At 41.5% G+C, this 57,162-nt stretch overlaps 3 protein-coding genes across 3 annotated transcripts in view; 2 read left to right on the top strand and 1 right to left on the bottom strand.

Moving 5' to 3' along the window:
* Window positions 1–8,174: 8,174 nt before the first annotated feature.
* Window positions 8,175–38,518, bottom strand: tdrd12 (tudor domain containing 12). Its single transcript, XM_039016917.1, has 28 exons — window positions 38,495–38,518; window positions 38,174–38,341; window positions 37,773–37,909; window positions 37,477–37,599; window positions 37,282–37,337; window positions 37,063–37,148; window positions 36,801–36,965; window positions 36,093–36,178; window positions 34,172–34,316; window positions 33,892–33,999; window positions 33,299–33,484; window positions 32,769–32,922; window positions 32,547–32,674; window positions 31,841–32,032; window positions 31,044–31,172; window positions 30,669–30,786; window positions 30,329–30,468; window positions 29,852–30,069; window positions 29,497–29,578; window positions 29,129–29,310; window positions 28,696–28,903; window positions 23,649–23,741; window positions 23,216–23,391; window positions 22,390–22,911; window positions 18,472–18,585; window positions 18,058–18,211; window positions 17,742–17,802; window positions 8,175–8,242 (listed from the first exon to the last, which is right to left on the bottom strand). The coding sequence occupies exons 1-28, from the start codon at window positions 38,516–38,518 to the stop codon at window positions 8,175–8,177; spliced, it is 4,023 nt and encodes a 1,340-aa protein (XP_038872845.1).
* Window positions 38,519–46,624: 8,106 nt separating this feature from the next.
* faap24 (FA core complex associated protein 24) lies at window positions 46,625–48,910 on the top strand. The gene is made up of 4 exons (XM_039018166.1): window positions 46,625–46,796; window positions 47,233–47,378; window positions 47,588–47,743; window positions 48,023–48,910. The coding sequence occupies exons 1-4, from the start codon at window positions 46,694–46,696 to the stop codon at window positions 48,263–48,265; spliced, it is 648 nt and encodes a 215-aa protein (XP_038874094.1). The 5' UTR covers window positions 46,625–46,693; the 3' UTR covers window positions 48,266–48,910.
* A 2,130-nt stretch (window positions 48,911–51,040) lies between these two features.
* The window catches only part of slc7a10b (solute carrier family 7 member 10b), a 14,208-nt gene continuing 8,086 nt past the window's right edge, over window positions 51,041–57,162 (top strand). The window contains exons 1-3 of the mRNA XM_039016916.1: window positions 51,041–51,200; window positions 56,445–56,649; window positions 56,892–57,043. Coding sequence (XP_038872844.1) covers window positions 51,041–51,200; window positions 56,445–56,649; window positions 56,892–57,043 — 517 coding nt within the window. The remainder of the gene's footprint in view (window positions 51,201–56,444; window positions 56,650–56,891; window positions 57,044–57,162) is intronic.

Genomic DNA, 57,162 nt, shown 5'->3' with positions numbered 1-57,162 from the left:
ATCAACAGAAAGGATGACTCTCCAATGCGCATAATGAAGCCAAGTTACACTGTAAATCAACATACAGTATAATACTAAAAAAGCCTTTACTGCTCTCTAACACGTTCTTGAACTTGATTTGCAGAATAACATAGGTTTAAGTGTTTCTTTCACAGTGTAATGTAATAAAATGTTGCAATGTCAGTGTGCAATCGGGATACTTAAAGTGTACGTGACCTTTTACTTTTTTCTAATCCATCACTTATTCAAAATGAGCTGTGATTTGTATTTTATATTCTAACATGAAACAGGGTTTTAATCAGCAACACAGTGACTACAGTGAAAGTTTAGGCCTCAATGGCAGAGGCGCTAGGAACCACTGGGAGGTAATGTCACAGGTCCCCTACCTACCCATGGTAAACAATTCGTTTGTAATAGAAGGCCCTTTCAATATATTTAAAATGGGCCCAAATTAGGCATGTACAGTGCATTCAGGAAGCATTCACACCCCTGACTATTTGCACATTTTGGAGTGACAGCCTGAATTTCAATTTCAATAACCCAAAATGTCAGTGGAATTGTTTTTATTACATTTTGTACAAATGAATACAAATCTGAAATGTTTTGAGTCAATAAGTATTCGACCCTTTTGTTCTTGCAAGCATAAATAAATTCAGGTGTAACATTTTGCTTAACTTACAAATTGCATGGGCTCATTCTGTGCAATAAGTGTTTAACATGATTTTTGAATTACTACCTCATCTCTGTACCCCACACATACAGATAATTGTAAGGTCCCTCAAACAAGCAGTGAATTTCAAACAGATTCAACCAGAGAGGTTTTCCAATGCCTCGCAAAGGTCACCTTTTGGTAGATGGGTAAATATAAAAAAAGCAGACATTGAATAGCTCTTTGAGCATGGTGAAGTAATTAATTACACTTTGGATGGTGTATCAATACACCCAGTCACTACAAAGATACAGGTGTCCTTCCTAACTCAGTTGCCGGAGAGGAAGGAAACCCCTCAGTGACTAAAACAGTTTATTGGCTGTGATAGAAGAAAACTGAGGATGGATCAACTACATTGTAGTTACACCACATTATTAACCTAATTGACAAAGTGAAAAGAAGGAAGTCTGCACATGTTTGGGGCATATCCAACACATCACTGAGTACCACTTCATATTTTCAGGCATGGTGGTGGCTGCATCATGTTATAGGTAGGGAGTGTTTTAGGATAAAAGGAAACAAAATAAAGCTAAGCACATGCAAAAATCATAGAGGAAAACCTGGTTCAGTCTGCTTTCCAACAGACACTGGGAGACAAATTCACCTTTCAGGAAGACAACAACCTAAAACGCAAGACCAAGTATACACTGGAGTTGCTTACCAAGACGACATTGAATGTGCCGGAGTGGCCTAGTTACAGTTGACTAAAATCGTCTTGAAAATCTATGGCAAGACTTGAAAATGGCTGTCTAGCAACAATCAACGTGACATAACTTGAAGACTCACAGCTGTAATCTCTGCCAAAGGTGATTCTAACATGTATTGACTCAGGGGTGTGAATACTTATGTAAATGAGATATCTGTATTTCATTTTCAATAAATTAAACAAAACATTTTTTTTTTTTTTTTTTAAGTGTTTTAACTTTGTCATTATGAAAAAAAATCTATTTAATACAATTTTAATTCTGGCTGTTACAACAAAATGAAGAATAAGTCAAGGGATATGAATTACTTTCTGAATAGTCTATATCAGACGTACACTGCCACCTGCTGATAAAGGTACAATGTTGAAATGTGTGTTAGTGAAAAGAGGAAGTAGGAAAGCAGCTATTAGATTTTGAAGCATGTCCATTCATGAGAGCCCACCAATGTCTACCGACCATACCCCGTTCACCTCTTTACAGGTATTGTAATAAGTAGAAATGTTGCATGTTTGGTGTTCCAGTAGTTATTAGGGTGATCCAGTTCTATGTGTAATAAACAAATTATAACAGGAAAATTCAAGAAACAAAGAACTTTAATTTAACCAAAAAACAAAGCTTTACATGGATTGAGACAGAAAAAGCAATATAATATGATACATGTTAATTAACAAGATCACACAAGCTACATGGGTAGAGGTTTCCGTGACAGATTTGTTGCCACAACATCAGCGCCCTCTTCAATAACTAACAAATGCCTCATTAGTAATCAACAAACGCCCGTTTGGACTACACACAAATATGACCATTCTGTGAAAAGGTGAGACTCTCACGAACATGGGCCTCACGAGACTCCTCTGAAGGTCCCCCCAGGACCAGTTAAAAAAATGAAAGGAAGTATATACAGTCGTGGCCAAAAGTTTTGAGAATGACAAATATTAATTTTCAAAGTCTGCTGCCTCAGTTTGCATGATGGCAATTTGCATATACTCCAGAATGTTATGAAGAGTGATCAGATGAATTGCAAAGTCCCTCTTTGCCATGCAAATGAACTGAATCCCCCAAAAAACATTTCCACTGCATTTCAGCCCTGACACAAAAGGACCAGCTGACACGTCAGTGATTCTCTCGTTAACACAGGTGTGAGTGTTGACGAGGACAAGGCTGGAGATCACTCTGTCATGCTGATTGAGTTTGAATAACAGACTGGAAGCTTCAAAAGGAGGGTGGTGCTTGGAATCATTGTTCTTCCTCTGTCAACCATGGTTACCTGCAAGGAAACACGTGCCGTCATCATTGCTTTGCACAAAAAGGGCTTCACAGGCAAGGATATTGCTGCCCGTAAGATTGCACCTAAATCAACCATTTATCGGATCATCAAGAACTTCAAGGAGAGCGGTTCAAATGTTGTGAAGAAGGCTTCAGGGCGCCCAAGAAAGTCCAGCAAGCTCCAGGACCGTCTCCTAAAGTTGATTCAGCTGCGTGATTGGGGCACCACCAGTACAGAGCTTGCTCAGGAATGGCAACAGGCAGGTGTGAGTGCATCTGCACGCACAGTGAGGCAAATACTTTTGGAGGATGGCCTGGTGTCAAGAAGGGCAGCAAAGAAGCCACTTCTCTCCAGGAAGAACATCAGGGACAGACTGATATTCTGCAAAAGGTACAGGGATTGGACTGCTGAGGACTGGGGTAAAGTCATTTTCTCTGATGAATCCCCTTTCTGAATTGTTTGGGGCATCTGGAAAAAAGCTTGTCCGGAGAAGACAAGGTGAGCGCTACCTTCAGTCCTGTGTCATGCCAACAGTAAAGCATCCTGAGACCATTCATGTGTGGGGTTGCTTCTCAGCCAAGGGAGTGGGCTCACTCACAATTTTGACAAAACATCAATATTTTGGGTCCATGGCCAAAAAACTCCCCAGACCTTAATCCCATTGCGAACTTGTGGTCAATCCTCAAGAGGCAGGTGGACAAACAAAACCCCACAAATTCTGACAAACTCCAAGCATTGATTATGCAAGAACGGGCTGCCATCAGTCAGGATGTGGCACAGAAGTTAATTGACAGCATGCCAGGGCGGATTGCAGAGGTCTTGAAAAAGAAGGGTCAACACTGCAAATATTGACTCTCTGCATCAACTTCATGTAATTGTCAATAAAAGCCTTTGACACTTATGAAATGCTTGTAATTATACTTCAGTATTCCATAGTAACATCTGACAAAAATATCTAAAGACACAAGCAGCAAACTTTGTGAAAATTAATATTTGTGTAATTCTCAAAACGTACAGTCGTGGCCAAAAGTTAACAGTTTAGTGCAAAAAATAAGGGGTTAAATACATGTACAAATAAAAATGTTTCCTGATCTTTCTTATACTGTAGCTCTCAGATATAGGACAGACACTTCAGAACAAACTTCCTTTAGATTTTTTTGGGGGGGGGATATCTGTTGTTCCATGTAGTAAATCTGTTATTCAATGCGTTTGTATGGGCTAATAGCAGTAAAGCCAAATAAATCATTTTTTCATATATATTTTTTGATACTTCAAGGGCTCTTAAAATTCTAACTCAAATTGCTAAATGATCCTATGACATTCTGTAAATAATTCCATATATTTTAGCAGAACCCCCCCCCGCCTTACACAGGGCTTAGACTAACAGGTGAAACGGAGTTTGACCAACAAAAAACAGAATCCATATGAAGGAAATCCGTCGCAAGTACCAAATTAGAAAATAACATTTGTTTCTTTCCCTGTAAGCAGTCTAGGTATGACAGCAATCCAAGATTTAGTTTCTTTGGCACCGTTTTCAAATGATAATATTTTTGCATTTGTGGCACAAATCCCATTCAAGTCATAATACTTATATTAGCATTTTTTTTGGCACATTATGTCCAAATCATCCTAAATTATCAAACATTGATTACGTAGCTCAACTAATTTACTTATAGATGATTTGGACCTGATGCACTAAAAATGCTAATTTAGGTACCATGACATGCAGGGGATTTGTGCCACAAATGCTAAAATGAAAGCACTTTTTACAACAGCAAGTGCTTCACAGTGACACAGCCTAATCCTCCAAAGAACAAGCAGAAGCACAGAGGCAAGGAAAAATGCCCAGATGGAAGAAACCTTGAGAGGAACCAGACTATGGCAAAAACACTAACAGAACCATATTTTAAAGCTGCCATCAGCAGTTGAAACAAAATGTACTCCTCACCCGTTTCGGTAAAAAGCTGAGGAATGGGGCTGGAAAAATGTAACCACTCAAATTCATAGAGCTATTGATGCAAGGACTGACCAGTCATGATATAAAAATTATAGTTTAACCATGTTTTGAGGCTATATAAATGTTTACATTTACTTTGTGAACAAACATTGGAGGAAAACAAGCTTATATTTTGGGTTCTGATGGGGTACAACAATTGAACTAAGCTCATAAGGGATTTATAAGTTATATTCTTCAAGAATCAATGGGTACATATTTAAGTCCAAAAATGGATGTAGCAACTGCAGATTGACCATTTAAAGGGTTAGTTCATCCAATCTACATGCTTGGGTGAAATTAATCTACAATGGCTGCGTTTATACAGGCAGCCCAATTTAGTTTTGTGCACAATTACAGTGCATTCAGAAAGTATTCAGCTCCCTTGACTTTTTCCACATTTTGTTACGTTACAGCCTTATTCTAAAATGGATTAAAAAAAAGGTACATACATTTTTTCTTCAGCCACTCAGTTAAAGGCACATGACAGCCCGCTTGGAGTTTACCAAAAGGCATCTAAAGGTCTCTGACCATGAGAAACAAGATTCTCTGGTCTGATGAAACCAAGATTGAACTCTTTGGCCTGAATGCCAAGCGTCACGTCTGGAGGAAACCTGGCACCATCCCTACGGTGAAGCATGGTGGTGGCAGCATCATACTGTGGGGATGTTTTTCAGCGGCAGGGAAGGGGAGACTAGTCAGGAGAGGGAGAGGAATGGAGCAAATTACAGAGAGATTCTTGATGAAAACCTGCTCCAGAGCACTGAGGACTTCAGACTGGTGCGAAGGTTCACCTTCCAACAGGACAATGACCCTAAGCACACAGCCAAGACAATGCAGGAGTGGCTTCGGGACAAGTCTGAATGTCCTTGAGTGGCCCAGCCAGAGCCCGGACTTGAACCCGATCGAACATCTCTGGAGAGATCTGAAAATAGCTGTGCAGCGACTCTCCCCATCCAATCTGACAGAGCTTGAGATGATTTGCAGATAACAAATGGGAGAAACTCCCCAAATACAAGTGTGCCAAGCTTGTAGCGTCATACTCAAGAAGGCTTGAGGCTGTAATTGCTGCCAAAGGTGCTTCAAAGTACTGAGTCTGAATACTTACATAAATGTCAAATCATTTGTATAAATTTGCAAACATTTCTAAAAACCTGTTTTTGCTTTGTCATTATGGGGTATTGTGTGTAGAATGATGAGGGAAAAAAATGTCTAATCAATTTTAGAATAAGGCTGTAATGTAACAAAATGTGGAAAAAGTCAAGGGATCGGAAAACTTACCGAATGCACTGTATTGGCAAAAGATCTGATCGGTCAAAAAACTCATGTGGCAAAAGATCAGAATTGGGATGTAAACGCAGCCTTTGAGTTGTTTATGTAGGCCAGAGCCCTATACTATGTACATGGTTGCACGAGTTAGTGAGGTGAGGTAACTTTGACCAACTCAGAGTTCAACTCGGGATAACCGGTACCACAAAAGTTACCTTTTAGCCAGGTAAATTTCTATGGCAACGAATCCTTCAGAACTAACCTGCTCCCAGGCAGGCTAACTCAGGGCTAAAATTTTATACTGAATTGTCTGAGCTGTGAGTTGAGGAACAATAGAAACAGATTCCCTCCCACTTGCAAAGATTGAGTCCTAATCTCCTTCATTTGAAGAAGGCTGATTAAATATTTTATTAAATGTAATGTTGTGTTAAAAAATTATGTTCAAATACTTATCACATTTGAAACGTAACTCACAGTATAACTTGTGTATGACTTAAAACAAATATTTTATCGCTAGTAAAGATGTTGGTGCATTAATAAACACACCAAAGATGGCATTACCAATAAGTAATACAATAAAGACGGCACTTCTACAAGCTTATTTCACACCACAGCCTGCTGAATTTGACAGATAACTTTTTCATTTTGAAATCGGCACAAATTTCAAATGTGGCACCGACTCGCCCATGGACTGATATTTCAGCATTGTCTCAATTAAGAGTTTGAGTAGCTATATGCGGCATGCACAGGAGTTAGCGGCAGGCAGACGAGCAATATCTAGTCAGTACGGATTAAGCCGGATCCGGAATGTGAAGCTAACTGAACCTGGCTAGCTTTAGAAAACCTTGAGTAGAATATAACATCAATCGTTCTATACCTCTCTGTAGTGACAGCATCCACGATAATCCATTGTTTACTATTGCTACAGCTAGCTTGATTAGATAAACTAACCATTTAATTTAGAGAAATTCCAAGTGTTTACATTTTTAACTACACAACCCACTCCACACTTCGTAAGGGTGTTTTTATATATAGCTTTGAACTTCATTGTACTGCTGAAAGGTTCATTTCTACCATAGAAGACTACTGATAGAGTAGCTGTTGTTTTGTTAACTTTTATTTTGAATGCTTTATTAAGGCCAAAGTAAATCTTTCGGTTCTTCTAGCGGAACTTGGGTCATACCGAATTGGTCCATGTATTGAAAGTAAAATCATTGATATTAGTTTACAAAGCAACTATTCCAAAACCATTCCACTTTAATTGAAAAATCACAGCAAAAATGCATGTAGTCTGGAAGAACGATAGACTGAAAGTTGATTAATGGTCATTAAGATTATTGAGAAAAAAAATACAAAGTTACATAATGGAGCTTTAAATGCCTCATGAGTAAAGCACAACCGTCGGTCTTTATCATAATACAAAATATTTGGTTTTATTACACTATTGTTTACAAACGACAATAATGTAAACAAACAATGTATAGCTTGGATGTCATGGACTGGTCCTCTCAGTTGGTAGAGCATGTCTCTTGCAACACCAGGATAGTTGGTTCAATTCCTAGGACCACTCGTACGTAAAATAATGATGTACGAAGCACGCATGACTACGTCGCTGTGGATAAAAGCGTCTGGTAAATGGCATATATACCGTTAGTCCTTGCACCTTGAACGCAGTCTATGAATTTGAGGGGTTACATTTTACTAGCCCCATCCCTCAGCTGTATGCCAAAACAAGTGACAGGGCAGCAGTTTTTCAAATCCCAGAATGTAGCTTTAATCTGTTTCTGACATTTCTGTCAAGTAGACACGTGCTTGAAAACAAGGACTGGTTCAGTATGAAGGAAGTTAAAGGGTGTTCGCAAGCCAATTCTAAATAGCATTAACACAATGACTGGACGTCTATGGGTATCTGCTAGTTTGGCAATTCCTTAGTAGTAAGTACTTTGATGTACCAGTGTCGTAACAGATTTGAATACGCCATCATTATTCTCAATTCACTTGTGTTGAGTCTGATCGCATAACATCAAAAAATCGTTAAACAATAAACCTGAAAATATGGAATTGTCATATGAAATGTGCTAAAACAGCCAAAGAGATGCGTCCTTCAAGCAGACATGAACGAAAAGTGTATAATAACTAACTGGCTGAATGTATGTATTTTTGGGGGATTGGCACTAGGTTCTTCTCAGTTGATGATTAGAGGGAGGATCGATGAGGGCCGTCTGTCTGCAGTCAGTCACTGCTACTGTCTGAGCTCACGTAGCAGCCTTCCTCCCCAGTGTGCCCCACAAAGCAGAGACCTGGGGAACACCAGCAACAGAAAAAGGTGGTCAGTCAGAACTACACTGTATATGCAAAAGTATGTGAACACCCCTTCAAATGAGTGAATTTGGCTATTTCAGCCACACCGTTGCTGACAGGTGACTAAAATTGAGCACACTGCCATGCAATCTCTATAGACAAACATTGGCAGTAGAATGGCCTTACTGAAGAGCTCAGTGACTTTCAACGTGGCACCGTCATAGGATGCCACCTTTCCCAACAAGTCATTACGTCAAATTTCTACCTTGCTAGAGCTTCCCCAGTCAACTGTTAGTGCAGTTATTGTGAAGTGGAGACATCTAGGAGCAACAACGGCTCAGCAGTGAATTGGTAGGCTACACAAGCTCATAGAACGGGACCACAGAGTGCTGAAGCGCATAAAAATTGTCTGTCCTCGGTTGCAACACATACTACTGATTTCCAAACTGCCTCTGGAAGCAACGTCAGCACAAGCCCTGTTCATCGGGAGTTTCCTGAAATGGGTTTCCATGGCCGAGCAGCCGCACACAAGCCTAAAATCACCATGTGCAATGCCAAGCGTCGGCTGGAGTGGTTTAAACCTGGCTGGTTTATCATGATTCAGGCTAGGCACCTTACATCCAGTGAAGGGAAGTCAATGCTACAGCATATGCCAGGAGAACTCTACCTGCCCAAATGGCGTTTTTCTTTTACCCCAACACGGTTAATCCAAAACCACGCCCGTTAATCAGAGGGGCGTTCTACTACGCTTCCATTGGCTAGCTAGCATTGTCTCACTCACAGGCGATCAGAGCAGAGACAGTGACCTTCCAAGGTAAGGATGGAAAGTGTAATTTAACAATTAGCTGCCTACCGTAATGCAGGCCTATTATCATCATGTTTGGTAACATTTGCCCATGTATTTATTTTCAGAATTTGAATGAGTGGTAAAAATGTCTCAGAGACCTCTTCTGAATTTCCTCTATTGCAGGTCAGCTAAGTTAACCTAGGCTACTTAACGTTACTAGCTCGGTATTTGAAGTTGTTATATTATCATTGGTAGTCTATTATCAGGTAAAAACATTCTTATTATTCATAATTTCTCAAATATTTATAAGCTAATCATTCAGTCGAACACGATTCTACAGCCATTGAATCTGTCTTTGAGCGTTAAGGGACGTTAATAGCTAGCTTGGGCCACGACATTATGTTATAAAAAAAATTAAATCTTGAAAAACAAGGGAAAATGTTATTAATCAGTGACAAATTTCGCGCCGCGATATTCACTTCCGAACTTGGAGACCTCTCAAAGAACTGTAGGATGCCCCTCTGAATAACTGGGCGTGGTTTTGGCTTAACTGCGTTAGAAAAAAGACGCACCCGAATGCAGTGCCAACTGTAAAGTTTGGTGGAGGAGGAATAATGGTCTGGGGATGTTTTTCATGGATCGCGCAAAGTCCCTTCGTTCCAGTGATGGGAAATCTTAACGCTACAGCATACATAGACAATTCTTTGGGAACAGTTTGGGGAAGGCCCTTTCTTGTTTCAGCATTACAATGCCCCCATGCACAAAGCGAGGTCCATACAAAAATGGTTTGTCGAGATAAGTTCTTCCACACCTAACTGGCCAGCACAAAGCACCGACCTCAACACCATTGAAAACCATTGAGATGAATTGGAACGCTGACTGCGAGCCAGGATTAAATCGCCCAACCTCACCTATGCTCTTGTGGCTGAATGGAAGAAGTCCCTGCAGCAATGTTCCAACATCTAGTGGAAAGCCTTCCCAGAAGAGTGGAGGCTGTTATAGCAGCAAAGGGGGGGGGGGGGACCAACTCCATATTAATGCCCATGAGTTTGGAATGCGATCTTTGACGTGTCCACATACTTTGATAATGTAGTGTATTTTGTTTTCTCTATGGCTAATTTTTATCTATTTTTTATTTAACCAGGTAGGCCAGTTGAGAACAAGTTCTCATTTACAACTGCGACCTGGCCAAGATAAAGCAAAGCAGTGCGACAAAAACAACAGAGCTACACAAACAAATGTATAGTTAATAACACAATAGAAAAATCTATGTACAGTGTTTGCAAATGTAGAAGAGTAGGGAGGTAGGCAATAAATAGGCCATAGAGGCGAAACAATTACAATTTAGCATTAACACTGGAGTGATAGATGTGTAGATGATGATGTGCAAGTAGAGATATTGGGGTGCAAAAGATCAAGAGGGTAAGTAATAATATGGGGATGGGGTAGTTGGGTATGCTATTTACAGATTGGTTGTGTACAGGTAAGCTGCTCTGACAGCTGTTGCTTAAAGTTAGAGAGGGAGATATAAGATTCCAGCATCAGTGATTGTTGCAATTCCTTCCAGTCATTGGCAGCAGAGAACTGTAAGGAAAGGCGGCCAAAGTAAGTGTTGGCTTTGGGAATGACCAGTGAAATATACAGTTGAATTTGGAAGTTAACATACACTTTAGCCAAATACATATATACTCAGTTTCTCAATTCCTGACATTTAATCCTAGTAAAAATTCTTGTCTTAGGATCACCACTTTATTTTAAGAATGTGAAATTTCTGAATAATAGGAGAGAGAATGATTTATTTCAACTTTTATTTCTTTCATCACATTCCCAGTGGGTCAGAAGTTTACATACACTCAATTAGTATTTGGTAGCATTGCCTTTAAATTGTTTAACGTTTTTGGTAGCCTTCCACAAGCTTCCCACATTAAGTTGGGTGAATTTTGGCCCATTCCTCCTGACAGAGCTGGTGTAACTGAGTCAGGTTTGTAGGCCTCCTTGCTCGCATGCGCTTTTTCAGTTCTGCCCACAAATTGTCTATGGGATTGAGGTCAGGGCTTTTGATTACCACTCCAATACCTTGACTTTGTTATCCTCAAGCCATTTTGCCACAACTTTGGAAGTATGCTTGGGGTCATTGTCCAATTGGAAGACCCTAGCTTTAATTTCCTGACTGATGTCTTGAGATGTTGCTTCAATATATCCACATCATTTTCCATCTTCATGATGCCATCTATTTTGTGAAGTGCACCACTCCCTCCTGTAGCAAAGCACCCCCACAACATGATGCTGCCACCCCCGTGCTTCACGGTTGGGATGGTGTTCTTCGGCTTGCAAGCCTCCCCCTTTTTCTTCCTAACATAACAATGGTCATTATGACCAAACAGTTCTATTTTTGTTTCATCAGACCAGAGGACATTTCTCCAAAAAGTACGATCTTTGTACCCATGTGGAGTTGCAAACCATAGTCTGGCGCATTTTATGGCGGTTTTGGAGCAGGGGCTTCTTCCGTGCTGAGTGGGCCTTTCAGGTTATGTCGATATAGGACTCGTTTTACTGTGTGTCACGAATCCCGCTTCCTGAGTCTGTTTTTGCCTGTGTTCTGTCCTGGAGTGTTTTTTTCCCGGTGTCCTGGAACGCACCCTGTCTGGTTGCCGGGCGACGTAGCTGGTTGGGAGATCTCTGATTACCGCACCTGTTTCCAATCCGCTATCTGCACACCTGGTCCTGATCATCACCCCTCCACTTCATAAGCACTGACCTGACATCCATTCCCTGCCGGATCGTTAGCCATGAACAGTATGTTGTGCCAGTGTATCAGCCTCCAGTTTGATAGAGTTTGTTTTGTTGTTTTGTACGTTTTGCTTGCCTTGAACTCACCTCTGTTTTTTCTGTCTACAGTCATTCACCCGGAACACTCATCTCATCCCTACCTGGTCGTCGGTGACTTCAGTTACTTCATTGGATCTGCCTATTCAATCCCATCAACTCACCTCCGCTGCCCGCTCCGTCACTTGGATTTTTCTATCACTACATTCAAACTTGTAAATAAATACTCACCTTCGTCTTACTCTCCTTGTCCTGGTCTGCTTCTGGGTTCAACTTTAGAAAACCCTGACACTGGATATAGATTTTGTTGTACCGGTTTCCTCCAGCATCTTCACAAGGTCCTTTGCTGCTGTTCTGGGATTGATTTGCACTTTTCGCACCAGAAGAACGTTCATCTCTAGGAGACAGAGCGCGTCTCCTTCCTGAGCGGTATGACGTCTGCGTGGTCCCATAGTGTTTATACTTGCGTACTACAGTTTGTACAGATGAACGTGGTACGTTCAGGTGTTTGGAAATTGCTCCCAAGGATGAACAAGACTGTGGTGGTCTACAATATTTTTTTCTGAGGTCTTGGCTGATTTCTTTTGATTTTCCCATGTTGTCAAGCAAAGAGGCACGAGTTTGAAGGTAGGCCTTGAAATACATACACAGGTACACCTCCAATTGACTCAAATTATGTCAATTAGCCTATCAGAATCTTCTAATGCCATGACCTCATTTTCTGGAATTTTCCAAGCTCTTTAAAAAGGCACAGTCAACTTAGTGTATGTAAACTTCTGGCCCACTGGAATTATGATACAGTGAATTATAAGTGAAATAGTCTGTCTGTAAACAATTGTTGGAAAAATTACTTGTGTCATGCATAAAGTAGATGTCCTAACCGACTTGCCAAAACTGTTTTGTTAACAAGAAATCTGTGGAGTGGTTGAAAAACAAGTTAATGACTGCAACCTAAGTGTATGTATGTAAACTTCAACTGCACCTGCTGGAGCGCGTGCTACGGGTGGGTGTTGCTATGGTGACCAGTGAGCTGAGATAAGACGAGGCTTTACCTAGCAAAGACTTATAGATGACCTGGAGCAAGTGGGTTTGGCGACAAATATGTAGTGAGGGCCAGCCAACGAGAGCATCCAGGTCGCAGTGGTGGGTAGTATATGGGGCTTTGGTGACAAAACGGATGGCACTGTGATAGACTACATCCAGTTCGCTGAGAAGAGTGTTGGAGGCTATTTTGTAAGTGACATCGCCGAAGTCAAGGATCGGTAGGATAGTCAGTTTTACGAGGGTATGTTTGGCAGCATGAGTGAAGGAGGCTTTGTTTTGCGAAAAAGGAAGCCGATTATAGATTTCATTTTGAATTGGAGATGCTTAATGTGAGTCTGGAAGGAGAGTTTACAGTCTAACCAGACACCTAGGTATTTGAAGCTGTCCACATATTCTAAGTTAGAAACGTCCAGAGTAGTGATGCTAGTCGGGGGTGCGGGCAGCAATCGGTTGAAGAGCACGCACTTAGTTTTATTTATGCATTTAAAAGCAGTTGGAGGTCACGGAAGGAGTGTTGTATGGCATCGAAGCTCATCTGGAGGTTTGTTAACACAGTGTCCAAAGAAGGGCCAGATGTATGCAGAAAGGTGTCTTCTGCGTAGAGGTGGATCAGAGAATCATCAGCAGCAAGAGCGACATCATTTATATACACAGAGAAAAGAGTCAGCCTGAGAATTGAACCCTGTGGCACCCCCATAGAGACTGCCAGAGGTCCGGGCAACAGGCCCTCCGATTTGACACACTGAACTCTGAGAAGTAGTTGGTGAGCCAGGCGAGGCAGTCATTTGAGAAACAAAGGCTATTGAGTCTGCCGATAAGAATAAGGTGATCGACAGAGTCGAAAGCCTTGGCCAGGTCGATGAAGATGGCTGCACAGCACTGTCTTTTATCGATGGCGGTTTTGATATCATATAGGACCTTGAGTGTGGCTGAGGGGCACCCATGACCAGCTCGGAAACCAGATTGCATAGCGGAGATGGTACGGTGGGATTCGAAATGGTTGGTGATTTGTTTGTTAACTTGGCTTTTTAAGATTTTAGAAAGGCAGGGCTGGATGGATATAGGTCTACAACAGTTTGGGTCTATTTGAAGAGGGGGATGACCGCGGCAGCTTTCCAAATTTTGGGGATCTCAGACGATACAAAACAGAGGTTGAATAGGCTAGTAATCGGGGTTGCAACAATTTCGGCGTATAATTTTAGAAAGAGAAGGTCCAGATTGTCTAGCCCAGATGATTTGTAGGGATCCAAATTTTTCAGCTCTTTCAGAACATCAGCTGTCTGGATTAGAGATCGACCGATTAAATCGGAATGGACGATTAATCGGGGCCGATTTCAAGTTTTCATAACAATCGGAAATCGGTATTTTTGGGCGCCGATTTGCCTTTTTTTTTTTTTATACCTTTAATCTTTATTTAACTAGGCAAGTCAGTTAACTTCTTGAGGGCAGGGGGCAGCATTTTCACTTTCGGGAAAAAATAGCATGCCAAAATTCAACTGCTTGCTACTCATCCCCAGAATATAAGATATGCATATTATTAGTAGACTTGGATAGAAAACACTCTGAAGTTTCTAAAACTGTTTGAATCATGTCTGTGAGAATAACAGAACTTATGTAGCAGGCAAAACCCTGAGGACAAACCATTCAGAATTTGTATTTTTTTTTGATGTCACTGTCTTTTCAATTAGTTTTTTTAGAGACACCAGATTTCTAATGGACTTGCTTGCAGTTCCTACCGCTTCCACTGGATGTCACCAGTCCTTGGAAATCGGTTGAGGTTATTCCTTTGTGTAGTGAAGAAGTAGGGCTATCGTAAATGAGGGTCACATTAAGTACATTTTTTGAGAGAGTCACGTTACGAAAAAAGTTGCGTCAGTTTGTTTTCTTTTTGTATTGAACACAGATCATCAACGTTTAAAAATACCTAACGTTGTATTACAAAAGTATTTTGAAATGTTTTGGTAAAGTTTACATGTAACTTTTGATATATTTTGTAGTGACTTGGCGAAAGTTGGAAGCTGTGTTTTTCTGGATGAAATGGTCAAAATAAATTGACATTTTGGATATATATCGACGGAATTAATCGAACAAAAGGACCATTTGTGATGTTTATGGGACATATTGGAGTGCCAACAAAAGAATTTCGTCAAAGGTAAGGCATGATTTATATTTTATTTCTGCGTTTTGTGTCGTGCTTGCAGTGTTGAATTATGCTACTCTTTGTTTACTGTTTTGCTATCATCAGATAATAGCATCTTATGCTTTCGCCGAAAAGCTTTTTTGAAATCTGACATGTTGGCTGGATTCACAACGAGTGTAGCTTTAATTTGGTATCTTACATGTGTGAGTTAATGAAAGTTTGATTTTTATATCATGTTATTTGAATATGGCGCGCTGTATTTTCCCTGGCTATTGGCCGGTGGGACGTTTGCGTCCCACCTGCCCCAGAGAAGTTAAGAACACATTCTTATTTTCAATGACGGCCTAGGAACGTTCTGCCTCGTTTAGGGGCAGAACGACAGAATTTTAACCTAGTCAGCTCGGGGGATCCAATCTTGCAACCTTACAGTTAACTAGTCCAATGCTCTAACACCTGATTACATTGCACTCCACGAGGAGCCTGCCTGTTACGCGAATGCAGTAAGCTAAGGTAAATTGCTAGCTAGCATTAAACTTATCTTATAAAAAACAATCAATCAATGACTGTCATTGCTCCAATGTGTACTTAACCATAAACATCAATGCCTTTCTTAAAATCAATACACAAGTATATATTTTTAAACCTGCATATTTAGCTAAGAGAAATCCAGGTTAGCAGGCAATATTAACCAGGTGAAATTGTGTCATTTCTCTTGCGTTCATTGCACGCAGAGTCAGGGTATATGCAACAGTTTGGGCCACCTGGCTCTTTGCGAACTAATTTGCCAGAATTTTACGTAATTATGACATAACATTGAAGGTTGTGCAATGTAACAGGAATATTTAGACTCATGGATGCCACCAGTTAGATAAAATACGGAACGGAATAAACGTTTTGTTTTCGAGGTGATAGTTTCCGGATTAGTCAAAGGTATATGGTTTAGAGAGAAATAGTCGACGCGTTATAATTCCTGTAATAACTTGCGGCTGAACTTGAAAGGGGTTCCTTCGTTATTTTACCGTTCATGTCTTCCATAGAGAATGTCTTGATCTACTTAAAATAAGGTCTGTGTTTCGTGCAGGCTAAAACCGCCTCGACGTTTTGATACCCGTGTAAATCTCACTAGGATAAGGTAACGTTTGTCAACATATTTTCATAAATCCACTCTACAAAAAAAATGATCTTCGCTTATATTTAGCCAATATTGATCAGAGTTACATTTTTTACATTTTAGTCATTTAGCAGACGCTCTTATCCAGAGCGACTTACAGTAGAGTGCATACATTTTATTACATTTTACATACTGAGACAAGGATATCCCTACCGGCCAAACCTTCCCTAACCCGGACGACGCTATGCCAATTGTGCGTCGCCCCACGGACCTCCCGGTTGCGGCCGGCTGCGACAGAGCCTGGGCGCGAACCCAGCCCAGCCTGGGCGCGAACCCAGCCCAGCCTGGGCGCGAACCCAGCCCAGCCTGGGCGCGAACCCAGAGACTCTGGTGGTGCAGCTAGCACTGCGATGCAGTGCCCTAGACCACTGCGCCACCCGGGAGGTCACACCCGGGAGTTACCTTGTCCTATGGATATCTACACAGTTATAAAATTGTCAAGGTGGTGTAAGCCTACACAAAACACAGACCTTATTTTAAGTGAATCTAAAAAATATCCTATGGAATAAAAGGAACCGCTTTTCAGATTTTGCTAGAAGGTGTCATGGGAATTATGACTCTCACTTGGGTCGTCAATTCTTACCATGCCCATGATTAAAATAGGATTTCCTGCATATAGAAATGAGTTTTTATTTTCAACATTCATCACAGGTAACTTAAACTCTATTTTTATTCAAACAGTTGAGAGTATTTGTCTCCTAAGCAGACTCTTCAGTATCATTGTCACTTCAGAGCTGTGTGTGTGTGTGTGTGTGTGTGTGTGTTTATGTATTATATTAAGTTAAAATAAAAGTGTTCATTGTTCATTCAGTATTGTTGCAATTGTCATTTTTACAAAAATGTGTGTATGATATATATATTTAAAAAAAAATATATATATATATATATATATATATATATAAAAATATATATAAAAAAAAAAATCGGCCGATTAATCGGTATCGGCTTTTTTTGTCCTCCAATAAATCGCTATCGGCGTTGAAAAATCATAATCGATCGACCTCTAGTCTGGATTTGTGTAAAGGAGAAGCTGCTGCAGGGGGTGCAGAGCTATTGGCCGGGGTAGGGGTAGCCAGGTGGAAAGCATGGCCAGCCGTAGATAAATGCTTATTGAAACTATCGATTATCGTAGATTTATCGGTGGTGACACTGTTTCCTATCCTCAGTGCAGTGGGCAGCTGGGAGGAGGTGCTCGTATTCTCCATGGACTTTAGTGTCCAGAACTTTTTGGAACTAGTGCAACAGGATGTAAATTTCTGTTTGAAAAAGCTAGCCTTTGCTTTCCTAACTGACTGAGTATATTGGTTCCTGACTTCCCTGAAAAGTTGCATATCGCGGGGGCGTGAAAGCCTTACTGGAGCCTCCTTGTCATTATAAGAGGCTTGATACAATGATAGAAAGCGAGTGAAGTTAAAGGTTAAATAAATACATTTTAAAAAGTGAAAGAGTTTTGGGGCAGCTAACTGACTGCAAATAAACGTAATTAACTTTAGCTTCTGGAATTTAGTGCAAATGATTCTAAAAACTTACCATTTGAAGTCTTCTTTTCATCTTCCTCAAATCGGTCGAAATCCAAACTAACAAAAGCACTCTGAGGACATCACAATTCACCTTCATCAATATTCATTATGAATAAACAACGAGGCATGACATCTACTAGAACATTCTGTTACTGTAAGCAGAACTCTGACAACTCATCTGGAAGGTCATGTCTTGTATTTTTTAGTTTGCGAATGTCAAAAGGACTAAATATCCAAAGTATGTTAACCTACAGGTATTGCTAGCTGTACAAAGGAGGTTAGGAGTTAAACATAATATATTTGTTCCCTCTAATGAAAAGCACTACCTTTTGCTTGAGGAGCATCTTCCAGTCTCCCCTCTCCTGTTTGACGAGCCTGATGACTGGCTCATTGCACTTCATCTCCCAGGAGCACCTCTCTGCAGTGATGTTACTGTGGAGCTCCAGGTGAGCACGATAAGGCCTGTCATTCACACACGCACTAGAGGCAATAGTTAGAAATGTAATATTATCAAATTAAATGCTTCTCTCATTTGTGATGCAGGGAATTACAGCCCCAATGTTGACTTCATCCTGTACACACAATGATACCTTGCACGGGGAGTTATTAAAAAAAAAAATATATATTTACATAGAATAGAAACATTAACAGCTCAGCACTTGCCTCAAGCTACTTAAGATTTTTTTTTAAAGATGTATGTTCAGGTGGTTGAAAGGACACATGACAGACATTCAACAGACCTGTACACCACTCTGTCAGGGAAGAATTCACATCTCTGATCCACTGGTTCTCTGAGCTTTATGTTCAGTGTGACTGTGTCATCTCTCTGGAACCACTTGATCTGTGGATGGAAACTGAAAAAGACTAACTAAATGTAAATCTGTGATGGATTGGAGTCAGTTCAGTCAATTAATATATTTATTAAGTAAACTGAATTTAAATAGAATTGACCCCATGCAACACTGATGCGCAATACATAAACAGAAAATCAGTTTCATTTGACTATTCAGAAATATAAGGGATACGTGTACCTCAAATACCTTTTTGGTGCATCCACATCAACACTGATGACTTTCTCACCGTTGATGACTTGCTGGCTGTTGACTTGCTTCTCATCAATCAAATGACCTGAATAAAACAAATCAAACTTTGTCACATGCGCCGAATACAACAAGTTTAGACACTTCCCGTGAAATGCTTAATTACAAGCCCTTAACCAACAGTGCAGTTCAAGAAGAGTTAAGAAAATATTTACTAAATAAAATTTAAAATAAAAAAACACAATAACGAGGCTATATACAGAGGGTACCTGTACCGAGCCAGTGTGCAGGGGTAAAGCTTAGAGGTAATTGTACATGTAGGTAGGGGTGAAGTGACAATGCATAGATAATAAACAGCGGGTTGCAACAAATGGGGGGGGGGGTCAATGTAATAGTCTGGTGGCCAGTTGATTAATTGTTAAGCAGTCTTATGGCTTGAGGGTAGAAGCTGTTGGCGCTCCGGTACCACTTGCCGTGCGGTAGCAGAGAAAACAGTCTATGACTTGGGTGACTGGAGTTTCTGAAAATGTTATGGGCTTTCCTCTGACACTGCCTATTATATAGGTCCTGGATTGCAGTAAGCTTGGCTCCAGTGATGTACTGTGTCGTCCGCACTACCCTCTGTAGCGCCTTACGGTCAGATGCCGAGCAGTTGCCATACCAGGCAGTGATGCATCGGTCAGGATGCTCGATGGTGCAGAACTATGAAGATCTGGGGACCCTTGACATATTTTTCAGTCTCCTGATGGGGAAAAGGTTTTTTGTTGTGCCATCTTCACGACTGTATTGGTGTGTTTGAACCATGATAGATCGTTGGTGATGTGGACACCAAGGAACTTAACTCTCGACCCGCCCCACTACAGCCCCGTTGATGTTAATAGGAGCCTGTTCGGCCCGCCTTTTCCTGTAGTCCACGATCAGTTCCTTTGTCTTGCTCACATTGAGGGAGAGGTTGTTGTGCTGAGGGAGAGGTGGTTGTCTGACCTCCTCCCTATAGGCTGCCTCATTGTTGTCGGTGATCAGGCCTACCACTTGAGTCATCAGCAAACTTAATGATGGTGTTGGAGTCGTGTTTGGCCACCCAGATGTGGGTGAACAGGGAGTACTGGAGGGGACTAAGTACACACCCCTGAGGGGCCCCAGTGTTGAGGATCAGCGTGGCAGACTTGTCGTTGCCTACCCTTACCACCTGGGGGCTGCCTGTCAGGAAGTCCAAGATCCAGTTGCAGAGGGAGGTGTTTAGTTCCAGGGTCCTTAGCTTAGTGATGAGCTTTGTCGGTGTAACTGGTGTGAAATGGCTAGCTAGTTAACAGGGTGCGCGCTAATAGCGTTTCAATCGGTGACGTCACTCGCTCTGAGACCTTGAAGTAGTTGTTCCCCTTGCTTCTGGCCGCGGTTTTTGTGGAGCGATGGGTAACGACGTGTCGAGGGTGGCTGTTGTCGCTGTGTGCAGAGGGTCCCTGGTTCGAGCCCAGGTAGGGGCGAGGAGAGGGACGGAAGCTATACTGTTACATTGGTGCCGTGATCCGGATCACTGGTTGCTGCGGAAAAGGAGGAGGTCAAAGGGGTGTAACCAATGTGAAATGGCTAGATAGTTAGCAGGGTGCGCGCTAATAGCGTTTCAATCGCTGACGTCACTCGCTCTGAGACCTTGAAGTAGTTCCCCTTGCTCTGCAAGGGGCGCAGCTTTTGTGGAGCGATGGGTAACGATGCGTCGAGGGTGGCTGTTGTCGATGTGTGCAGAGGGTCCCTTGTTAGAGTCCAGCGAGGAGAGGGACAGAAGCTATACTGTTACATGGGTACTATGGTGTTGAACACTGAGCTGTAGTCAATGAACAGCATTCTCACATAGGTGTTCCTTTTGTCCTGGTGGGAAAGGGCAGTGTGGAGTGCGATGGAGATTGCCTCATCTGTGGATCTGTTGGGGTGGTATGCAAATTGGAGTGGGTCTAGGGTATCCGGGAGGATGCTGTTGATGTAAGCCATGACCAGACTTTCAAAGCACTTCATGGCTACCGACGTGAGTGCTACGGGGCGGTAATCATTTAGGCAGGTTACCTTCGCTTCCTTGGGCACAGGGACTATGGTGGTCTGCTTGAAACATGTAGGTATTACAGACTCAGTCAGGGAGAAGGTGAAAATGTCAGTGAAGACACTTGCCAGTTGGTCCACGCATGCTTTGAGTACACGTCCTGGTAATCCATCTGGTCCCGTGGCTTTGTGAATGTTGACCTGTCTAAAAGTCTTGCTCACATCAGCTACCGAGAGCATTATTACAGTTATTACCCAGAACAGCTGGTGCTCTCGTGCATGCTTCAGTGTTGCTTGCCTCGAATCGAGCATAAAAGGCATTTAGCTCGTCTGGTTGGCTCGCATTACTGGGCAGCTCGCGTCTGGGTTTCCCTTTATAGTCCGCAATAGTTTTCAAGCCCTGCCACATCCGACGAGCGTTAGAGCCGGTGTAGTAGGATTCAATCTTAATCCTGTATTGACGCTTTACTTGTTTGATGGGTAGTCTGAGGGCATAGCGGGATTTCTTATAGGCGTCCAGATTAATGTCCCATTCCTCGAAAGCGGCAGCTCTAGCCTTTAGCTCGATGCGGATGTTGCCTGTAATCCATGGCTTCTGGTTGGGATATGTACGTACGGTCACTGTGGAGAAGACGTCGTAAATGCACTTATTGATGAAGTCGACGACTGAGGTGGTATACTCCTCAATGCCATTGGATGAATCCCAGAACATATTCCAGTCTGTGCTAGCAAAACAGTCCTGTAGCATAGCATCCGCGTCATCTGACCACTTCCGTATTGAGCGAGTCACCGGTACTTCCTGCTTTAGTTTTTGCTTGTAAGCAGGAATCAGGAGGATAGAATTATAGTCAGATTTGCCAAATGGAGGGTGGGGGAGAGCTTTGTATGCATCTCTGTGTGGAGTAAATGTGGTCTACAGTTTTTTTCCTCTGATTGCACATGACATGCTTGGAGTAGTATGAAGAGCCAGCCTTATGAGGTACAACAATGGTGAATGGCATATTAGACTACTCAAAATATTTGAGTCTTTATACATCTTTGTTGATCATTATCAACTTCTGTTTTCAACAATAGTGAATGTCGTGGTTCAACAGACATACAGTAAATGTACTTTTTGTACATTGTTGATCACTATCAAACTAAAATAGTTTACATACCATTTTCAATGGGGCGGGGAACTGCAGAAATCCAGTCTTTGGGGGTGAATCCTTGTAGAGCTGTATGCCTGCATGACAACACAAGTCTTGTGAACATCACATGTTGAAGTGAGATCAATGCAACACTAGCCATTGATCCCAGTTAGAGCACTCAGCACAGATGGAAGCCTAAGAACACTAGCTAAATCAACGTTTTTCCCACGTCATTTCAATGAAATTATGTTGAACCAATGTGTAATAAACGTTAAATTGACGTCTGTGGCCAGTGGGATATCACGGGTCGGGTGCAGAGCTGCACTGTATAGTGAAAGAATCAAACATCAGAAAATTTATTTTTATTGACCGACTGCACCAAAGAAAAAAAATAGGAAGAACAGTAAGCGAGCAGCAACGGAAGTTTTTCCCAGTGAAAATGAAGAAGAACACCAACCTCCGTGTTTGAGTGGCACCTTGGAGGTTAGCTATGAGGCTCCTCCACTGCTCCATTTTGGGGTCGTTGTGCGCAGTTGTTGGGGCAGGTAACTGTGGCTCGCTAATTGTTGGGAGTGGGGCAGATATCTGGGCTTCGCTAGGTGTTGGGAGAGGGGAAGTTATCTGGACCCTGTCCATGAGTGTTGGTAGTTGAGCCTCGCTCGGATCAGGAACTGCTGCTAATGGGGCCTCCTGTGGCTTGGGCGAGAGCTGGGTCGGGTATACAAAGACATCGTTCATCCAAGGCTGGGATGCATGAGCAAAGACCTTCTGGTCCATCTGGTGCAGATCTGCTGAGGCCTTCATATGGCACTGGGACAAGTCTGTCTGGGCATGAAGCACAGACGTTTGGGTCTGGGGCGGGTCTACAGAAACCTCCTGGCCACAGTGTAAGTGCTCGACAGCTGCCCTCATCCTGTGGACCAGGGCCTCCTCTGCAGCCTGCACCTTCTCCTCCAAGGTCACCCCAGAGCCATCCGGCCTAACAAACAAACCAAGCAGACATGAGTCACGACACACAATTGTAATAGGTTGATAATGCAGTGCTCTCATTAAGTACTGAAGAAAAAGAAATTGAATGATTGACCGCCATGTCCTATCTGACATAACTTACATATCTGCACATAGCCCCTGGTGTAGCAACATCCATATTAACATCCTGTATTACATTGTGCCGTATTATAAGTGAAGAATGCTGTTGGATGTCAGTGTACAGCATCTTGTATTATGGAGGTCCCATGGTGCCGAAAGCCTGGTTACCCATGGGCATAGAGGACTGAACTCACACCGTGGTGAGCAGGGCATCCCCAGCACTGGCTCCAGGCCCAGCCCCGTGGCAGAGCTCCTTCAGCAGGTCCAGGTGCTGAGGGTTGCTGGTGCCCATCCCCGTGCTAAGGATCTCAGCGTGGACGTTGCATTCATTTATTAAGGTCTTCAGGCCTGGTAGTCGGGTCATCCGCACCTGAGAACAAAGCACATTTTTACATTTTAGTAATTTTCCAGATGCTCTTATCCAGAGCCATTTACTGGAGCAATTAGGGTTAAATGCCTTGCACAGACAGATTTTACACCTAGTCGGCTCTAGGATTCGAACCAGCGACCTTTCGTTTACTGGCCTAATGCTCTTAACCGCTAGGCTACCTGCCGCACAAGGATTAAGTGTTTGTGTTGAAGATTTGTTGAAATTCAGCTGTCTGTAGTTGGAGTAGAAGAACCTACCATGGGATCGACGAAGACCGTGTTTCCCAAACACAGAACAACCTTGGCTTGGTGCTGCAGGCCTTTGATCTTCTGACTGATGGCCCTGGTGACCTGAAACCACAACATAAGAATAATGTCATTGTCAGCGCTAGCTGTGCCACCAGAGACTCTGGGTTCGCGCCCAGGCTCTGTCGCAGCCGGCTGCGACCGGGAGGTCCGTGGGGTGACGCACAATTGGCCTAGCGTCGTCCGGGTTAGGGAGGGTTTGGCCAGTAGGGATATCCTTGTCTCATCACGCACCAGCGACTCCTGTGGCGGGCCGGGCGCAGTGCACGCTAACCAAGGTCGCCAAGTGCACGGTGTTTCCTCCGACACATTGGTGCGGCTGGCTTCCGGGTTGGATGCACGCTGTGTTAACTTCTTATGGCTGCAAGCCCGAAGCCGGGCACAATATGACAACAGCCACTTCAAGTGCAGGGCGCGAAATTCAAAATATATTTTTTTGAAATATTTAACTTTCACACATTAACAAGTCCAATACAGCATTTGAAAGATAAACATCTTGTCAATCCAGCCAACATGTCCGATTTTTTTAATGTTTTACAGAGAAAACACCACATATATTTATGTTAGCTCACCACCAAATAAAAAAGACAGACAGACATTTTTCACAGCACAAGTAGGATGCAAGTAGCATGCACAAGCCAACCTAACTAACCTAGAACCAACCTAAATAACCTAGAAAAAACTACCTCAGATGACAGTCCTATAACATGTTACACAATAAATCTATGTTTTGTTCAAAAAATGTGCATATTTTAGCTATAAATCAGTTTTACATTACTGCTACCATCATAGGTACAGTCAGAAATCGCACGGGAGTAGCCAGAGAAAATACAGACACCAACATCAACTACTAATTACACATCATAAAACATTTCAGAAAAATATATGGTGGATAGCTAATGAAAGACAAAGATCTTGTGAAAAGAGCCAATATTTCCGATTTTTGAAGTGTTTTACAGCGAAAACACAATATATCGTTATATTAGCTTACTACATTAGCTAGCACACAACAGCATTGATTCTAGTCGAACGGTAGCATAGCACAGTTCGACAGATATATGAAAAAGCATCCCAAATTGGGTCCTTATCTTTGTTGATCTTCCATCAGAATGTTCTCCAAGGGGTCCTTTGTTCAGAAACGTCTTTATTTCGATCCAGAACGAACGATTTCCCTCTTGAATTAGCAAGCACACTGGCAGTGCGACGCTAACCTCTCCATCTTGACAAAATTCTTGCGTCGCATCACGTCTAAAGTCCAGAATAAATTTCAATAATATAATTAAACTATATTGAAAAAACATACTTTAGGATGAAATTGTGACATGTATCAAATAAAATCGAAGCCGGAGATCATATTCACCTTAAACGAGCGTTTTCCAGGAGCCGAGTACAGGCCCTACTTCGCGCCCAGAAAAAAAAAATAAAGTGCGCAAGTCTCACTCCAAGAGGTTGTGTTCAGTCCCTGGACGAGATATTCAAGTCCTTTCTGCTCTCACTTCCGCATGACACCCAGGGGAAGGCGTATGACGTGTTTCTACAGTCCTAAGTGAAATGCCCTTTTATAGACAAGGTCTTGAAGAGAGACATCGATGTTGGAAATCTCACTTCCGGATAGGAAATGGGCTGTAAAAATAGTTCTGTTCCACTTAGAGAAATAATTCAAACGTTTTTAGAAACTAGAGACTGTTTTCTATCCAATAGTAGTAATAATATGCATATTGTAAGAGCAAAAATTGATTAAGAGGCCGTTTGAAAATGGGCACATATTTTCCAGTTTTTCAATACGCCCCCTGCAGCCATAAGAAGTTAAGAAGCAGTGCGGCTTGGTTGGGTTGTGTTTCGGAGGACGCATGGCTTTCGACCTTCGTCTCTCCCGAGCCCGTACGGGAGTTGTAGCGATGAGACAAGATAGTAACTACTAACAATTGGATACCACGAAATTGGGGAGAAAAAGGTTGTTTAAAAAAAAAATAATGTTTAATTAAAAAAGATTAAATAATAATAATGTCATTGTAACTTGTTGTTCTAGAGTCATTAGTTACACACTTTGAAAAGGTAAGGTCCAACAATAGCAATTGGCATTCACAATATGAGTCTCAGCAATCACAATTATGCCCTGAATCTATTCCGCCATGCCCAGAAATCTGTTCCTTTTATTCTCTGTTCCCAACGCAATAGACGACCAGTTCTTATAGCCTTCAGCCATAACCTTTTCCTACTCCTCCTCTGGTGATGTAGAGGTTAACCCAGGCCCTGTAGCCCCCAGTTCCACTCCTATTCCCCAGGCGCTATCATTTGTTGACTTCTGTAACCGTAAAAGCCTTGGTTTCATGCATGTTAACATCAGACGCCTCCTCCCTAAGTTTGTTTTATTCACTGGTTTAGCACACTCCACCAACCCTGATGTCCTAGCAGTGTCTGAATCCTGGCTTAGGAAGGCCACCAAAATTCTGAAATTTTCATCCCCAACTACAACATTTTCCAACAAGATAGAACTGCCAAAAGGGGTGGAGTTGCAATCTACTGCAGAGATAGTCTGCAGAGTTCTGTCATGCTATCCAGATCTGTGCCCAAACAGTTCGAGCTTCTACTTTTAAAAATCCACCTTTCCAGAAATAAGTCTCTCACTGTTACCGCTTGTTATAGACCCCCCCCTGAGCCCCCAGCTGTGCCCTGGACAGAATGTGAAATAATTGCCCCCCATTTATCTTCAGAGTTCGTACTGTTAGGTGACGTAAACTGGGATATGCTTAACACCCCGGCCGTCCTACAATCTAAGCTAGATACCCTCAATCTCACACAAATCATCAAGGAACCTACCAGGTACAACCCTAAATCCGTAAACACTGGCACCCTCATAGATATCATCCTGACCAACTTTCCCTCTAAATACACCTCTGCTGTCTTCAACCAGGACCTCAGCGATCACTGCCTCATTGCCTGCGTCCGTAATGGGTCCGCGGGCAACGACCACCCCTCATCACTGTCAAATGCTCCCTAAAACACTTCAGCGAGCAGGCCTTTCTGATCGAAGTGGCCCGGGTATCCTGGAAGGATATTGACCTCATTCCATCAGTAGAGGATGCCTGGTTATTCTTTAAAAAAGTGTTTTTCACCTTAAATAAGCATGCCCCGTTCAAAAAACGTTGAACTAAGAACAGATATAGCCCTTGGTTCACTCCAGACTTGCAAAATCTGGACCCCTACAAATCAGCTGGGCTAGACAATCTGGACCCTCTCTAAAATTATCCGCCACAATTGTTGCAACCCCTATTACTAGCTTGTTCAACCTCTCATTCGTATTGTCACAGATCCCTAAAGATTGGAAAGATGCTGCGGTCATCCCCCTCTTCAAAGGGGAAGACACTCTAGACCCAAACTGTTAGACCTATATCCATCTTACCCTGCCTTTCTAAAGTCTTTGAAAGCCAAGTTAACAAACAGATGACCTACTATTTAGAATCCCACCGTACCTTCTCTGCTATGCTATCTGGTTTCCGAGCTGGTCCTTGGTGCACCTCAGCCACGCTCAAGGTCCTAAACGATATCATAACCGCCATCGATAAAAGACAGTACTGTGTAGCCATCTTCGTCGACCTGGCCAAGGCTTTCGACTCTGTCAATCACCGCATTCTTATCGGTAGACTCAACAGCCTTGGTTTCTCAAATGACTGCCTAGCCTGGTTCACCATCTACTTCTCAAATAGAATTCCGTCTGTCTAATCGGAGGTCCTGTTGTCCGGACCTCTGGCAGTCTCTATGGGGGTTCCACAGGGTTCAATTCTCGGGCTGACTCTCTTCTCTGCATATATCTATGATGTCGCTCTTGCTGCTGATGATTCTCTGATCCACCTCTACGCAGACGACACCATTCTGTATACTTCTGGCCCTTTGGACATTGTGTTAACAAACCTCCAGATGAGCTTTGATGCCATACAACACTCCTTCCATGGCCTCCAACTGCTCTTAAATGCAAGTAAAACTAAATGCATGCTCTTCAACCGATCGCTGTTCGCACACGCCCACCCGACTAGCATCACTACTCTGGACTGTTCGGACTTAGAATATTTGGAACACTATAAATACCTAGGTGTCTGGCTAGACTGTAAACTGGCTAGACTGTAAACATTAAGCATCTCCAATCCAAATCTATAATCGGCTTCCTATTTCTCAACAAAGCCTCCTTCATTTATGTTGCTAAACATACCCTCGTAAAACTGACTATCCTACCGATCCTTGACTTCGGCGATGTCATATAGAAAATAGCCTCCGACACACTGTCTTTGCTAGGTAAAGCCCCGCCTTATCTCAGCTCACTGGTCACAATAGCAACACCAACCCGTAGCACGCGCTCCAGGAGGTATATTTCACTGGTCATCCCCAAAGCCAACTCCTCCTTTGGCCGCCTTTTCTTCCAGTTCTCTGCTGCCAATGATTGGAACGAATTGCAAAAATCACTGAAGCTGGAGACATATCTCCCTCACTAACTTTAAGCATCAGCTGTCAGAGCAGGTTACCAATCATTGCACCTGTACACAGCCCACCCAACTACCTCATCCCCATATTGTTATTTATTTTTTTGCTCCTTTGCACCCCAGTATCTCTATTTTCACATATTTTGCCACTATGGCCTATTTATTGCCTTACCTCCCTAATCTTACTACATTTGCACACACTTTATATAGGTTTTTCTACTGTGTTATTTGACTGTACATTTTTTTATCCCATGTGTAACTGTGTTGTTTGTGTCGCAAGGCTTTGCATTATCTTGGACAGGTCGCAATTGTAAATGAGAACTTGTTCTCAACTGGCCTACCTGGTTAAATAATCGTGAAATATATAGATTTTTTTTATTTTAAAAATCTCAACACATAATTTTAGCTTCTGTAACATAGTTCATGGTCATTGGTTCTAATAATTTAAATGTTCTATCGCTAAAGATGAGCTCCCAAAAAGTGAGTGAGAAAGAGCCCAGTGAGTGCAGCCTGGTGTAAGAGACCTTGGGGTTCCATTTGACCTCAGCGTCGATGGGCATGGCCCTGCAGACGATGATTTCCAAAGCCTGGGGCGGCATTATGTGGAACTGGGCCGGCAGCTGCAGCAGCTGGTGGGACTTCACCTCCTGCTCACGCCCCTCATCCAGGAACAGAGCCCTCACGCTGCAGAACATCCACTCACCCTTGTCCGGCACCGAAGTCACCCGCACCCTGCATGACAGGTATGAGGAGCAGTGGGAGGAGTTGTTAAGGAATGTGAGGTAGAGTGGCATTGGGTTGATATGTGACAAAAGCATTTGACCCACCCAGAGGATTTGGACTACACTTCACTGCATGTAACCATTACTTGGCATGTTGTTTAAACCTGCTTCATGGCCATATAACATACATCATCAGTTATGAAAGTGACTGAATTAATGCTGTTTGTTTTCTGACCTGTGGTAGACCTCATCCTCTTGTACTCCGTACAGCCCTCCCTCCAGAACCTCCTTAGCACCCAGCTTCTCAGCGGAGTAGTATGTAGTCATTGCTGCTGCCAGGCTCTCATAACGGTCCTCCTTCTTACTCACAATGCGTCCGTAGTAGACGGAAGCAGTCTTGATGAACAAGGGCAGAACCTTTCAAACGTAAGAGTGAAAAAAATATGATTTCTTCATTTGTATACATTCAGATAGCATATTAAGCTATATTACACCTGTGATCTCATTGGAAAAGCTTGAGAGGATATGTCCAACTTTGGCATCTGTTCTTGCCTGATATCTACACCCCTGAAACAAGTGTTATCATATAATATGCTGACTCACCACAATAGTTCCAGAGTCTGGTTGCAGTGGCTGGTCTGTTATGGGGCTGATGCTGTGTCGATAAGAACAAACACTGCTGTCCCTGCAATACAGCAAGAGTCACATTAAGCACTACATAAAGAATAGCAGGTGCCACCTATTGCTGCTGTGCCCTTGAGCAAAGCAATGAATTACAAAACTATAAAGTTCTATTCTTAAGTGCATAGAACAAGTATGCATCTTTCAAAGTACCCAAATTCAAGGTTCAGCTTATGTCTTGAGTATTGTAACATGCATAACAGCAAATCAAATCTAGCTTTATTGTCCCATGGAGAAATGCTCGACAGAGTATTGTCTGCATCTCAGCTGCACTGACCTACAGAAGCCAAAGCTCTTGAGGTATCTGCACAGAGGCCTGTCAGACTTCTGTTCCTCCTTGGCACGCAGGACTCCCTGGGCGAATTGCAGCAGCTCTGGAGGCAGCGAGGCCTCAGTACGCTTTAGGTAGCGCAGGACCCCGATTACGTGACGGGCATTCCTCTCAGATAGCAGCAGCACTGACTTGGCAGGGTGGGCCGTGCTCTCTGCAGCACGCTCCTGTCAATCACAGAATCCAATATGAAAAGGAATTCACAAAGTAGACTATCCTCATACAGTCAAAGAAGACACACTTACACAGGTGCCATCTGAATAAGTTATGTAAAAGGAGACCACTCAGGGCCATCTTCTGACTTGAGATCTGCCCGCTAAACTAGACGTCTCCCTGAAAAAGTCAAGAGCTGTGCACGCTTATCTCAGCTCTGAATCCAGGACCGAGCAAGAGAAAGAACATATTAGTTTGTCCTAACGTTACCTTGTCTGAAAGGTTCTGGAAGTTCTGGGACATGCAAAACAGACGGCTGCCAAACAGCTTAGGTGAGCTTGGGAAGCCGTAGTGCACAACACACGTAGCATCACAGATACCCAAAGACTTCATACACTCATTGGTGGTGACTGGTACAGAAAGACAAGGAAAGAAAAACAGGTCAGATTGGACAAAGGGCAAATTGGGAAAAAAATAGAGACAAGCTGACTTTCAATCAAGAAAACTGAGCTGACCTGGCAGATTATGCCATAAAATGGAAAGATGTATGATATTTCATATTCATTGCAACTGTCAACTCCTAAGAAAATGCAATTGTGCATCAGTTCACCCAGAATGACATGAGTGCCAGGTCCAATGGGCTTCTTCCACTGCTCAGTCACAAAGTCAAACTGGTAGGTTAACTCCTCGTGGGCCTTCAGGGAGAACGCTGATGTGTTTGAAACAGCCTGAATGACAGATACAAGAAACAAACATTTAGTTGACTAAATATACATGAACAATGTATTTTTGTTTTTCTAGTGCTGTACACTTGTGGTAAGATGTCCAAAAATAAGGTTGCAAAATGCAAATCTTACAAGTTTTGAAATGTAACAATGTCTTTTTCTTTCTATAGTACCTCGTACCAGCAGTGGAGAGGACATCCAAAAATAAGGCTGCCAAAATAAAATGTCTTAGTTCTAGAGCTATAGATTGCTGCAGTTACCTTGAAGACATGTTCGGCCTCCTCAGCCGAGTTGGTGATGACGAGGGTCTTCTGGGCCACGTCGGGGGTGAAGTCCAGCGCCCCGAGCAGGATAGAGATCTTAGTGCAGTCCAGACACAACAGGATAATCTTGGGGGAGGCAGAAGAGAGATAGCTTTCTATTTTATTATTTTTTAACTTTTTATTGAAGAACATATACATGAGTGAAACTTTGCTTTGAGAGACTTTTAGACCTTGTTTGACTCTTGAACACTTCTTCCCTTACTAAAAGTAATGACTAGTCTAAATGAGATACGATGAAAGCAGGTTTACTGTCCCATTACATAGCTTTAATCAATCACAAATCCAACGAACAGGCCCTTCAAATCAGAGATATCTACACACTTAAAGGGATAGTTCAGACAAAATCTATATTTGAGTGAAATTACCCTTATTAACTTGAGTTGTCTTTGTAGGCCCAAAGTGACAGAATCCACAATAATCCATTACATTTAGTTTAAAGTATTTTTTAAGAAGTTTCTGCTTGCGATGCAGCTTTGCTAACATCAGTCCGGCTGCTTACATTCATGAATTTGGACGAGGCTAATTAGGCTTGATCCTGATTGTGGCAGAAGTAAACAATGGATTATTGCTGATTCTGTCACTATGGGCCTTCAGACAACTCAAAGTAAGGGTAATTCCACTTAAATATAGATTTTTGCCTGAACTATCGCTTTAACCAGCTCTCTGATGGTGGAGACCCTACAACGTTTGTAGGTTTTCAGATTTATTTTGTTGTCAGTCCTCCCAAAACTGACCTGGTGCACATTGCCGTAGAGTGCGGCCTCCTCCATCACCGTGACGACAACGGTGGGGTTGTTCATGTGGTTGTGGAGCAGGCCCTCCAGGTGGCGGCTCCAGCGCTTTCCCACTGCGATGATCTGTCTGGGGCACGACACACGCTCCTCACTGGCCGTCACCCTCTGGAAGTGCTGCAGGATAGTGGTCATCTGAGGAAAGGGAGAGAACAGTCAGAAACTGCTGAGGAGACAGTGGCGAGGGAGGAAAACAGACGAGACTGAGCTTTTTTGGGGTATTTTATTAGGATCCCCATTAGCTATTGCGAAAGCCACAAATACTCTTCCTGGGGTCCACACAGAACATGAAACATGACATAATACAGAACGTTAATAGACAAGAACAGCTCAAGGACAGAACTACCATATATAAAAAAAACGGCACACACAACCTACATATCAGTACATACACACAAAATATCAAGGTCAAATAGGGGGGAGGCGGTGTGCCGTGAGGTGTTGCCTTTGAAGCGCAGATGACCGGGATTACTGCTTTAAGCAGTTGAAAGCACTGGAGTCTGGTCTAGTTGTATCACCCCCTGGTGACGGGGGTTTGAGTCCCATCTTGGCTATTTTCCTGTCTGTGCCCATTTACCATGTGAATCTCCCGTTCTCTCCTTTTGTACAGTCCTATCACTACAGTTGAAGAACAGTCAGTGTCTCTCACCTCGTCCGGGGCTCTAGAAAAGAGCAGGTCCACTTCGTCCAGCGCCAGGTGACACAGCCGCAGGAACAGGAAACAGTGCAAACGCAGCAGACGCACAAGGCTGAACGGAGTGGTCACCACCACCTGGCCTGGAGACACACACAAACACAGCAGGAGAGGAATGTAATACTCCTGTCTGGCTGTCAAACCTAACTGTCCTGATCCTGTGAATAATGATCTTACAGTTGTTCTGGATCTTAACGGTCTTTGCCTCGTCCTTTCCCAGTCCCAACAGTATGACCATGGGGTGGAGGACCTGGATGGTCTGGCTCTCCTCCAGCAGGTCAATCACAGTCTGGGCTTTCTCCCACCCCGGGCACAGGATCACCGCTATGGGCTGAAGGAGACCGCATACAATGTGGTATTAGATAAAACGGAATAAACACAAATGGATCCTTTAAATGCAGATTTGTCAGCAGAAAACCATGCCTGACTTACTGGACATAGGTAGGTTACTGCTGTTTGCCATTGAACCCTAACAAACCAATTAAAACACCCAGATTTCTACATATTACTTTGTCTACATAGAGTGGTATCACCATGGAAAGGAGCTGCAGAGGCCTGTGCCAAAACAAAGATTTTCAACTGTCTAATTGAAGCCAGACAATTTTATTAGGTGGCAAACAGAGATAGTTATCCACCACAATAATAATAGCAGGGGAAACACTGGAAATCACACCATTCCTGTCTAGTGCTCTACTTGCTCAACTCACCCCGGTGCGAGAAGAGAGGGCGCTGAAGACGGAGGAGAGCTGCATGTGGGCCAGGAACGGGGGGATGTAGGTGAGGGGCTGGTCTCCGCTGTGGGAGATGAGGACCGTGTCACAGCCCCTGGCCACCGCCGGCCAGCAGTAACTCTCAGCCACAGACGGGCCGGCATACTTCTTCCTCATCAAGATCTGAAAAGGAACACGAAGCACATTACCAGTCTTCATGACATACTAGTCTAGACATTTACAGATTTTTCACCTAGTCAGCTTGGGGATTAGAACCAGCGACCTTCGGTTATTGGCCCAATGCTCTTAACCGCTAGGCTACCTGCTGCCCATGCGACAGGACATTATTATTGCCTAAGATCTTCAGCGTAAAATGTTGAACAGTCATTTCAAATGTTCAACTATTTACATTTATACTGAACAAATCTCAACTTCCATTATCGTATTCCTAACATTACATTTTCACAGTTGTAAATACATTTACTTTATAGTCATTTAGCAGGCGCTCTCATCCAGAGCAATGTACAGCGCTCCGTGCATTAAAAATACATTCCATTTGAATGTTAGAACATAGTTGAAAGCAAACCAACCCTCCGGAAGGTGTCAGTGATTGGAGCATTGGCCAGACTGGTGCAGGGGTCCAGAGTAAAGGCAGAATGCACCATTATCCCACTCCTGCTTGGATCAGTATGGACGATCTGACATGAAGAACACATTTAAGTCAGTCATGCACAGTAGATATTATTGTATGTGCACAAAACATGTCAATACATTTGGTGAAAGCTACCCAAGGAAGTGAAGAGTATATCTGCATCCAGTCCATTGATAATTTAAATGTTTTGTATAAATTAAGGTTGATTCGATGCTTACAGTGACTTCTGATGAGTATACATCTGGGTTCAGAGGGTCAGGGTTTAGCAACTGCAACAACCGAGCGCAGACGAGCTCCTCCTCAATGGTTGGCTGCTCTGTGAAGACAAACTCTTGTGTCCGGTCTACTAGGTCACTAGGAGTACTGGAAACACAAATTACACTTTTTAGTAAACATTCACATTAATAACAAAAATATAAACGAAACATGGTTAAGTGTTCGTTCCATGTTTCAGGACCAGAAATTTTAAAAATCCCAGACACTTTCCATACGCTCAAAAAGCTTACTACTCTCAAATGTTGTGCACAAAATGTGTTTACATCCCTGTTAGTGAGCCTTTCTCCTTTGTCAAGATAATCCATCCACCTTACAGGTGTGGCATATCAATTAACTGATTAAACAGCATGATCATTACACAGGTGCATCTCATTCTGGCGACAATAAAAGGCTACTTTAAAATGTGCAGTTGTGTCAGACAACAATGCCACAGATGTCTCAAGTTGAGGGAGCATGCAGTTGGCATGCTAACTGCAGTAATGTCCACCAGAGCTGTTGCCAGAGAATGTAATGTTCATTTCTCTACCATAAGCCGCCTCCAATGTCATTTTAGCAGTACGTCCAACTGGCCTCACAACCGCAGACCACGTGCATGGCGTCATGTGGGTGAGCGGTTTGCTGATGTCAACGGTGTGAACAGAGTGCGCCATGGTGGCGGTGGGGTTATGGTATGGGCAGGCATAAACTATGGACGGACAACGAGCACAATTGCATTTTATCAATGGCAATTTGAATGCACAGAAATACTGTGACAAGATCATGAGGCTCATTATTTAAAGTTATCTGTGACTGACAGATACACATCTGTATTCCCAGTCATGTGAAATCCATAGATTAGGGCCTAATGAATTTAATTTCAAATTGACCGATTTCCTCATACGAACTGTAACTCAGTAAAATCTTTGAAAATTGTTGCATGTTCCGTTTATGTTCAGTATATAAAAAAAAAACTTTCACCCAAGAAATTCAACAATGTTTAATTGTGAGAAAACACACACATATCACTTGTCTTAGCTTTTAATGTGATATACTTTTGTTCACTGCATTGTTGATCCACAGGTTGACTTTCACCGTTACTATGAAAGCATTCAGCAGATGGCACTTTAAAACAACTCTGACCAATTCACTAACTTACATATGGGCAACGTCATGGTTGAAAGGGAGGTAGCATTAGAATACAAAACAAATGTGAGCGGTAGTGGTAAACTGATGGTTGTGGTTGAAAGGATGGCAGCAGTTGATTTTATTTGACAATTTAAAATACATACATGTTACACCATGCAACAGATACACATGCCAAAATTGTTGAGGATTAAAGTCACAATACTTTTTTCCCCATTAGGTCCTCTAATTAGAACAGAGAATGTGAGTGGTAGTGGCTGGAGGGTTGTGTTCATACCATACAGCCGTTTCAGTCTGTTGTCCAATCTGTTGAGGTGCAGTGACTGGCTCTTTCTCTGCTTTCTCCGTGAGCGCAGAGATCCTCTGAACACCACGTTCCTCCTTCTGTTCAATAAGCGCAGTCTGACAATTAAACAAAAGGTGCTTTACAGCATTAGTCCACGTCTCTTTTTGACCCAAGATTCACTACGGAGATTCCATTTTGTGTCACATAGTGCAAAAGTTTGGGCACTCATGACTTAGAAACATGTGAAGCAGAGTTCTTGTGCAAGTGAATTTTTACAAAAACAAGAACGGCCATCCAGAAACTCACTTTGGGAATAGCAGCCCTTTGAGTGCTTGAAGCAGGATTCAGAAACTTCTTGAATCTGTTGAGATCCAGAACAAGTAAGAATTTTATTAAATGTCATTCAAAGCAGATTAGAACCGTAGCATGAAAGTAGAAGACTAAAGAATTCTCACCTTAACAGATTCAGATTTTTGAACAGTTCTGACACAAGAGATGTGTCGGTGTCCTCTCCGGGCTCGTCGTCGCTGAAAGAAGAACGCTATGATTAAAAACAACAATGTGACATTATCGTACTACAAAAGGCAGACCCACTGCCAAATGACCGGTTGAGCAATAAAAACAATAACTAAACCTATAGAACAAACCTCTCGTCTTCATTGCCATCAATCTCTGAAAATGTCTTGAATTTCTTGTTCTGCGGCTGGGCTGCCTTCTTTTTTCCTCCCTCTAAGGGATTTCTTCCATTTTCTAGGCTTTTCTGTAAAACAACAAGTAAATAACATAACAGTGTTTATTTCACAGGATATAACGTTTTGTTTGGGCCATGATTCCAACTGGGCCATGATTCCAACCTTATTGAGGGTAAAATAGTCAGTCACCTTTGGATTTGATACCTCATTGGAAGCCTTCGATGCGTCTTTCACAGATGTCGTTAGCTGGCACTGATCAGCCACTAAAGAGATCAATAAAGAAAGTTCAATGAAGAAAATCTTACTAGGAGTTTCCCCCCTCAAGTTCATGCAGTGATATTTTACAACGGGAACTTTTTGGAAGACATATAATAAACTGTTCTTAATGAAGACTTCACAATAACTGCATTCACCTTGATTATGAACGATTGGGTCCTGCTGCCGGAGCAGGAAATCTGAAAGTGATCGTACGGTGCAGCCGTCAGTAGCCAGGAAGTTCTGAGTTTCAGAAAAGATGTCACATGCCAAGACGGCTGGGGATCTATCAACAACACCATTTTTCCCACTGGTTTGATGGGCCTTCTGGCTTGTGAAGTACGCAAACTTCTTTGAGACCAGATCGTCGTTCACACAGATCTAGAGAGATAACCATCTTTTAGCTTCAAAGTTGTATAGAAAAACTGTGATAGCTAATTATGGGAGGCATCACCACTGATTGTATGTTGTACAATACCTTGACATTTTTGACAGTCAAGTAGAGCTCAATGGCAGTGCAATCTGCCTGTGTTTCACACAACACTGCCTCCATCTCGGTAGAAGCTTCAGGTCAGATAATTGAACAGAGAGCACAGTTAGGACTGATATACAGCAATGAGACTCCAGCACTACGAACTGTGCTTTCTCAATTCAGTGATCTCGATTGAAACTGACCTTGCAGGAGAGGATTACGTACCTTGTAAGAGATTGTGCAAATAGCGTGTGGCAGAGCTGTCCCATTGCGTTGATGGTCTAGAATGAAAACAAGAGCTCTATAGGGTGAGTAGTAATAACTACTAACAAAGGTGATTTTATTAGTACAAAATAATTACAGTAATTTTGATGCATATTTTAGTGCATCAATCTAGTCGGCACTGCAGTTCACCCTTACATGAGCTCAGCTTTCTCCAGGCAGTCTCCAGACACGTGCAGCGTCATGGGATGAACACCAGCGAGCTGAAACTTCCTCACCCAGAAGGGCAGCTGCAAAAACGTATCTAACAGAGCCCGAATCCTGGGGAAGAATGGAAGGGCTCCATGATCAGCCAATTACATTTCATGACATACATTAATCAAGTGCAAAACCAAGAAGATGGCCAAAGACTGTCAGAAGTCGAGAGCCTTTTTGGTTGCCCTTTGCATCAGCTGGCACAATGGGGATGAGTGAGTAAGTGAATTAGGACATACTCATCTGAGCTGACGATGACGCGCTCTCCGTGGTCAACTAGGAAACACATGGCCTGGGTTCCAACGGTGCCCAGGAAAAGAGACTCAACGATGGCTCGGCACCAGCTCCTTAGGGTAGACCAGTACACCACACACACCTGGGGAACAACACAATGATGATGCTACATTTTTTCATATAGCAGTGTAGTAACTAGTCAGTCAAATAATAGGTTCATTTATCCTTCAGGAGCTATGCCAGTCAGGCAGATCTGTAAATGCACATTCACTTTAAAAAACAAGAAATGTCTTTCATCATGTGCCATATACTCAAATTGATTACCCTAAACTCAAGATACTAAAACAAACATTCCAGATTACATTTAGCTCTAATCACCCTTCACTCTCTCCACAGAGATTATTACCTGTCCCGACTCTATAGTTGAGGGTTTGATCTTCTGCACATCTAGGTTGACCTCATGATAGAAAAGGTTCATTTTCATTTGCAGATCATCATATTCTTTTTTATTCTCGACCGCTTCTATCCCTGGACCCTTCACAAACCGACCCCACAGACAGGACGGGTTCTCCACCTGTCAAAGAAAACATGGTGGTGAAACCGCTTTCAATTTGTAAAGCAACAACACACATTTGCAAGGTAACGAAGACAGCCCATTGGCAATCTAGATAGTTAGAAATGTTAGTTGCAATGTTGTGTGGAAATGCACGCATAGGCAGCTACTTACTTTCAACAAATTTATTTCAAGCATGATTTCAACCGTCACTGACAGTTTGGTAACCTGCAAGACATGGGGTTCAAATTCAGAAAACTACTGTAGCTAGCAAATATACATAATTTTTCTGAATTTGCTACACGCATATATTTACTTTTTATTATGAACACAAGAAATACAAAAAAACAGAAATATACAAACAAGAGTACATAAACATGACAGACAGGGGTATTACATATCAGGATTCGTTTTCAATTTGTTAAATAGTTTCATGGTGCGTATTGCTTTTTTGTTTTTACATTTTCTGATCATTTCAAAATAATATTTCAATTCTATCTTAAATAATGTGAAGAGTGGTTTCTTCTCTGTCCACTTCATTTTATGGACAAAGAATCTTCCATGAAAGATAAACAAATTAACAATGAAAGTTAAATCAGGGTCCATATAATTTGGTTCAAAATAAAACATATCAGAGTCTCTCAGATTAACATTAATAGTTGTTTCTTTTAAAATGAAATCTAACTCACAACAAAATCTTCTGACATAAGAGCAGTCCCGAAATAAATGGTCAAGAGTCTAAGGGTCACAATCACAAAATACACATTTGTTATCAATAGCTATTTTAAATCTGTGTATAATAAAGGTCTTTACAGGGTAGATTCTATGAATGAGTTTGTATGATACTTCTTTCACCTTAGATATACAATATTTACCAGATAACAACAAGACTTTGTTCCAGTTCACTTGTCCTAGGGCTGCATTCCAGTACATTTTAGCAGAAGGAAGAGTAACATATTGACAGTTTCCTTATATACATGTTATTAAATTTAGAGTTTAAAATGTCAATTCCTTCTAATTGTATTGAGGCTACAAAATCCTCAACAGTTGCACTTGGAGTATTGTTATATTCTCCTAAAAGAAGAATAGCACCTTTAGGGATAGCTCTAACAACAATTTGATACTCCTCGGGAGTGAATGTAACATTGTGTGTTCTAATAAATTCTGGATATTCATATAGTTGTCCATCACTATTCAATAATTGTTTAACCCAAATAATGTTGTTGTCAAACCAGTTCTGGAAAAACAAAACTTGTTTTTGTATTTTGTCTTTATTATTCCAGATTGTATATCTATGAGAAGAAAAATTGTGTTTGTACATGAGGTTCCAAGTTAGAAGTACTTGTTTATGAAAGTTTGCAAGCTTAATAGGGATTTTACCCATATTAAAGTTGCATTTGAGTAAGAATTCTAGACCACCAATTTGTTGGAATATTAAATTGGGGATGATATTCCAGATGCAATCCTTATTTCTTAAATAGTTTTGTATCCATTTAATCTTAAATATTATATTAGATGTTTTAAAATCCAGAGCATTACCTCTATACCTCCCTCACCTTGGGTGCTACATATTACCGCTTTTCTTAAATAATGAGGTTTATTTCTCCATATGAAGTTAAATAATTTAGTATCAACCATTTTAGTTACTGACAGAGGAACATCCAAGGCAAGGGAGGTATAAACTAGTCTGGACAGACCTTCAGATTTGGATAAAAGTACACATCCAGATAAAGAAAGATCTCTTAATAACCAGGAGTTAAATCTCTTTCCAATTCTCTCTACAATAGGAGAGAAATTTAAGTTGGCCTTTTCCTTCTGATCTTTACTAACTGTAATACCAAGATATGTGATCACATCTTTTACAGGGATATTACATACTGAGTTTAAGTCACACCTTTTCAACGCAAATAATTCACATTTCCTAATATTCAGAGATAAACCTAATACATGTGTGAAGGCATTAATACACTCAATAGCTTTCTTGACTTTCAAAAAAATGGTGGTGTCGTCAGCCAATTGTGAACATTTTATCTCTTTGTCTTGTATCTGAATACCCCTAAAACTATCCTTATTTATGTGAAGTGCCATAACTTGTGACCAATAAAAATAAGAAAGGAGAAATTGGGCATCTTTGTTTAATTCCACATCTAATCTTTGTGAAGTTCCATGGGATAATTTAACAGAGCTGTTACTATTATTGTAAAGTGTCTTAATTACACTTTGAAAATATTGACCAAAACCCCAAAAATCAAAGTCTCAAAAATAAAATTATGTTCAACTGTATCAAATGCCTTGTAAAAGTCAACAAATAAAATAAAGCCATCTTCCATAATGTGCTCATTGTAGTCTATCAAGTCCAATACTAGTAGAATATTATTACATATATGTCTGCCCTTCATAAAACCAGACTGGGTATCGTCAATGATTTGGTCAAGACCTTTAAGTCTTTCTGCAAAGATGGATGCAAGTAGCTTTCCATCATTGTTCATTAATGTGATTGGTCTCCAATTTTCTAACATCGTAGAATCTTTGTTTGGTTTGGGTATTACAGAAACAGGCAGGATCCCTAAATCAATTGCCTCCTTAAAAACATTAAATATAAATTCAATAATATCCTCCTGAAAATATTTATAGATTTCACTGATAATGCCATCATTCCCTGGAGATTTGTTCTATTTTAACTTGCTGATACATTTTTTTTTTCTTCATTAATAGAAATAATTTCATCACAAGACTTTTGGAAGTCTTCATCTATGAATTTTGCACAGTCTTTGACAGTCTAGAAAGGCAGATATGTCACTAGTAGGACAGGCATTACTGGTATAAAGGTTACCATAGAATTCTGAAACATATTTTGAAATATCTTTGGGGTTTTCATTTTGTTTGCCATCTATATTGAGCTTATGTATAGATATAAATTCAGATTTTTTTCTTTCTAAATTGTAAAAGTATTTTTTCCACCTTCCTCCAAACATCTCCTTCTTGATCTTACAAATGCCCCTTTTGCTCTCTCTTCATACATTCGGTCCATTTCTAGTTGTAAAGAGAATAACGGACCCTTTCCTTCTTCATTAAGGTCCTCCATAGAGATTAGAGAAAGTAGTTACTTAAGTTTATCTTCCCTCAATCTTTTAAGTTAATCAATTTCTTTACCTCTCTTCATGGCTGGTTGTCTTATTTCATACTTCATTAATTCCCTATATTTCACATAAGACTTAAATAGTTGGGCTTTCCTCCAATTGTCTTGTATAATATCTTTGGCATCCATCTTGAAATTATCATCTTCCAACAGTCTACAATAATTCCGATTCGGTTTAACTTCAAATCCATTAATATTTAAAGATAAGAATATAACTTCATGATCAGTAAGAATTGATGGTTCAATTGATACATTGATTACAAAATTATCTAATGAATTAGAAATCAACCAGAAGTCAATTCTTAACTGTCTGGACATGTCCTTGTTACTCCAAGTGAATTCCTTTTTATCAGGATATTTAGATCTCCAAATATCGACTAAACCAAGGCATAGGTTATTAAACTCAGGATTAACTATGCTGGATGTTAGGAGGGGGATATCTGTCAATCACCACATTAGTTACAGAATTAAAATCTCCACATCCTGAAATACATCTATAAACTCTTAATTTCTTCTTCAAATTCTTGAAATAATATCCTGTTGTTTTGTTTGTTGTTGGATACATAAATATTCCCTAATAAAAACATTTCACTGTTGAAATTTACTGTTAAAATTAACCAACGTCCAGAGTGGTGAGTCTTACTACTGATGACCTTCCCTTTAAATGCACCTCTTAAAACTGCTACAGCGCAGAGTGGTTGTTGCCATATGATAACCAGATATCGTTACCCCATTGATTTTTCCAAAAAGATAGATCGGAAGAACAAGCATGACTCTCCTGTAAAAAGTAAGTCTGCATTAAACCGTTTGCAATACAGGAAAATAGCCTTACGCTTGAGTAAATTACGAATACCCCGGACATTAATTGAACAAAGAGATAAAGACAAACTTCATCCAACAACCTTGTTATGCTAATACAAGTTTTTCCTAAGGATATGCAACTCAAAAGGATTTCCATCCCATTATTAACCTCTCCAACAAAGAATAAAATAAAAAATATTGGTCATAAAGTTACCAAAGTATTCTTACTCCCACAAGGGGGAGACATTGTGTAGACTTTACAATAAGCAGTTATTCACCTATAGTTAGTGTTTAGTTTACCAGTTCTCAGGTCAGCCTTTTCTCATTCAAGTGTTGGTGTACATTTTTATAATAAATGGGTGCTTTTCACCTGGTAATCAGTTTTTTTGGCCTGACAGTTCTGTCTGAGTTAGGCTCTGGCTCTCACTCAAATGTTCTGATTTGGCCGCATTTCTTTCCCATGGATGATCACTCTTGCACCGATCCAAAAAAAATGCAGTTTTCCCTGCCTTTCGAGCTGCAGCCACCATCGGCCACAGTTTCTCTCTTGTCACTGTCTGCTGAGGTCAGATCCTCCGTGAACCTCAATTTTTGCTTGATGAGGAATTCACAATTCTTCGCTCGCGTCCAAAGAAGATCCCGTGTAGATCTGTTGGTGAACCGGATGATGGTTGTCCTCGGTCTCTTGTCTTGATCCTTAAGTCTTCCCAAACGATGGACGGTGTCTACATTTTCCTGAAGTTTGGCTTTTGATTCGGGAATGACAGCTCCACAGATGTCAACAACTCCGCATTTGAGGTCCTCACCCGCCTGCTCTGGAATTCCATGGAGCCTCAGGATCCACCTGCGCTGGTATCTCTCCGCCTCATTCACCTTTTGCTCGAGTTCAGCAGCTATTTTAATTTTCCTGGCAGATAACTTTCACTTTTTTCATGTCACCTTTGAAGGTTTTCACTTCTCCAAAGATAAAGTCAGATTTTTTAATGGCCTCAATTTATCGTATCATGACCTAACCATGACCTCCAAGTCATTTGCCCTTTCATCTCTCTTTGATGTCAAAAGCATTACAATATTGTTTTGCATCTCAAGAAGTGACATACCCTCTTGGCCTCTCATCTTTTTCCCCCGGGGCTTGACTGGAGTGCCGGGGTTGTAGGGTAAAGGCCTGATCTGGGGACTGGAGGCGCGCAAGTTGTGAGCATTGTTGTCCGTGCTCACCACATTTGCATCACCCATTGCAGTATTTCCCCCCACAGTTACATTCTGAAGAGGAGTAGCCAAAATCATACTATCTTTTGTGGTTAATTGTCCATCTGACGATCTCTCCATTTCTTTCTGATCGTGGCAGTTTCCATGTACGTTCGACAAGCTAGTTTTTGAGCGAGCTAGTGTTGTCCCAAACTTAGTTTTAGAGGTGAATAACTTGCAGAAAGTAATCAATTACTTTGGTAAATAAACTAAACCATATTCATACGGGGTTTTATGGCCATAGAAATAATCCAATGGTCATAATTGGGTAAAGGAATCCAATAATTCCTTAAACTACCAAAACAAATTATCTGCACTGACCGCCATCTTGCGCGCCATCCAATGACACGCATATATTGACTGCAAGATAGCTAGCTAGCGCACCTTGTTTGTTTAGCTAGCTAAATTACAGTAGCAACTTTACTTACACTAGCAACTTAAATGTACATTTTACTTCAAATGTAAGTCTGCTTTTGGTTGTTAGTTGTGCATTTCTCGGATTAAGCTAATTTAGCTAGAAAGCTGACTGATTTGAAAGTGTATCGGGAAAAGTCGAAATGCAGTCTGGGTAGTTACAAAAAGGTAATTGTTAATTATGAGAAACTTTGCAGTGCCAAAGACCACTGTAATGATCTAAAAAGGTATTTGAATGATCGCTTACAAACATTTAGTGACATGCTGGCTGTCGTGCATGACAAACAATTGGTATTAGCTGCTACCTTGTTTTGAAACTGAATGAAGTTATCAGCTGAAAGTCATTACTGCATAAATTAATGGTCGGTCAAATCAATGAGGTTCAGGTTCAAACGTATCGAGCTCACACTATTTTGCACAACATCACTGTCATGAGGAAGAGCGAAGCCTAGACAATAATATATATAGTATTTGGTACAGTATCGCATTCCGTCCGAGGTTGGGTAGCTATGTTTCTTACCTGTTTCAACTGATTCCGAGCGAGAGCGTGTAGTTGTAGAGACTGCGCATCATCACGACCGCAACGTGGTGATGGATCGAGAAAAAAAAGTGTACAGTTCAATGTACTTGGTAGTCCACAGGATGGCGCTATTTATTCTATTTATTTAACCTTTATTTAACTAGGCACGTCAGTTAAGAACAATTTCTTATTTACAATGACGGCCTACCAAAAGTCAAAAGGCCTCCTGCTGGGATACAAATATTTTATATATTTTTTAATAAATATAGGACAAAACACACATCATGACAAGACAGACAACACAACACTACATAAATAGAGACCAAAGGCAACAACAGCATGGTAGCTCACAGCTGCCCTTGTCCCTTAAATTTGATGATGTGGTTGTTACTGACAAGACGCACATGGCTGAGCTTTTTAATCACCACTTCATTAAGTCAGGATTCCTATTTGACTCAGCCATGCCTCCTTGCCCATCAAACATTTCCTAATCTCCCACACCTTCTAATGCGACTAACCTCGATGCTCCTCCCTCTTTTTCCCCTGCCCCGCTATAAAGATTCTCCCTGAGTCACTGAGTCCGAGGTGCTAAAAGAGCTCCTTAAACTTGACCCCAAAAAACCATCTGGGTCAAATGGTTTAGACCCTTTCTTCTTTAAGGTTGCTGCCCCTATAATCGCCAAGCCTATCTTTCCTCTCTGGGGAGGTTCACATTGCTTAGAAGGTAGCCACGGTTAGTCCTTGAATGAAACTGTTATAGGCTTAATTCTATTTTGCCCTGTTTATCAAAAGTGTTGGAAAACTTGTCAATAATCAACTGACTGGCTTTCTTGATGTCTATAGTATTCTCTCTTGTATGCAATCTGGTTTCCGCTCAGGTTACGGATGTGTCACTGCAACCTTAAAGGTCCTCAATGATGTCACCATTGCCCTTGATTCTAAGAAATGTTGTGCTGCTATTTTTATTGACTTGGCCAAAGCTTTTGATACGGTAGACCATTCCATTCTTGTGGGCCAGCTAGGTAGAATTGGTGTCTGAGGGCCTGGTTTGCTAACTACCTCTCTCAAAGAGTGCAGCGTATAAAGTCAGAACATCTGCTGTATCAGCCACTGCCTGTCACCAAGGGAATACCCCAAGGCTCGATCCTAGGCCCCACGTTCTTCTCAATTTACATCAACAACATAGCTCAGGCGGTAGGAAGTTATCTTATCCATTTATATGCAGATGATACAGTCTTATACTCAGCTGGCCCCTCCCTGGATTTTGTGTTAAACGCTCTACAACAAAGCTTCCTTAGTGTCCAACAAGCTTTCTCTGCCCTTAACCTTGTTCTGAACACCTCCAAAACAAAGGTCATGTGGTTTGGTAAGAAGAATGCCACTCTCCCCACAGGTGTGATTACTACCTCTGAGAGTTTAGAGCTTGAGGTAGTCACCTCATACAAGTACTTGGGAGTATGGCTAGACGGAATACTGTCCTTTTCTCAGCACATATCAAAGATGCAGGCTAAAGTTCAATTTAAACTTGGTTTCCTCGAGCTTCCAAACTAACCCTGATTCAGATGACCATCCTACCAATGCTAGATTACAGAGACGAAATGTATAGATCGGAAGGAAAGGGTGCTCTTGAGTGGCTAGATGTTTTTTACCATTCGGCCATCAGATTTTTCACCAATGCTCCTTATAGGACTCATCACTGCACTCTTTACTCCTCTGTAAACTGGTCATCTCTGTATACCTGTCGCAAGACCCACTGGTTGATGCTTATTTATTAAACCCTTAGGCCTCACTCCCCCCTATCTGAGATATCTACTGCAGACCTCATCCTCCACATAAAACACCCATTCTTTTGCCTTTTGGTAGGCTGTCATTGTAAATAAGAATTTGTTCTTAACTGACTTGCCTAGTTAAATAAAGGTTAAATAAACAAATAAAATTTAATCAGAAGAGTTACAGGGTGTGTTAAGTGGTGGTGTCCCATCCTTTCAGGTTGTTGACCTGAGGTAGGACTAAATAGATTTAAATAGTGGAGTAAGGTGGTGTTTATTTATTTGAAAGTATTGTGTTATGTTTTTTTTTGTTTTTTTTAGCAAAGTATAAGGGAGTTGTACTCCAGTCTAGTAGGTGGCGGTAATGCAACATTTATTGGATGCCAACCGCCGTTAAACCTCATCGAAGAAGAGTTAGATATTGACCATTTGGAGGCAAGCTAACTTTGTTTTGAATAAAGAGCTGACATATCGTTGTCAAAATGGCGATAAAACCTCCCGTTCTTATGAACGCCGTTCCCCCGTATGGGCATGTTATTTCCAACGAGAAGTGGAGAGGCTCAGTCCTCGTGCAAAGTTTGAAAGGTAACAGTAGCTGAGTCTCTTGCCAAAGAGTAGCTACAGTAGCTCAGGCAACTAAAGTTATTATATTAACTAACCTGTGGCTAAGGGTTGGCTAGCTAATGTTAGATGGTTAACATTGTAAACAAACAACTTAGCGTGTAGTTAGCCAGTCCAACTTCAGTCAGTCTGTCTTTACTTTATTAGTTACACATGTCATTGAAATTACGTTACATTACAACTGAAATACATTTACATTTTACAGACAAGTTTAAGCAAACAATACACTAGCTACCAGTAGGAACAAACAATCGATATTCCCGGCGGACACCCCATTGTCAGCGCTAGCGCACAATGTCACTTCATGTCTGTTTAATATAAGACATGACGATTGCATAGTATTTACTGTCTTCTCGTTTGCTACATTCTGAACATGGTGTCGTTGAATTCCTGATTTCAGGAACTGGAAGTGTGAAAACAATATTTGAAGAAGAACTTGGCGTGGTGGACTTTCATCTATCTAACAAGAGCTGCATCTTGTATGTCTCTGAAACTGACATTGTGGCTGGAAACAACTACAAAAGAAAACTTGTTAGGTTTAGAAATGTAAGTCTACTTTTGGTGTTCGGCACTACACTATTACACCACTACTACTACTACACACTTGATTATACTGCTACATTCTAATGTATAATCCAGTTCACAAATCCACTGTTAAGTGAATGGATGAACTACTGAGATAATATTTTAATGTACATGCTACATCTTCCATTTTTCCTTGGTGATGTTCTAATCTTCTCTCCTCTCTGTTGCAGGCCAACAGCAGCCTCCAGGGCATAGTGCTGGTGGAGAAGACCCAGCTCAGCGAACAGTACTTTTCTGCCATGCAGAAGTTTGTGGTGTTTGAGCTTGGTCTGACACTGCTACCTGTTGCCAGCCAGCTTGAAGCCTCGCAGCTACTCACACAAATAGTAAGTCATGCTTTCACACGAGTGAAGAGTTTTGTTTAGAATTGTCACTTTACAAGTGTTTTCCTGGTTACATAAATACGCATTAAACTCAAACTGGCATACAGCCATTTAGAACTCAATAAATCAAATTGTATTTGTCACATGTGCCAAATACAACAGGTGTAGACTTCACAGTGAAATGCTTGGTTATGAGCCCTTCCCAACGATGCAGAGTTAAAAAATTATAAGTCTAACCATGTATGATGACAGTTGACTAATGAGTTGTCCTCTCCTCTGCAGGTGCACGGAGAAAGTAAAGACAACCCGTTCCGCAGGAGGAGTGTGTCTTGGCTGCTAGACCCCTTGGTCATGTCCCTGGTTCAGCAGATCCCTGGCGTAGGGAAGGTCAAAGCCATGGCCCTGCTCCAGCACTACTCCAGTATCCACCAGCTGTGCAATGCAGGAACGCACGAACTGGAACACATCGTGGGCCAGGCCACGGCTCAGCACATACGCAACTTCTTCCACAACCCATTGGTCTGACTCTGACAAAACGGCACAGCTCATTGACAAATCAATACTTGTTTTATGTTCAAGTGTGTAAGGAGGGCAACAGTGAACCTGACACAATGCTGTAAAGCTAAAGAGACTTCCTTAGTTGGAAGTCTAGTGGAATTATAGTTTTTGTTTTTTCTTCACATCTCTATGATACAAGTTTATACAAACAGAATGCTTTGGTGCCTCTGTGTAATGCAAAAATGTATTGCAGTTATTGTGACCCATGGGCCTATAATATGGGTCAGTGCTATCAGGGATCCTTGGGACATCCCTACCTTACCATTGTAAATTGCAACTTCAATGAAGGGGGTCCCAAGGATCCTGATATCATGTGTTGCACAAGACATTGCAGAGCTACATTGAAAGTGTGTGTGTGTAACTGACCACAAGATGGAGTAGAAGATGCTCTTTCCTCATCCAGAACAATTCATAAACTTCCATTGGAATAATACAACCTTAACCAAGGACTGTTTTACTTGAACTGATTGCAGGTGCAAATGGTAATACAATATGGGTACCTTTTTCCAACCGATGTTAGAACCTACAGGGAAACCTTATAACTTCAATGAAATGGCAGATCCCCTGGCTTAGTTCAATCCAATCCATTTGCAATAAAGCATTCCGCCTCAATGAAGGAGCACTTTCTTAGCACAGCTGTCAAAGGCCTTCGTTCCCAACCACAGGACTGCCTTTTATACCATTCTAACCATGTGACATGGGTTGGCTGCGTGGAGCTTTCCCTGGCCAGTGACTTCTCTCTGTGATGCCATTCCATCCCTTCCCAATCCAACAGGAACTAACACTGGCATGCTGGCCAAAGCATGAATTGACTGAATGAATTGACTCCTACCTCAGCTCCCCCATTCTTATTAAGAACTGGAACTACATTTTTTCTCAAAAATGTTCACGACTCATTTTGGGATCTAATGAGTGTTAATACATTTGGACAGGACAGTCTTTGTTTGCTTGTTTATTTATATGGGCTCTTGAGTGGTGCAGCGGTCTAAGGCACTGCATCTTAGTGCTAGAGACCCTGGTTCGATTCCAGGCTGTATCACAACTGGCTGTGATTGGGAGTCTCATAGGGCGGCGCACAATTGACCCAGCATCGTTAGGGTTTGGCAGGGGTAGGCCTTCACTGTAAATAAGCATTTGTTCTTAACTGACTTGCCTATTTAAATAAAGGTTAAATAAAATATCTATTTCATTTTTGTGCTTCATCTAAACTTTTGACCCAGTGTGATGCTGTGAACGTTTGCGTTTCACAATGAGATAATACCCTGCTGGCAGTTAAAAGGCAGTCTACCCTACTGGCACTTAAAAAGCATTTGGTTGAAGAAGTCTTCTCTTTGTTTTTATCACTCCTTCCCTCTGTCCACCATCCAGTTACCCAGAGTGGCTCCTGTGACGTATTGGTTTTCTGCTCGGCTTCCTCCTTTAAGCGTCGCAGCACACTGCTGGCAGTGTTCGTCTTTCCTCCCTCCCTGCCTGCACACAAAGCAGCTGGCTGTTTTATTGGCCTTCTAACAGGATCAGCTGAATCCAGGCCCTTTATTGTGCAGTCTGTGGTGTTAGCGAGAGAGGCAGAGAAAAGACCTGGTACGACTGCACAACTTGACTTCCTAAATTCCACTAGGGTCCTTTAGAGAGGAAGGGAAGCATGAAGAAGGCCGCCTTTGGGATGCGTGTGCTGGTGGAGCAGAGGCGTGAGCCCTCCTCTTTGGGTTTCCTCTCCCGGACAGTTCAAATGTGGGCTCTCTCATCAGGAGGCTGTTCAGAGTTGCATCAATGTAACATGACAGGCTAATTTTAGATACAAGACAAAACAGAGGGGCAGAGTTGTGTGAATGGGTGTGTATCCAGCATGAAATGTACACAGAGGAAAGTATTTGCTCAAATATGTTCACAAGTAAATTATAAAGCTGGTACATGATTTTAATTCGTTTTTTTGGGGGGGGCGGGGATCCCTGTCATCCAAATGTTTTGTAATCTATTTATGCTATTTTTTCCCCTACAATTGAAAATAGTGCTTTTGTTGAGGATGATTAGGCTACTTTTATTTGGAGTCAGTTTGTACTGTAGTAGTAGATAAGGCATAGTAGGTGGTGTGTATGCTTGTTAAATGCATTATTGCATTTTCTCTTTCATCCCCTATAAAATATTGATCAGTTGGTCAATAATTTAGTATACTCTATTACTCCATAATGGAGTACTTATGTTCACTGTGGTCACAGGTGTATAGTTTTATTTAACATTTATTTTTTATGACTCTGTTTGCAATTCACAAGATGGAATACTCTAATAGTTGAGGACATTGATGAAGAGAATGTGTGTACTTTGAAAGGGGGGCATGAACACTGAGCAGTCGAGATTATGCACGCACAGTTGTGTTCAAGATGGGGGGTTTACTCAAATTGGAGAGTACACAAAACTATGATGTTTGCAAGCCTCAGCTAAAAAGCATGCCATCCTATCATGTCCGGTATTGAAACAGAACATTTGGTATAACCAAATATTTATGGTGAAACTATGGACTTCGAAGTTCCGAGGGGATCTTCGAGTGAGGTTGAGTGATTTTACGAAAAGTCCTGCGCAGCGACGCTCAAGTACTTGATGGGCCATGGCACGAGAGTGGGGTAGTTAGCATTCTACCCTGGACAGCGGCAGATTATTGCGCAAGCGCACCCTATTCAGTGTGCATCAATACCGTGTGTGAGTTCAAGAGAGGGATTCGAGAAAGCCTTTGATATGGTTGCAGACATGGATGGAGGAAAGCGGAAAAGAAGTATCTGCTCACGGCAAGAGCCGTTGGCTGCACTGAAGATCTTGAAAGATGGGAACAACAAGCGTGACGAAATCCCCGATAGAGTGACTCTGAAAAAAGAAATAGGACTTTTAAGCGCCTGTACAATAATCATAGGTAAGGTTGGTAAAAATGTATTGCATTTTAGAGACTTAGTTTGTTCATTGTTTTATTTGAATGCGCACCTTATAAAATAACGTTGTAAATTTGCTATTGACAGCATTTGCCCTTACTGAATGAAACATTAGTTTTCCAATGATGGATTATGTAGGCCTATTATTCAAGTTAATATCCTATATTTAGTCACAAGTTTAATGTTTAGAAATAGGCCCATCTTCTCACCTGTGATGCTAAGAATATGTTACTATTTGAGCTGATCGTGTGGTAACATGACAAATAAATATGTGCATTAAATGTCTACCTCAATGCTTACGTGGCCAAAATATATTAAGTCTGTCAAGTAGCACATTGGTTGTCAAGCAGACGCACATTTTCTGCCGAAGCAGAAGAAATGGCAGGGACTGCTTTAATAAATCGAATCTGCTTGTTGAAGGGTGCAAGTTAAGATATAAACCCAAGTGTCACCTACACAGGGTTGGGGAGTAAAATAACTGACAAATAATCTGATTACAAAAAAACGAACTAACCAATTACATTAGCAGGAAGAAATATTGTAATCAGACTACAGATACTTTTGACAAACTAGATGGATTACTTTTAAATTCAGAAATGTTCAAGATGTTTGCAAAAAATACATTATACATTATGACACCTTTCTGTTTTCACAATGACATTCAATTCAATTTGCAAATTTAAGTTTGTTCCACCTGAGGGAGTCCACAAGTCAGAGGCCACTATAATGACACACCGCATGTGTTAGATGGATCCTCATCAGGTCAAAGTAATCAGGTTACATGACTGATTTTGGGTAATCACAAAATATCGCTACTGATTTACAGTAAAGTAAATCCCACTATGCAGTCTGGAAGATGCATATGTATCATGACTAATAAATTCAATTTTAGGTGGTTATGGTTTTCAGACTAATGATAAATATGCTGAAGGTTTCAGCATGCTCTGTTGCAATTATTACATATGTTCTGACTTGACTGTTTACATTTTGTTTTAGAGTTACTGTAAAATGGTTATTAAACTGAAAGTCTAAAATGTAAAGAATAGGCCTATGTTCTATGCCATTTCTACTGACAGTTATGTTTTTCAATTACATTTCCTCACAGCAGGCCCCAACCTACTCTAGTGGCTTTTGATAAGTTACATTAATGAAACTTTTTTTAATCAAGATCGGTCCTGTAGAAAAAAGTGAAAATCCCTTTGACTCCTGGACCTCCTGGAAGGTCTGTTCCACCACAGAATGCAGATATTTTTTATTTAACCTTTATTTCAACAGGGAGTCATGCTGAGACCACGGTCTCTTTTACAGATGAGCCCTGTATACACATCAATATACACTACACACATCACTATACATCATAATATGCACATCAAAACACGAAAAGCAAAACACAATCATAGAAAATAGTACACACAATGCGTGTGTGGAAGAGAGACACAGTACAGACCACCAACTGTGATTGGACAAATTGAGCAATCCAGACCAGGAAGTCTATGCTGGTTATCCACCCTGTTGTTTAAAAGTTATACATCCCAGTATTAGCATTTCTGACAGGGACACAAACCTAAATGAAAGCCGGCCGTGTAGAGTCTAGAAATAATGCAGGAGATGATTTGAATTCAATTCTTGCGGATGGCTCATGCCTGAGCTCGACAGTTAAGAGTAAATAATTTATGTCCAGTTATGTAATCGAGGTCTGTGCCACTTGGCTGCCTTCTGCTGTGCTACTCTGAGTGCTCTACCCTGAATGTGTTGGTTGGGATACACTTGGTCTGCGTGTAAAATGGCACCCAATTCCATAATGGCACTACTTTTCAACGGGGCCATTTCCCTTGGACATGGTACAGCCATATTGGAACCCAGATCATTTTATTACTTCAATGAGTGTGGTTGATGTGGAAGCAAGCCTCTTGAGTTAGATGGTAGCACTTCCTACTTTGACTGCTTGATCTCCTGTCCAAAGCTCTGTTCACTCACATCAACAGTATAATTGTTCCATTTCTGAGGTCCTCTGTGGACGATGTGTTAACTTGTAATGATCATCAGGAAGGATATTTTTCTCAAGTATATCTGAAGAGAGAGAGCCATATCATTTCAGGGTTGATGTGAGGATAAATCAGTGAGTACCCTTTAGCTAGCTCAAGGGGAAGTGTATAGACCAGATTATATAATATCCCCACTTTCTACACACTGCAATATATCTATTGTTTAGATCTCAATGTATTGTTTAGTGTTTTTCTTTTTTTGTTTCCAAACACATGATACAGTTTTATCAGATTTTATAATAGTCATATAAATAAATACGGTACCAGTTAAAAGTTTGGACACACCTACTCAGTCAAGGGTTTTTCTTTATTTTTACTATTTCTACATTGTAGAATAGTAGTGAAGACATCAAAACTATGAAATAACACATTGAGTCATGTAGTAACCAAAAAAAGTGTTAAACAAATCAAAATATATTTTATATTTGAGATTCTTCAAAGTAGCCACCCTTTGCTTTGATGACAGCTTTGAACACTCTTGGCATTCTCTCAGCCAGCTTCATGAGGTAGTCACCTGGAATGCATTTCAATTAACAGGTGTGCCTTGTTAAAAGTTAATTTGTGGAATTTATTTCCTTCTTAATGTGAAGAGAAACGACAGTCCATCATTACTTTAAGACATGAAGGTCAGTCAATACGGAACATTTCAAGAACTTTGAAAGTTTCTTCAAGTGCAGTCGCAAAAACCATTAAGCGCTATGATGAAACTGGCTCTCATGAGGACCGCCACAGGAAAAGAAGACCCCGAGTTAACTGCACCTCAGACTACAGCCCAAATAAATGCTTAACAGGGTTCAAGTATCAGACACATCTCAACATCAACTGTTCAGTGGAGACTGCGTGAATCAGGCCTTCATGGTCAAAATGCTGCAAAGAAACCACTACTAAAGGACACCAATAAAATGAAGAGACTTGCTTGGGCCAAGAAACACAAGCAATGTACATTAGACCGGTGGAGTCCAAATTTGCGATTTTTGGTTCCAACCGATGTGTCTTTGTGAGACGCCAAGTAGGTGAACATATGATCTCCGCGTGTGTGGTTCCCACTGTGATGCATGGAGGAGGAGGTGTGATGGTGTGAGGGTGCTTTGCTGGTGACACTGTCTGGGATTTATTTAGAATTCAAGGCACACTTAACCAGCATGGATACCACAGCATTCTGCAGCGACACGCCATCCCATCTGGTTTGTGCTTAGTGGGACTATCATTTGATTTTCAACAGGACAATGACCCAACACACCTCCAGGCTGTGTAAGGGCTATTTGACCAAGAAGGAGAGTGGATGGAGTGCTGCATCAGATGACCCGGCCTCCACAACCCCCCGACCTCAAAGAAATTGAAATGGTTTGGGATGAGTCGGACTGCCGAGTGAAGGAAAAGCAGCCAACAAGTGCTCAGCATATGTGGGAACTCCTTCAAGACTGTTTCAAGACTGTTGGGAAAGCATTCCAAGTTAAGCTAGTTGAGAGAATGCCAAGAGTGTGCAAAGCTGTCATCTAGGCAAAGGGTGGCTATTTGAAGTATATTTTGATTTGTTTAACACTTTTTTGATTACTACATGATTCCATATGTGTTATTTCATAGTTTTGATATCTTCACTATTATTCTACAATGTAGAAAATAGTACAAATAAAGAAAAACCCTTGAATGAGTAGGTGTTCTAAAACCTTTGACTGGTAGTGTATATATACACTCCCGTTCCAAAGTTTGGGGTCACTTAGTAATGTCCTTGTTTTTGAAAGAAAATCACATTTTTGTCCCTTAAAATAACATCAAATTGATCAGAAATACAGTGTAGACTAAATGACTATTGTAGCTGGAAACGGCAGATTTTTGTAATGGAATATCTATATAGGCATAGAGAGGCCCATTATCAGCAACCATCACTCCTGTGTTCCAATGGGACGTTGTGTTATCTAATCCAAGTTTATCATTTTAAAAGGCTAATTGATCATTATAAAACCCGTCAGTTTATTCTTGTTTTGAGAAATGAAGGCAATTCCATGCGAGAAATTTCCAAGAAACTGAAGATCTCGTACAACGCTGTATACTACTCCCTTCACAGAACAGCGCAAACTGGCTCTAACCAGAATAGAAAGAGGAGTGGGAGGCCCCGGTGCAAAACTGAGCAAGGAGACAAGTACATTAGAGTGTCTAGTTTGAGAAACAGACGCCTCACAAGTCCTCATCTGGCCACAAAACACCAGTCTCAACGTCAACAGTGAAGAGGCAACTCCGGGATGCTGGCCTTCTAGGCAGAGTTCCTCTGTACAGTGTCTGTGTTCTTTTGCCGATCTTAATCTTTTATTTTTATTGGCTAGTCTGAGATATGGCTTTTTCTTTGCAGCTCTGCCTAGAAGGCCAGCATCCCAGAGTTGCCTCTTCACTGTTGACGTTGAGACTGGTGTTTTGCGGGTACTATTTATTGAAACTGCCAGTTGAGGACTTGTGGGGCATCTGTTTCTTAAACTAGAGACTCTAATGTACTTGTCCTCTTGCTCAGTTGTGCACCGGGGCCTCCCACTCCTCTTTCTATTCTGGTTAGAGCCAGTTTGTGCTGTCCTGTGAAGGGAGTAGTACACAGCGTTGCACGAGATCTTCAGTTTGTTGGCAATTTCTTGCATGGAATAGCCTTAATTTCTCAGAACAAGAATAGACTGACGAGTTTCAGAAGAAAGTTCTTTGCTTCTGGCGAATTTTGAGCCTGTAATCGAACCCACAAATGCTGATGCTCCAGATACTCAACTAGTCTAAAGAAGGCCAGTTTTATTGCTTCTTAAATCAGAACACCAGTTTTCTATTGTGCTAACATAATTGCAAAAGGGTTTTCTAATGTTCAATTAGCCTTTTAAAATGCTAGACTTGGATTATCTAACACAACATGCCATTGGAACACAGGAGTGATGGTTGCTGATAATAGGCCTCTGTACGCCAATGTAGATATTCCATGAAAAATCTGCCGTTTCCAGCTACAATAGTCATTTACAACATTAACAATGTCTGCACTGTATTTCTGATCAATTTGATGTTATTTTAAGGGACAAAAAAAAGGATTTTCTTTCAAAAACAAGGAAATTCTAAGTGACCCCAAACTTTTGAACGGTAGTGTATATTTTTAAACAATATTTACATTGCTTGTTTTTGTGTGTATGCATTCTAGTAATACCTTCTCCCTCTCCACAGGGAACATCATAGGTTCTGGAATCTTCATCTCTCCTAAAGGGGTTCTAGAGCACTCGGGTTCAGTGGGTCTAGCCCTGATTGTGTGGATACTAGGGGGATGTATAGCTGCCCTAGGCTCCCTCTGCTATGCTGAGCTGGGGGTCACCATCCCCAAGTCAGGGGGGGACTACTCCTACGTCACAGAAATATTTGGAGGCCTTGTTGGGTAGGTACCTCTGTCTCCCACACCTACAGTTTATTTCACACCCAATGTGTATAGTTTGCAAGCTGATTATGAAATATGTAACATTAGGTTGGATCAATGCAGACTACTTTGGGAATACATTTTTAATTGATACTTTCATATGCTTTTCTCTGTGATGAAATTCACATGTTGTTGATGTAGCCTATGCATTACTTTTTACCCCAAATACAATTCTGTTCAATACTGTTTCTTTCCCATCCTAGGTTCCTTCTGCTGTGGAGTGCAGTGCTCATCATGTACCCTACCACCCTGGCTGTCATCGCCCTGACCTTTTCTAACTATGTCCTACAGCCTGTCTTCCCAGACTGTGTCCCTCCCTACATGGCCACACGCTTGCTGTCAACAGTCTGTCTATGTGAGTACTGCACCGTGTGTCTGACTGTGTGTGTGCGTGCATGCTTGTGCTATGTTTTATGGGAAGTTTATCTGGTGCAACAGAGTAAAATATCTATTATGTAACAATTGCCTCTAAGC

Source organism: Salvelinus namaycush, chromosome 21 (assembly GCF_016432855.1).
Source record: "Salvelinus namaycush isolate Seneca chromosome 21, SaNama_1.0, whole genome shotgun sequence".
Lineage (NCBI taxonomy): Eukaryota > Metazoa > Chordata > Actinopteri > Salmoniformes > Salmonidae > Salvelinus > Salvelinus namaycush.
This window is presented reverse-complemented; position numbering and strand designations above follow the sequence as displayed.

Coding starts and splice junctions, on each gene's coding strand:
- tdrd12 (XM_039016917.1), bottom strand. CDS start 38,518: ATGCTTGAAATAAATTTGTTGAAA. Junction 23,742..28,695: donor AGGTCAAATGGAACCCCAAG/GTCTCTTACACC, acceptor TTGTGGTTTCAG/GTCACCAGGGCCATCAGTCA. Junction 23,392..23,648: donor CGGTCTTCGTCGATCCCATG/GTAGGTTCTTCT, acceptor CTTTGTTCTCAG/GTGCGGATGACCCGACTACC.
- faap24 (XM_039018166.1), top strand. CDS start 46,694: ATGGCGATAAAACCTCCCGTTCTTATGAACGCCGTTCCCCCGTATGGG. Junction 46,797..47,232: donor CCTCGTGCAAAGTTTGAAAG/GTAACAGTAGCT, acceptor TCCTGATTTCAG/GAACTGGAAGTGTGAAAACA. Junction 47,379..47,587: donor AACTTGTTAGGTTTAGAAAT/GTAAGTCTACTT, acceptor TCTCTGTTGCAG/GCCAACAGCAGCCTCCAGGG.